General features: G+C 36.1%; 1 pseudogene; it reads right to left on the bottom strand.

Annotated features, from left to right (window-relative positions):
* Positions 1-23,509: 23,509 nt before the first annotated feature.
* Positions 23,510-35,456, bottom strand: LOC128661611 (zinc finger MYM-type protein 1-like; annotated as a pseudogene).
* Between the last annotated feature and the right edge of the window lie 36,633 nt (positions 35,457-72,089).

Genomic DNA, 72,089 nt, shown 5'->3' with positions numbered 1-72,089 from the left:
AATATTCCTATAATTAAATAAATTATTCCTATTTAAAACTAAATACTTACCTATAAAATAAAGCTACAATATAAATAATAGTTACATTGTAGCTATTTTAGGGTTTATTTTTATTTTACAGGCAACTTTGTATTTATTTTAACTAGGTACAATAGCTATTAAATAGTTATTAACTATTTAATAGCTACCTAGTTAAAATAAAGACAAATTTACCTGTAAAATAATTCCTAACCTAAGTTACAATTACACCTAACACTATACTACAATTAAATAAAAATAACTAAAATTAACTAAAGTACAAAAAAATAACTCTAAATTACAGAAAATAAAAAATAAAATTTCAAGAAGTTTAAACTAATTACACCTTATCTAAGCCCCCTAATAAAATAAAAATTCCCCCCAAAATAATAAAATTCCCTACCCTACTAAATTACAAATAGCCCTTAAAAGGAATTCCAGCGTATTTGCGGTTGACGGCTTGATAAATAGAGGCCAAGGTATCCATAGGATATAAAAGACCAAGAAATCTTAAAGACACCTTGGTCAAAAGCCATTACATCAACAAACCAAAAAAAGAAAGTAAATCCAAAGGAATGTTCCCTTGTGGAACATGCAGTACATGTCCAAAAGTATGGAAAATAAAGGACATTTGTGAAAAATATGAAAGAAAACACCTGTTATCAGCCCACTTTTCATGCACTACGTTAGGAGTTGTCTATGCATTACAATGCCCATGTAAATTATTCTATGTCGGAATGACAACACGTCAAGTAAGAACAAGAATCATGGAACATAGTAGAAATATTAGAAATGCCAAGAAGGACCTGGAAAAAAATAAAACCATAACCAGTGGGGCAAAACATTTTTGCCATAAACACAATAGTAATGAACACATGCTAAAATTCACATTCTTACAACAGGCAACACTAGGCATCAGAGGAGGAGATGTTGAACAAACGTTGTTAAGAATGAAGTGCAAATGGGTACACCTACTTAATAGTGTAAAACCATATGGACTAAACGATTATAATACCTATAATGTATATTTGTAATTTTAAAAGGTGCACATTGAATATCTAAAGTAACATCACCTTGTAAAGAACCTAATAAGGTAAAAAAGTAGATGAATAATGCAATAGATCAGTGCTTTCCAAACTGTGTGTCGTGACACATTAGTGTGTCAGCAGCAGTGTGTAGGTGTGTCCCTGCTTCAGCACAAATTTTTTTTAATTTCAAATTTTTCTTACATTTTTTTTTGGTTTCTGACATTTTGCCTGCTATGCATATGACATGGTTGACTCGTGATTGACCTAGTGGGTCACAGATCATCTTAACCTATTGGCGCAGCTCAGTGGGAACTGAAACCAATCCCATTGGCGACTTTGGCAGCACATTGGACATTTGCAGCTAGCTCCCAGTAGTGCATTGCTCCTCCTGTTCTTGATATATGGATAGGAAGTGGAAGCTTAAAAATGCTTGATGATGAAATGCAAGTGTTTTTATCTAATATTCCACCAAATATTCAGAAACTGTGTTCATCCCATCAACCTCAAACATCCCATTAAAATAGTAAGTAGCTATTGGTGTTAAACTTTTTTTTAATTCTTGCACATACATACTGTTACTTGTAAATATATTTTGTTATTATATAATTTATGTATGTGTCCGTAGCTCTTAAAACAAGTTAGTTTAACCTCCTGTTTGCTAGTACAACTGAATTACTGTGTCGTGAAAAATGTAGGTCTAAAAAGTGTGTCACCAACATGAAAAGTTTGGAAAGCTCTGCAATAGATGATGGCTTGCAAAAACTTATTTATCATTAACATCCCCCCCCCCCCTTTTTTTGACTTCCCTTCAGCACAACATTTACAGTTCTGCAAGTTAACAGAACTTAGTACAATTAACACAAATAATATTAATAAATTAAATATTTCTAATCACATACTGCTAATAAGTATAATCAACACATCATCAAAGCTAAGTAATTTAATATCAATGTTATCTTTTTTTTTTTAACGAAACACAACATTTACACAATCACATCACGTTTTTTGATTTTTATTATTGAGGGCACAATATTCTTGTATTTCATTTTGTTTTCATTTTAAGTAACACACCTTATATACACATTATTTCACTACTAACACTTTAAAATACCTACTGTAATAATAGAGAAAATAAAAAAGTTCATAGATAAGCCGATATAAAACTAAGCATGATATCACCACTTATATCAAGGGCTGTTTTTTAGATAATCACAGCAATAAAAACAGTTTCTTAACAAAAAGCAGTCAAATTACAAAATGAATTTCTAAATATAATAAATTATGATCCATTAACATAAATTTTACATAGGACAATGGTAAAAAAATTAGGACCCAGTAACACAAAATATTCAAAGTCCAATACTAACATAGTTGCAACATCAAGGCGATGACAATTGTAACCTAACAGTATACGGCTGTTGATTGACATTTCGGTATCCAATCAGAATTAAACCTTTGAACCAATCCAAATTGTGAGGTGTGTACATCTAAGCCAATAAATGACCGTCTTTTTGACGGCCCACGCACCCCCTCTGAGGAAGCGTTAGTGAAATGCTGCGTCAGGGGTGTTTTTCTGTTTTAATGTTGCTCTCCTTGTTGTTTTAAAATATACTACGTAATGACTTAGTTTAAAATATGGCATCCTGAATCTTTTTGAGCCTAGCGGTATTTCTGTTCAACTTAAAGTCTTTAGCTTTAGGGCTACATTTTGTTTATAGCGATACTGTCTTAGAACGTAAAAGCACCAGCTATAGTTGCTGGGTAGGTAGCCGAATGAGATTATATTAGCCTAACCAACACGGTATACAGTTAAGTATCTATAATGTAGAGCACTAATAATTCTTATTAACTTCACATAACGTAGCTTGTTATACTAAACGCAGCGCAAACATCTGAAGATTGCTTTACTCTTGATTATTTAAAAATCGATACTGAGCAGCATAATGGTTATTTCTACTACAAAGCAGCAATATACACTTATAGAGTGTCAATCAGTAATAATATGGCCTGAGCATAAACAACCTATTGCTATTTAAATCGGCAGTTATTAGACTTCTATAAGAATAAGTACAAGCTTGAAATAATTAACATGTGAAAACATAACTACTAATAAAATAGAAAGACAAGCCGATTACAAGCTTATCCTTAGCTATAATTAATAATAGGCTTACGATTTCCAACATTATATTCTTGTTCTCTCAAAACATTTGTGTATTATTTCTGTGGTAACATTACTATAAACTCTAATACCAACATATTATTATCACTCTATCATAATGATGTGTACTCCAACATACCAATGTTAAGGGTTACTACTTTTAGAAATCCATAGTAACCAATAAACAAGTTATACTTTAAAATAAAAACAAGTCTGACTAGTATACACAAAGCACACACATAATTAGCAAGCTTCAAATATTTGCAATTCAAAAACATAAACTTCCTGCAATTATATACGCTACAACTATATACCTTTTTTTTAAATATTTATTTTTTCACGTACACACAGTCATCTAAATACAGGCCATGAAACAAAATTACAAACAATGTTCTTTACAGAGGCGAGACAAGTCTTGACAAGTTATAAAGCATTTCAAACAGTAACAAAGATTTTTAAATGAGAGAAAAAAAAAAAAAAAAAAAAAGAACAAACACAGCTTATCAGTAAAAGATACAATAGTGACCCAAAAACTCTGTGTTAAAAGAGGTATGGCCAGAGAAAGTTATAGGCTGTGTAACACATAATTTGAATTTATCCTGGAGAATATATAAAGCAAATCTCTATAAGGACATAAGTACATGAATATCTGTCCTAGAGTGGATTGAACCTACTTATAAAAGATATCAATACGGGGGGGGGGGGGAAAAGAGGTGGGGAAGGAAGACCCGGAAGAGAGAGGAAAAGAACAAAAGAAAGAAAAAAAACAAAACAAAAAAAAACCCTGCAATACCCCCCAGCCCACTCTGCTCTTACGCTATTTGGCCCAAAATGCTGGGTATCTACCCGCATTAATCAATTCCAAAATGTAGGCCGATTGACTAAGTGGCTTAATTAATTGTTGCTGTGCCTGAGAGGGAAGTGACAATATTACTGGGCCCCATTTTTCTAGGAATCTCTTTATATGGGCCTCATTATACTTAGATATTGCATATTGTTCCACCATACATTGTTTCAATACTTCTTTTTTGAATTTTATGAAAGAGAGAAGGTGGGAGAGCTTCCACGATGTCAGAATCGCATTCCTGGCTAGTAGAATTACGGTGTTAATTAGCTTATAATTCTTTTGTTGTTGTGAAAATTTAACTAAAAAAATGACCATTTGGGCTTCTAACCTAATTTCTGTATCTAGGATTTTATTCAACCAGAAGTTTATTTTCCTAAGGTATTTACAATACTATATAATAAACCTAGGCTGTGTTTCACTCTTGAAACACTTTAACCAACATAAGATAAATCCTTCTACCCTTTTTATATACATCAATTAAATTCCAGGCACGAATGTAACAATTCTAACATTGTAGCCTATAAAACATACAGCTTAAACACAGCCAAGAAAATCCTTGAACTTTATACTGCAAACAACTGCTATAACGAAGGCTCATAGTGGTTTGTACATCCAGTATTTGAACAATTAGAATATAGTTATTTGTCAGTATTCCTGAACATTTCGACAGGAAGTGTCTAAGTGGTACTTTAAACACAAGCCAACATAATAGGCTATGAGTACTCTTAAAGTACCACATTAAAACTTAATTATTTTCAAAAATATAAAGGATTACTATTCGATTCTCAGGAGACCTATATTTTAAATAACATACATATATAGCATAATTCAACATAAAGGAGAAGCGTTTTTAATAATTGTGCTGTTTTTTAACGTTATTTAATAAAGGTTACATTTTATTTATCTTTTTCTTTTTAAATATATCTGAACCTATTACTAAACTACAAGTGCATATAAGCATACTTTTTGACATACTCACTTACCAGTGTGGTATGCCCTTCTAGTAATAGGAATCTTGATGGATGGCTAATAATATGCATTGCTAAGTATATTTTTTGCATGGCGGCAGAGGGCTCAGAGGGCTGGGGGGGTACGTTAGGATACAAAAAAAATATATTATATTATAACTTAAAAATGATTATTATTATTTTTTTATTATTATTAATAAAGTGTGCCTCCCCTGCCTCCTATGACTGCACGTCACTGCGATTGCACTGTTTAGGTTCTAAAGCTCTACCTCCATTTGCTGGAGCAAGATTCCTATGGGAGTTTCCTCAAGTGTCTTCTGAGTATCCTGCGTGCTGTTAGCATTTGTGAGCGGATACTGTTGACTATCACATCAGGATCAGACTGAAAAATCAGCTGGAAAGTCGTATGAAATAGAATATTGACAACAGCCAATAAGCACTAAGCACCTTGACAAGCCCCTACACACGTGATCATATATGGTCGGGATTTGAGCGTCTACGGAGGTAAAGCAGCTCTGTATGTTTGGTGTCTCCCGTATTTAATTTCTTACTCAAGGAACCAGGTAATATACACTTTATGGGCTCTATTTATCATCATAATTCTCCTACTTTTGCGCCTATAATTACTCTGTCGGATTTATTCTCCGATTTATCAACACATTTTACGCCCAAAAAAAGCTGTAATACGACCTAAAAATGCGACCAGTTTTTCGCTCTCGCCAAGGCGCACAGGTGCGCCAAATACAGCCAAAAAACAATGTATTTCGGTCGTATTTTTAGAAATACTCCCAACGAATCGCCGAAAATTATATTTATCATTATTTTGCGCCAAAGGAGAACCTATAATTCTCCTATAAATCCGACCGTGAAAATACTCCATAACCAAGTAGGAGAACTTTGAATTTACTCCCATATTTTATTCATAGAAGATGGAGTTTTTTTTTTATTTTGGCCGCTATTTCTCTTGCTCAGTCCCAGGAAAATCGTGAAAATAATGGAAATATGTTCCGGAGACGGCAAAGAGTTCCTAGATTGTTTTTGCCCCGTTGTGGACTTGAGGCATTATCCGATTGTGAAATTAAGCGCAAATTCAGGATAAACCAAGAAAGCATACTGAATCTATATTCTCTGATTAAAAATGACATTGATCCCCGAACCAGAAGAACAAGGGCAATACCTGGACTTTTGAAATTACTCGCAGTTTTACATTTTTTGGCAACCGGATCTTTTCAGGCTGTATCCAGTGATGTTGTGGGCATGAGTCAGCCTTCATTTTGCCGCCATTTAACTATTGTTTTAAAAGCAATTCTAAAACATCTTTCAAAGTGTATTTATGTTCCTAGGAATGTGCATGAATGGCATACAGTGAAGTCCACCTTTTACCAAGTAGCCAGTATGCCCAATGTTCTTGGTGCTATAGATTGCACCCATATTGCTCTTAGACCACCATCCCTAAGGGAGGAGCAATATAGGAACAGGAAAAGCTTTCATTCCCTAAACATACAGGCTGTGTGTGATGCAAACCTTAGAATTTGGGCTGTTCGATCTGGGTTTCCTGGATCATGTCATGATTTCCACATCCTAAAACAATCTGCACTATTTTCTGCTTTTGAACAGGGCAACATGCCACACGGTTGGGTATTAGGTAAATATGAACTTATTTTAATATAATCTAATTATAATGCAATCAGTTCTCTGTATTTTTTATTTTTTTGGGGGGATTTGTACTTTATACATTAACTTTACATATCACATGTCATAAATATATATATGAATTATGATTAATTGTAATGTTTAACTTATTTATAATCTCTAATCAATTTTTCATTTTAAAAAATAGGTGATAGTGGTTATCCATGCCGAACTTGGCTGTTGACACCTGTCCCAATGCCTCATACCCGAGGAGAAATTAAATTTAATGAATCCCACCGTAGCACAAGAAGTGCTATCGAAAGAACTTTTGGGGTTTTAAAAATGCGTTTCAGAGTTTTGGATAGGTCTGGAGGAGCACTTCAATATTCGCCAGAAAAATGTAATGATATAATTCTAGTTGCATGCATGTTGCACAACATTGCAATTTCCCAAGGCAATTTAGAGGAGGAGTGTCCCAATGATCCCACAGATGACACTTATATCCCTCAAGACATTATAGGCAGACACACTACAAGGGCAGGTGTACAAAATCGATTGGAAATAATTGAAAGATATTTTTCATGTAAGTATTTTTGCAAACTATTTAGCATTGTGTATTATTTTATTAAATTTTCTGTATTTGAATTACTAATATTTATTTTTCATTTTTTTTTCAGAATACATGTCATCACCCTGTGTTTGAATTCTTTTATAAGAAATGTACATAAGCCTTTGATATTGAAGTTAACTCCACCCATTTGAAAAAATAAAACTTTTGCTTATTTATCAAAAATCTTTTCTTTTATTAAGGGATAAATATCTTTAATGAAAATATAAACAAACCAAACTATATATAAATATTAAATAATACAAACTTTCAAACAAACAAAGCGAAAATAAATGTAAAGCACAACAAAATAGAAAAACCACAAAATATATACACTGAATTTTTGGGATTCTGTGTATCAATTCTGAGATCTACGATTCATAATTTCTAATTTTTTTATAATAATCACTTTTTATTTCTGAATCACGTTTCAGAATATTGTTCCTTTCTTTCTGTAATTCAATTAGTTCCTTAAAAAAAGCACTTTGTTCATGTCTAAATGATGATGCCATATCTGTCAGTGCCTGTATGTCATTGGTTAGCTCTGTAATTGGAGGTTGTCTCACTTCTTCGGCTGTTTCCTCAATGTCAGATTCGTTGACCATTGGACTCGCAGCAGGTGTATTTAAATCAGGTGGTGTTGGTCCCTCCTGTGTGTGACCATGTATTTGTGTCTCATCATCATCATCGTCTTGATTGATGGTGTCCTCGACTAGTGGTTGCAGTGTCAATTCGACCTGTTCTTCTTCAAAAACAAAAATAAATAAAAACAACCATATCTAACCTTTAAAATTTACAATTTCCATACATACCATCATATAATGCATTTGAACTATCTTGCATAGTTTGAAGCAATGCTCTAACACCTGTTGAGAAAAAAAAGGGTTAACAAAGTTACAATTATTGTCCTATATTTTAAATTTTTGAGATTTCTATGTACACATGCGTTCATTCAAAAATAATTGTTATTGATAACAAATTTAGGGTATTTATGCATCAAGTACCATGTAATTTGATAGGAATGATAGAATCCAAAAACATAAAATCAATAAAACTTTTAACAAATTGATCATTTCAATTTATTGTGTTTGTTACGTTAAAATCCTATTGCACTGGAAAAATGTAAATTATCGTTGAGGTCAAACTAGTGTAAATTAATTTTTGGTTGATTGACAAACAAAATTTAATTGGTTTGTATCAAAACATTATTGTTGATACTCAAAATTTACATAACTTAACAGTTCTTTGAAAAGATTTCCAATCATTGAACAACAAATTTGTTTTAAACAATAGGTATTAACCTTAATCTCGCAAAATAAAAATATGTATATCAAAATAAAATATTTTCAATACCCATACAAACATCGAAGAATTTCAATACCCATACAAACATCAAAGAATTTCAATGCCCATACAAACATTGTTTGCTTGATTACAAATTAAATTCTGTTACAAGGTTCATTATATTTATATGATATTATTAATAATATATATATTTTTTTTTATTATTTTGGGCTTAATATTGCTTTTTTAGAAGCCCATAATAAACTAGTCATTATGCACGTTCAAAAGGGCAATTTCTGGTATTACAGTAGTCACACCCATTGCTCTATACATCACCCACCCCTCTAACCCTATGTTTTGCGATCTCAATCTCCAAACACTGCAAAGTCTCTTTTCTCTCTCTATCTACCATTTTCTTTTTCTCTCGATCACCCCCACCTCTCTTTTGAGATGTCTATCTCTCTCACCTTCTATCTCTATCCCCTCCTATCTATCTCTCTTCCCTCCTGTGTTATCCATCTTTCTATCTCTACAGCACTTGACAGCCTCTGACAAACTCACGGTATGATATACACATAATTTATTTTTTATATTGCTTACATGCGCTTTCTATCTCTATGCTTGGGAAGTTGAAGGTTGAGGTTCCTGAGACGTGGTTTCATGAACAAAAGGTTGGTCCTCCTGTGCATTTACCTCCTCTTCCACACAGACATCCTCATGTTGTTCTGTAAATATAAATAAAAATTTATCAATTCACAATATACCTACAAATGTAAGAACACCCCCCCCCCCAACAAAACAAAAAAATAATTTAAAAAGTTATTTACCTCTAAAGTCCATTGTGTCTGCAGGAACATCCAGGCCGACCACAACGGCATCACCCATCCTGGCATAGAGAATTTGTTCGAAATCAGTCAATTCCGCCCTGTATCCTGGTCCTCCACCTGTTGCTTTAGCCGATTGTTTTGCTTGGCATACCTTTTTTTTAATGTTCTTTCTGATGTCATTAACCCTCTTCAGACATGCCCTTACATCCTTCGGAAAGCTACCTTCTGAAGACACAGATGTGCTAATTTGGGTCCATATTGCCCGCTTTCGCTGTGGGTTAACAGTTCTTGCCTGGTAGCCAATGATCTCTTCATAATGTTCCACCACTTGTTCCACCAAAATACAATTTTGACGATGGGTGAACATCACACTTCTCCCACTTTTTGTCTTTCCTGCTTGCACTGATGCCATCTTAAAATTGAGTAGTTAAAGTGCGCAAAATGGTATCCACAATTTAACTAAACTTAACTTAACGTTACAAGCTAATTTAAAGAATTTGTGCATGAAGGTTGAGAAAAAAGGGCGTGAACTTTATTTTTCTGGAAAGATCCCTATGTCGCATTAGTATTTCAAAATAAAAAAATTTTAAAATGAATTACGGTCATGTGTTCGGTTATGTGTAAATATTGTAATTTGAATAAATATTTATATAAATTCTTATTACATGTTAGTTTTGTCTGTAAAAGTAACAATTGTTATATTTGCTGGATACTAGCATAAAAGAATACATTTGTTGCAATACCGTAAAAAGTTAATGTTTGCATAGAAACTATTAGAGACAATTGATACAATAAAGATTATAAAGCTTAGGATGTAACTAAAAGTTACAAAAAGTTTATAATACATATTGAAACATAGATTGAAACTTATACAAATTCAAATCTATATCAATATTAATTTAAAATATTGCATTATTTTATTACGCGTAATTGCGCATTTTTATATAGAAATTAGTTCCGTTACTTGGCTACACCCTAGAAATAGAAATCAGCACAGCAAGATGGCAAGATCTAGGAAATTCTCTATAGGTGAACTATTGATAATTTCATATACAATGGAAAAATATTTTCCTAAAAAAAGAAGGGGAATTTACACCTTGGACCAGGATAGGAGAAATAATATTCTCTGTGAAATGGTAAGAAGAGTGAGGCGTATATCTGGACAGAGGAGAACGAGAAAGCAATGCCTAAAACGCTACAATGATTTGTACAGGAGACAATCTAAATTGAGGACACTTATCCGGTGTTACCTGCGCAAATGTAAGACTTTGACATAATCCAGATTTATTTTTTTAAATGTATGTTACACAGAAATGTATGTATAACATTTGTAGTTTTAACAATTTCATAACATGTGCATTGGAAAAAACATTTATTTTATAAAACTATCAAATTTACTTGTGTTATATAATTTTATTGTATCTCTTGAAATCACTTAGAGAAAAGCATTTCTAGATATGCTCAGAGTCTGGTGATTTATGGCTGTACATTTGTCTATTGTGATTGGCTAACACATTTTAATAGAATTTTACTTTCACAGTTATCTTGAGTGTTGTTTCTAAAGTTAATTAACTTACATTGTTTGGGTTCTCAACTTTACAAGTTTAAAAAGAGATAGTGATGTAAATCTTTGGATTCAACAGTAGACACTGTCTCCCTTGAAGAATGACACAGTTTTTAAAATATGTCTGATTCTTTCTTTTATCTATTTATACTGAATTATAAGCCAACTTTGTTTTGATGTTTGTAAAAGAAATGAATTATGTGTGTGAAAGTATGTTGTGCACATCCTATTATTAAGGCGATTAGATAAAATAAAATAAAATTTTTGAAAGATTATCTAATCTATTTCTAACATTGGAAATATGGTCTGTTTCAAAAAGATATGTACAAAATAATATTTTTTCTTTTCTATTAAATTGTGGATTAAATATGATTTTACATTATATAATCTGAAAAGTGCAACTTATTTGTTTACATTTTTAAATAGTTAAAAACCGTAGAGCACCGAGATATCTCTGTCCAATTGATGAAAATTCCTCAAGTTCTGGTGGAGAATCTGACCCCTTGCCAAGAGTGTTTATGGACAGGGAGGGAAATGATAACCCAGGTATTTATAAATTGTAATAATTGATATATATATAGATCGATACAATGTTTAAAATAAAATGAACCTTTTTTGTGTTTAAGTAATAAGAAGGCAACAACGTAGGGCAAGGCCTATTATTGAAAATGAGTCAAATGAGGAAGAAGAACTTCAGAATCCGAATTTGGAAGGTTAACATAATTGTATTACTTGTTATTGCATTTATAATAAAAAAATAATTACATTTAACTGTAAACCTTTGTTTTGGTATACATTTAGATGAAGCAGAAATTCAGGTGGAGAATTACCATCAAGATGGAGAGGGAAATATTATTAATGAGGAGAGAGAAGAAGTGGCACAAGATTATGAAATAGAACAAGTGCTTGTGCAGGAAGAATATTTAGAAGATAGTAAGTAATAATATATAAAAAAAATTCTATTAATAACCGAATATTGTACTTAAAGATATATATATATATATATATATATATATATATATATATATATAGAGAGAGAGAGAGAGAGAGAGAGTTAAATATTACAGTTTTATATTTATATATCTAGATAAAAATATATTTCTCTCTCTATCTATCTATCTATCTATCTATCTATCTATCTATCTATCTATATATATATATATATAGATAGAGAGGGAGGGAGGGAGAGAGAGAGAGAGAGAGAGAGAGAGAGAGAGAGAGAGAGAGAGAGAGAGAAAAGGATACTGAATTATTTTTAATATACACAAGGAGAGTAAAATATAAAATTTCATTTTACACAGTGATGCAAGAAGAAGAGGTGGACAGAGAGGTCCATGAGGAAAATAGTTAAAATGATTCCTCTGATACCATTAATTATGACTGGGGTGAGTATATCAGACATGTGTTTATATATGGATTTTAAAATACATAAGAATAACCTTATTCTTTATTTTATACAGTACCTGAAGATCAAAACATATTGATTAACAAGAAACAGTTATTGGAGGTATTAAAGAAAGCCGAAAAAGGACTTAAAGAAAACTATTCAAGTTTGCATGAAATGCGCCTTAAAATAGAAAAAAATGTAACAATACATTTTGATTTTTCATAATGTGACCAAAATTTTTTTTTATTTTTGTGATAAAAAATAAATATTTATGTTTAAACGTGTATTGGTGTCCAGATAAATTATTATAAACATAACACTGAAATCAATATAACAATGTATGAGATTGAATAAGGGACAGTCTACTATCAATTTTTTTATTGTTTGCAAAAGATTGATATTCACTTTATTAGTGAGATTAATGTTTAGCATTACCAACTCAGTTATATTAATACACTTTTTTTTAACTCTGTGGTTACCTTGGACTTCTTCCAGCCCACTGATAACATGACTATGACTGATTCTTATCTATTCTCTTGCATTAGCATTGTGTAGTAACCCCAGTGCCTGAACAGAGTGTTATCTATATGGCCAACGTGTAATTTCAAACTCTTTTGAAAAGATATTTCAAAAGCCTGTGATAAGAGGCAGCCATGAAATTAGCATATGAACCTAACTATGTTTAGTTTAAAATAAGATTATTTACCAAAAAGACATTTCACGAGAAAAGAAATGTAAAATTGTATTCATATTAATAAAGGTACAATGGCAATAGTTTACTGTCCCTAGAAACACTTTTGAAATAGTCATGTGGGTCATGCCAAGGGGGCTTGGATCATGTCAGCTATGAGCTAAAAACATATACATGCATATATATATATATATATATATATATATATATTTTACAAATCAATATTTTAAAAACACAATATTGAATATTTGTCAATTAAATATTGAGGAAGTAATGCAGTCAATTAAATATTGATGTAATGCAAGGCAGATTATATTCAAATGGATTAAATTTTTTTATAAATGTATAATATTCAAATGGATTAAAAAATTTATAAAAGTATTATATTAGTTATTAAAAAACAAAGGATAAAAAAAAAATTGATATTAACATTATTGGCTCGAAATAATCGACATTGAAAGCTGTTTTAATGATAAATAAGGCGCATTCTAAAAAATTGCAGCGAGATTTATCAATAATCCGCCGCATCTCGACAATGGAAATCAGCGCTAAAATACTACCGGTTTAATGATAAATATTGGCGCACATGTGCGCCTTTGCAAGGGCGAGATGCGGCGAGTTCATAGGAGAATTGAAAGTCGTAATTCTAAAATGAATGATAAATAGAGCCCTATATCTCTGGGACTGCCAGCATAATGAACAACTAGCACTGGAGCTCCATGAGTTTGGAGAGTGCTAGATTATCGCAGATCTGCTTTTGAATTTTTTTATAATTAGGTGGTGGCAATATATGATATGAGTTTTAATATCTGAGACGTCCGATTTTTCAATATATTGTTTGTTCTCTGTTTTTTTATATTTGCTGCAAATTGTTTTTTAACATATATGAGGTTAATTAAACTTCTACTTTATTGAAAACCGCCCTCATTTTTGTTTAAGCATTAATTGCACGCATCACTAGGTCTGCTACCAACCTCTAGCCAATTGAGCGCTCCTAGTGTCATTTTGTTTATATTTCTATTTCTGTTTCTGCCTAAAGTAAGGGACATTTAGGTGCATCTAGGTGTTTGGTTTCATATCTCTGCACACACTTCTTTCACTGTTTTAATTAGTAACATACACACACACACACACACACACCCACACATAAGGATTCACATATAGACACTCTAGCAGACACACAAAAAAGCACACTAGACACAGACACCCAAACAGACACTCAGCACTTGTTTACATTGACCTGACAAGTAATGAGGTAAACTACAGTTTTGTAAAAAAAAAAAGGAGATTTAGAAAACAAAATATGGAGTTCTGATTATCTTTTTGTAAAGGAAGATGCCAACTAAATGATGACAACAGCATGCAGTGGCTGAAAGGAAGGACTCTGAACTGCCTAAACTGCCTCTGGAAAGGTCTCATAAGTCTCAAAGTCTGTAGAAAGATGTGAATAATCAGTAGTAAGGTCAAAATGTCCTAAAAAGGAACAGCCAATGGACACACACACAAATTCAAACTTGCACATACACCCAAGGAAACACCGACAGAGACAGCCTCAGAAAACACACAAAGACATACACACACACACACAGAGACACCCACAGAAAACACACAAATACATACACACACAGAGATACAACTACATAAACACAGAAAGACATACATACACACACCCTCACTGAGACATCCACAGAAAACACACAAAGACATACACACACCCTCACAGATACACCCACAGAAAACACAGACATACACACCCACCGTCACAGAGGCATCCAGAGAAAGTACACAAAGAAAAACATACACACACCCTCACAGAGACACACATAGAAAAAGCTCAAAGACATATGCACACACCCTCAAATATAGACATACATACATACACCCTCACAGAGACATCCACAGAAAACACAGACATACACACACCCTCACAGAGACACCCATAGAAAAAGCTCAAAGACATATGCACATACATCCACAGAAAATGCACAAAGACATACACACCCACCCTCACAGAGAGACCCACAGAAGAAAAAATACATACACACTTATAGAGACACAAACCAAAGCACAAATACATAAACACAGACACCCACAGAAACACTCACAGGAGGAAACATTAATGCACCTTGCATCCCCTAAATCAACAGTGTGTGACATGCATGATAAAAAAAATTGCAGAAATTAAGAGATCACTTTATAAAGAATCATATTTGTAAATGTGCAAACAAAAATAATTCTGTGAATTCAAAATTGTACATTAATGATCTTTGTAGATGGCTAGATTAAGAAAAGTACTTTTAAAAGGTTGACATATGTTTATTTGCTTTTTCCCCATTTTCCCCAACCAAGATCACCACTTCAAATATAGTGTACAAATGTTCCCATCTGTAAGCTGTACTTATGGATTTTGAAAATGCTGTACTCTATATGGTCTTGGTGGAACCATAAGCTGTGGTACTCATACCATTAGATCTGTTTAAATGCAGGATTTAGGCTTGTTGGTATGTATTTCAAAAGTAAGTCAGCTGTAGTGTAAACTGAACTGTTTTAAGTTAACCTGTCTCATTTCAAACACTGAGCAATCATAGTCTGAGAGTATAACATTTTATGCAGATGTAAAAATGCCTCCTTGCATCTGGAAGTCCTTGTATAAAGGGGCAGTACAACTACTACCACACTGAAGTTACAATCCGAAATTGCACAAAGAAATAAAAAACATTTGCTAAGTAAGTCCTACCTCCTCTGCAAATGAAAGTGATTTGCCGTCTGACTCGCACAAACTGTACAAAGTGCCAAGTCTGTCTCACACTGTGCATAGTGGTTTAGTGCACACTCTTAAATGCTAATACTTTACTCCTTGTAATAAAATTTCCCATGCTCAATTACCACTCTGCTGTAGTACCCACAGGTGGCTGCCAAAATTTAAAAAAAGTTCTTGCCTCATGGGCCCCCCCTGGCCCATTGGGCCCCTGACAGGAGTCACCCCTGTCACCCCCTGATGGCAGCCCTGCTTACATCATTACAGATGTTCTGAATACACATTCGGCTCTATTTGACACCTTTTCCCATTTATCAAATTTCTAACAGGTACGCTCGCAGCTATTATGGCCCAGCATACCTGGTTTTCAATCCGCCACCCTGGAGGCCACGGATACCATAGAAATCAATGGGAGTCTGAAACCACCGAAAGCTTATGTTCGATGCTGCCAGATATCCCATTGATTTATATGGTTGAAAACAAGTTATGTTTACACCTAACACCCTAACATAAGCCCTGAGTCTAAACACCCCTAATCTGCCACCCCCGACATCACCGCCACCTACATAATGTTATTAACCCCTATAATGCCGCTCCGGGACCCCGCTGCAACCTAAAGTTAAACATCACTAAATAAATATATTAACCCCTAAACTTCTGACCTCCCACATCACTACCACTTACTAAACCTATTAACCCCTAAACCACCAGCCCCCCACATCGCTATAAACTAAATTAAGCTATTAACCCCTAAACCTAACAAGCCTCTAACTTTAAATTAAAATTACAACATCCCTATCTTAAAATAAATTTAAATTTACCTGTAGAATTAAAATAAACTATTTTTAAACTATTAATTAACCTACCCTAACTATTATACTACAATTAAATTAAAGTACCAATTAAATTAACTAAATTACATATTAAAAAACCCTAACCCTACTCAAATTATTTAAATCTACTATTAAACATGATTAAAAATTACTAAATTATCACACAAAAAAACGCTAAGAAATCAGCTCTTTTACCTGTAATAAAAAATACAAACACCCCCAAACAGATCTGATTGGAACAGCCAATAGAATGAGAGATGCTCAAATCCTATTGGCTGATTGGAACAGCCAATAGGATTTTAGCAGCTCTAATCCTATTGGCTGATTGGAACCTTTCAGCCAATAGGAATGCAAGGGATGCAATCTTGGATGTTTACGGCGGCGACCGTATGAAGAGGAGCTCCGCGCTGGATGTCTTCAGGATGGACCCGCTCCGTGCCGGATGGATGAAGATAGAAGATGCTGTCTGGATGAAGACTTCTTACCGGCTGGATCGATCCTTCAAGCGGGACTTCAATAACTGTAAGTGGATCATCGGGGGTTAGTGTTAGGTTTATTTAAGGGTTTTTTGGGTGGGTTTTATTTTTAGATTAGGGTCTGGGCATGTAAAAGAGCTAAATGCCCTTTTAGGGGCAATGCCCATACAAATGCCCTTTTCAGGACAATGGGGAGCTTAGGATATTTTAAATAGGTTTTTTTTGGGGGGGGGGTTTGTTGGTTGGGTGGTGGGTTTTACTATTTGTTTTAGTAATTTAGTAATTTTTAATAATGTTTAATGGTAGATTTAAATAATTTGAGTATGGTTAGGGTTTTTTAATATGTAATTTAGTTAATTCAATTGGTAGCTTAAATAAATTGTAGTATAATAGTTAGGGTAGGTTAATAAATAGTTTAAAAATAGTTTATTTTAATTCTACAGGTATATTTTAAATTTATTTTAAGATAGGGATGTTGTAATTTTAAATTAAAGTTAGCGGCTTGTTAGGTTTAGGGGTTAATAGCTTAATTTAGTTTATGGCGATGTGGGGGGCTAGCGGTTTAGGGTTTAAAAGGTTTAGATAGTGGTAGTGATGTGGGAGGACAGAGGTTTAATGGTTAATACATTTATTTAGTGGTGGCGGGGTCCGGGAGTGGTGGGATAGGGGTTAATACATTTATTTAGTTGTGCTGTGCTCGGGGAGCGGCAGTATAGGGGTTAATAACTTAATTTAGGTTGCGGCGGGGTCCGGGAGTGGCGGGATAGGGGTTAAACATACTAGTATAGTGGCGGAGTTTAGTGACAGGGTATAAATAAAGTTGGTAAAATGTGGGATAGACGCGAGATCGATGACTGCTAGTTAACAACAGTCCGATGCTCATCGCCCCGTACTTGGTGTGCGTCTTTTTGCCATTTTTTTTATAAATATGGAGATCGTATTCAGGTCCACGGCCGCGATGTTAGGCGATGTTAGGTGATAAATATCCCCCATAGACTGAAATGTAGGGAAAATGAGTGATTGCTAGGACTAAGAAGAAGCTTACCTGTCCCGGTCTTCGGCTTAGCATGGCTGCCACTTTGTTACTGCGCTTAGGAGGAAGTGCTGATAATCAGACTTCATCTGTGTCTTAGCATGCTCACATTAGATTGGGGGGACAGAAGAATACAAACAGAAAAGAGGAGGGCACAGAATAATTCCCAATCGGCTGTGCAACTGATACTGGTCTGGTAGGAAGCGCACATCTCCAGAGTCCCATTAGAGAGGCTGACAGCTAGCGTCCCAACGCTGGAAGACCCAACCACTCACTGTTCGATGTATTGCGCTCTGTTATCAACCTCCTGCTCCTACAATAACTGTCCATGAAACGAATTTAAAAAAAAAATGTGCTGTGCGCAACTGCTTGTGTGCTAGTGGTCAGGGGACAATGCTGCACTGAAGGCTGACAGATATCCCGGCAACCCAATCCGGCCCTGGTGACCCTCACTGCAGTGCACCTGAGGGCACATGCCTACTTTGCCTAATGGGAAATCCGGCCCTGTATATTCCCTGCTGGATTAAAAAACAAACACAAAAAAAATACATGATTGGGAAGGATTACAGTTAGAATTTGAAAAAGGAAATTTTAATGGGATTGCAGATAACCATTATATGAGTAGATCCTTGTAGAGAGTGGGGTCCGATATGGTTGAATTATATCGCCAGTTGTGGAAATCGTTAGTGACATAGCCATAGACATTGCAACAATGATTTAGTAGGGTGAAACAATTAGGTTTGTTAGGGCAAATATGTCTAGAATGGTAGTACTGTACAGTAAACATGCTCTTTGGTTCATCTATGAGGGACAGGAGTGAGCCCCCAGGTTTATGGTTAGTAAATTGTAGGTCCCCATGCCTTACAAAATCTGCTAAGGGAATTCTTTCTATTTTCCCTTCATGAGGTGTATAAAAAGAATGCAATTTACCAACACCCTTTTTAATTAAAGCTATAAGAGTTTCATTAACTAGAGCAGTGTTTCCCAACCGCGGTCGTCAAGTACTCCCAACAGTCCTTTTTTTCATTATAGCTGAAATAGAGCACAGGTGAAATAATCAGCTGATGGATGAGAGTAGGTTGGTTACTGATCAGCTGATTACTTCACCTGTGCACTGGTTCAACTATAATGAAAACCAGGCCTGTTGGGAGTACTTGAGGACCGCGGTTGGGAAACACTGAACTAGAAGAACACCAATATAGGGATACCCAGAATCATGGCTATGTGGTATGAATCCACATATCCAGTAGGCACCTGTACCTTCAGTGTGGTGGTAATAGGCTTTGGCAGTAGCAATAAATGAATTGTCCTGTTCCCATGGGGTGGTGTGGCAGACATAACTGGGAATAGTGAGAATACCCAAAAATATAAAAGGATACATGATGAGTTTGATAAACATATAACACAATTATACAGGGATAGAATAAACAAATTATACAAAAATGAATTGACAATATCTGAGTAACTATTAAAAGGTTTATAAATCAGGCAATTTCTTTACACTCCAGTAAAACATCTCCAGAGTGTAAAAGCAGCATATAGAAATAATAACAAGTAAAAAAGTTGTCCAAACTCAGGAAAATAGTCAAACACTGTCAGAGAATGATACTTCCCAAAGGTTCAGTCTTTTTGGATTTCCTTGCCAGTGATAGGATCAGTCTGTGGTGGCACCAATTTACTGTGAGATACGTGGATCCACTATTTAACTTCAGCAACTTTAATGGCTGTATGCGTCATAAGTAGTACACAGAAAGACCCCTTCCACTTTGGCTCTAGAGCTGTTTTTCTGAAAAAGCTTTTAACCATTGCTATTCTTGCAGGCTGGAGTATTCAGAGCCCACCAGCTAGCTCCCACCAGATTCGATGTGATCTTGAGTCTGGGATGAAGGAACAAAAATGGGGAGGGAAACAGGGAGACTTCAATGGTGCAGATGGTCACTAATGCTTTCAAAGCCCCCAATGTGTGCCCCTTCTTTGATGGCATACTCATATATGCTGCACACTATAATGCAGTGCAAGTAGTGAAAGCTGGTATATCAGAGTCTACCAGCTGACTCACTCCAAGAAACAGGATCCACAGTCCAGCAAAGGATATGAGACCCCAAAATAAAGCTCATGAACCAATAAAATAAATTAAAATATCCCAAGGCAAGAGATATATTTTATTAAAAAGTAGTATAAAAACAATACAAGAAATTCTGCTACGCGTTTCAAGATGCTGCTGGCACCTTTTCAACACTGCCTGATGAAAAGGTGCCAGCAGTGGCGTCACTAGGGTTGGTGTCACCCGGTGCAGTATCTCATGGTGTCAGCCCCCCCACACCACAATTAGGCCTAGATTTAGAGTTTTGTCAGTAAGGACCCGCGTAGCTAACGCCGGCTTTTTTCTGGCCGCACCATAAAAATAACTCTGGTATTGAGAGTCCACATAAAGGCTGCGTTAGGCTCCAAAAAAGGAGCGTAGAGCATTTTTAACGCAGCTTCAACTCTCGATACCAGAGTTGCTTACGCAAGCGGCCAGCCTCAAAACGTGCTCGTGCACGATTCCCCCATAGGAAACAATGGGGCTGTTTGAGCTGAAAAAAAACCTAACACCTGCAAAAAAGCCGCGTTCAGCTCCTAACGCAGCCAAATTGTTTGCTATGCGTAAACACTTCCTACGTCTGCACCTAACACTCTAACATGTACCCCGAGTCTAAACACCCCTAACCTTACACTTATTAACCCCTATTCTGCCGCCCCCGCTATCGCTGACCCCTGCATATTATTATTAACCCCTAATCTACCGCTCCGGACACCGTCGCTACTTACATTATCCCTATGTACCCCTAATCTGCTGCCCTAACATCGCCGACCCCTATATTATATTTATTAACCCCTAATCTGCCCCCCACAACGTCGCCTCCACCTGCCTACACTTATTAACCCCTAATCTGCCGAGTGGACCTGAGCGCTACTATAATAAAGTTATTAACCCCTAATCCGCCTCACTAACCCTATAATAAATAGTATTAACCCCTAATCTGCCCTCCCTAACATCGCCGACACCTAACTTCAATTATTAACCCCTAATCTGCCGACCGGAGCTCACCGCTATTTTAATAAATGTATTAACCCCTAAAGCTAAGTCTAACCCTAACACTAACACCCCCCTAAATTAAATATAATTTTAATCTAATGAAATTAATTAACTCTTATTAAATAAATTATTCCTATTTAAAGCTAAATACTTACCTGTAAAATAAATCCTAATATAGCTACAATATAAATTATGATTACATTGTAGCTATTTTAGGATTAATATTTATTTTACAGGCAACTTTGTAATTATTTTAACCAGGTACAATAGCTATTAAATAGTTAAGAACTATTTAATAGTTACCTAGTTAAAATAATTACAAAATTACCTGTAAAATAAATCCTAACCTAAGTTACAATTAAACCTAACACTATACTATCATTAAATTAATTAAATAAAATACCTACAATTACCTACAATTAAACCTAACACTACACTATCAATACTTTAATTAAATACAATACCTACAAATAACTGCAATGAAATAAACTAACTAAAGTACAAAAAATAAAAAAGAACTAAGTTACAAAAAATAAAAAAATATTTACAAACATAAGAAAAATATTACAACAATTTTAAACTAATTACACCTACTCTAAGCCCCCTAATAAAACAACAAAGCCCCCCAAAATAAAAAATGCCCTACCCTATTCTAAATTACTAAAGTTAAAAGCTCTTTTACCTTACCAGCCCTGAACAGGGCCCTTTGCGGGGCATGCCCCAAGAAGTTCAGCTCTTTTGCCTGTAAAAAAAACATACAATACCCCCCCCCAACATTACAACCCACCACCCACATACCCCTAATCTAACCCAAACCCCCCTTAAATAAACCTAACACTAAGCCCCTGAAGATCTTCCTACCTTGTCTTCACCATACCAGGTTCACCGATCGGTCCTGAAGAGCTCCTCCGATGTCCTGATCCAAGCCCAAGCGGGGGGCTGAAGATGTCCATGATCCGGTAGAAGTCTTCATCCAAGCGGGGCAGAAGAGGTCTTCCATCCAATTGAAGTCTTCATCCAGGCGGCATCTTCTATCGACATCCATCTGGAACGGAGCAGCAGCATCTTGAAAACCTCAGACGCGGAACATCCATCCTGGTCGACGACTGAACGACGAATGACGGTTCCTTTAAATGACGTCATCCAAGATGGCGTCCCTCGAATTCCGATTGGCTGATAGGATTCTATCAGCCAATCGGAATTAAGGTAGGAATATTCTGATCAAGAATCAGAATCAAGTTCAATCCAATTGGCTGATCCAATCAGCCAATCAGATTGAGTTTGCATTCTATTGGCTGTTCCGATCAGCCAATAGAATGCAAGCTAAATCTGATTGGCTGATTCCATCAGCCAATCAGAATATTCCTACCTTAATTCCGATTGGCTGATAGAATCCTATCAGCCAATCGGAATTCGAGGGACGCCATCTTGGATGACGTCATTTAAAGGAACCGCCATTCGTCGTTCAGTCGTCGGCCAGGATGGATGTTCCGCGTCGGAGGTCTTCAGGATGCTGCCGCTCCGTTCCAGATGGATGTCGATAGAAGATGCCGCCTGGATGAAGACTTCAATCGGATGGAAGACCTCTTCTGCCCCGCTTTGATGAAGACTTCAATCGGATGGAAGACCTCTTCTGCCCCGCTTGGATGAAGACTTCTACCGGATCATGGACATCTTCAGCCCCCCGCTTGGGCTTGGATCAGGACATCGGAGGAGCTCTTCAGGATGGATCGGTGAACCTGGTATGGTGAAGATAAGGTAGGAAGATCTTCAGGGGCTTAGTGTTAGGTTTATTTAAGGGGGGTTTGGGTTAGATTAGGGGTATGTGGGTGGTGGGTTGTAATGTTGGGGGGGGGTATTGTATGTTTTTTTTACAGGCAAAAGAGCTGAACTTCTTGGGGCATGCCCCGCAAAGGGCCCTGTTCAGGGCTGGTAAGGTAAAAGAGCTTTTAACTTTAGTAATTTAGAATAGGGTAGGGCATTTTTTATTTTGGGGGGCTTTGTTGTTTTATTAGGGGGCTTAGAGTAAGTGTAATTAGTTTAAAATTGTAGTAATATTTTTCTTATGTTTGTAGATATTTTTTTATTTTTTGTAACTTAGTTCTTTTTTATTTTTTGTACTTTAGTTAGTTTATTTCATTGTAGTTATTTGTAGATATTGTATTTAATTAATGTATTGATAGTGTAGTGTTAGGTTTAATTGTAGGTAATTGTAGGTATTTTATTTAATTAATTTAATGATAGTGTAGTGTTTAATTGTAACTTAGGTTAGGATTTATTTTACAGGTAATTTTGTAATTATTTTAACTAGGTAACTATTAAATAGTTCTTAACTATTTAATAGCTATTGTACCTGGTTAAAATAATTACAAAGTTGCCTGTAAAATAAATATTAATCCTAAAATAGCTACAATGTAATTATAATTTATATTGTAGCTATATTAGGATTTATTTTACAGGTAAGTATTTAGCTTTAAATAGGAATAATTTATTTAATAAGAGTTAATTAATTTCGTTAGATTAAAATTATATTTAACTTAGGGGGGGGTTAGTGTTAGGGTTAGACTTAGCTTTAGGGGTTAATACATTTATTAGAATAGCGGTGAGCTCCGGTCGGCAGATTAGGGGTTAATAATTGAAGTTAGGTGTCGGCGATGTTAGGGGGGGCAGATTAGGGGTTAATACTATTTATTATAGGGTTAGTGAGGCGGATTAGGGGTTAATAACTTTATTATAGTAGCGCTCAGGTCCGCTCGGCAGATTAGGGGTTAATAAGTGTAGGCAGGTGGAGGCGACGTTGTGGGGGGCAGATTAGGGGTTAATAAATATAATATAGGGGTCGGCGGTGTTAGGGGCAGCAGATTAGGGGTACATAAGGATAATGTAGGTGGCGGCGCTTTGCGGTCGGCAGATTAGGGGTTAATAAGTGTAGGTAGCTGGCGGCGACGTTGTGGGGGGCAGGTTAGGGGTTACTAAATATAATATAGGGGTCGGCGGTGTTAGGGGCAGCAGATTAGGGGTACATAAGGATAACGTAGTTGGCAGTCGGCAGATTAGGGGTTAAAAAAATGTAATCGAGTGGCGGCAATGTGGGGGGACCTCGGTTTAGGGGTACATAGGTAGTTTATGGGTGTTAGTGTACTTTAGAGTACAGTAGTTAAGAGCTTTATGAACCGGCGTTAGCCCAGAAAGCTCTTAACTACTGACTTTTTTCCTGCGGCTGGAGTTTTGTCGTTAGAGTTCTAACGCTCACTTCAGCCATGACTCTAAATACCGGAGTTAGAAAAATCCCATTGAAAAGATAGGATACGCAATTTACGTAAGGGGATCTGCGGTATGGAAAAGTCGCGGCTGAAAAGTGAGCGTTAGACCCTTTTTTGAGTGACTCCAAATACCAGAGTTAGCCTAAAACCAGCGTTAGGAGCCTCTAACGCTGGTTTTCACGGCTAACGCCAAACTCCAAATCTAGGCCTTAATGCTTGTTTGTTTGTTTTTCTAATGTTACTCCTGAATCGTGACTCCCATATACCACTGAATGTAATAGCAATAGTAGTGACATACACCTTCAAATAATACATGAAAAAAAAAAATTTGAAAGATAAATGTTTTTTCAAAATGTAAATTTTACTGAAATAAATTAAATAACACAAAATAAAACAGGAACAAATACACTCCCATCATGTGTAACATTAAACTTTACTGAAATAAATTAAATAACACAAGATTAAAACAGGAACAAATACACTCCCATCATGTGTAACTGTAACATTAAACTTTACTGAAATAAATTAAATAACACAAAAATAAAACAGGAACAAATACACTTCCATGTGTAACATTAAACTTTTCTAAAATAAATTAAATAACACAAAAATAAAACCGGAACAAATACACTCCCATTTGTAACAATAAACTTTTCTGAAATAAATTAAATAACATAAATAAAACAGGAACAAATAAACAAGTATTTGGTGAACATCTCAACTAAATCAGAACTTTGCTTTCCTGGCCTTCAAAGCTGCGAAATTGTTAATCACTTCATGGAAATCAATGTATTTCGCTAACTCACTTTCAATGGATAATATCGAAAGATCAGAAAGCCTTGACTGTCCCATTGTAGATCGCAGATAATTCTTAATAAGTTTAAGCTTTGAAAAGCTCCTCTTACTTCTAATGTTGCCCACTCTTTGACTTCTTCCAGATCAATCTGTGCTGCTTTCAGGTGCCTTCTCAGCCTTAGTATTTCAAGGAAAAGCTCACTCTCGGATACCTCATCATAGAAATTTGACAGTTTTGGAATGGACACCTTTAATTCTTCTTCAGTGGCAGATATGAAACTCTTAGCTTGAACTGCCTCAAACATGCCTGCTACTTCCATGATGGCTCTTGATCTGTTTTGGAGTTCAGAATGAAAGCGATCAATGCACTCAAGCATCCCCCTCTTATTTTCTTCTTGCAGACTGAGTCCAGCATCTCTTGCCTGCTCCCCTGGCATCCTCTTCTTGAACCTGGCTCTTCTCTCTACTGCAATTCCATATTCCTCAGATTTTAAAAGAGCTTGTTCAATTGCATGTTCCACTAGGCGAATACGTTCCTCGTACAGAAAAAGTCTTAGCGTCTCTAGCTTTGTCACCACTTTGTCGAGACTTAAGCCCTTAGTCTGCAGGTACTGCTGTGCATCTTTAACTTCCTGAAGTACATCAGACCAGAAGTACAGGTAGCACAGAAAAGTGAAATCAGAGAGAGCATTCAAAATAACTTGTGCTGCTCCTCTTGTCTCCAAATTTTCATCTGGATTACAAAGATCTCCAATCGCCTCTATAAACTTATCAAATTTTTCTTTTACTGGCTTAACTGCAGCATGATGAGCACTCCAGCGTGTTGTTGATAGCCTTTTCACTGACATTCCAGTATAGTCAATTAATACATCCCATCGATGGGTGGAAGCAGAAAAGAAAGAAAACATTGTCTGAAGAGTTCCAAAAAATGTCACACATGATGCATTTTCAGCAAAAGAGTGCTGCCCGTACAAGTTAAGTGAATGGTACACACATCCATTAAAAATAGCTTTTTTGTTATTTTCCTTAAGAATTGACTCTACACCTCCATGTTTTCCAGCCATAGTTGCAGCATTATCATAGCCCTGAGCACGGCACATCATTATGTCCAATTAATTACTTTCCATTTTTTTGAGAATTTCAGAACTGAGGTCAGCAGCTTTTTTCCCCTTTAAAGGGAAAAATCCTAGAAATACTTATTTTACTTCAACTTTCCTATTGCTGATTTTTTACATATCTGATAGACATGTGCACCGCTAAAAAATTCGGTTCGTTTTCGGTTCGGATCGATTCGGACTTTTAGAATTTCGTTTCGGATCGAATCTGATTCGGCAAAATTTGAATAAATTCGTTTCGGATTTATTCGGATCCGAATAAATTCGTTTCGGATTTATTCGGATTCGGCTGAATTCGGTTCTATTCCGTTCCGAAATTCGGTATGTTTTTACTACACTAACACCCATTTAGTACACTAAGTCACTAACACCCATAAACTACCTATGAACCACTAAACCGAGGCCCCCCCACATCGCAAACCCTATAATAACATTATTTAACCCCTAATCTGCCGATCGGATATCGCCGCCGCCTACATTATAGCTATTAACCCCTAATCTGCTGTCCCTAACACCGCCGACCCCTACATTATAGTTATTAACCCCTAATCTGCCTCCCCCAACGTCGCCGCAATCTAACTATAAGTATTAACCCCTAATCTGCCGACCCGATATCGCCGCCGCCTACATTATAGCTATTAACCCCTAATCTGCTGTCCCTAACACCGCCGACCCCTACATTATAGTTATTAACCCCTAATCTGCCTCCCCCCAACGTCGCCGCAATCTAACTACAAGTATTAACCCCTAATCTGCCGACCCGATATCGCCGCCGCCTACATTATAGCTATTAACCCCTAATCTGCTGTCCCTAACACCGCCGACCCCTACATTATAGTTATTAACCCCTAATCTGCCTCCCCCCAATGTCGCCGCAATCTAACTACAAGTATTAACCCCTAATCTGCCGACCGCAAATCGCCGCCACTATAATAAATGTATTAACCCCTAAACCGCCGCACTCCCGCCTCGCAAACACTATAATACATTTTATTAACCCCTAATCTGCCCTCCCTAACATCGCCGCCACCTACCTACAATTATTAACCCCTAATCTCCCGCCCCCATCGTCGCTGCTACTATAATAAGGTTATTAACCCCTAAACCTAAGTCTAACCCTAACCCTAACACCCCCTAACTTAAATATAATTTAAATAAAACGAAATAAGTTTACTATAGTTAAATAAATGAATCCTATTTAAAACTAAAGACTTACCTGTAAAATAAACCCTAAGATAGCTGCAATATAACTAATAGTTACTTTGTAGCTATTTTAGGATTTATTTTTATTTTACAGGCAACTTTGTATTTATTTTAACTAGGTACAATAGTTATTAAATAGTTAATAACTATTTAATAACTACCTAGCTAAAATAAATACAAATTTACCTGTAAAATAAATCCTAACCTAAGTTACACTAACACCTAACACTACACTATCATTAAATTAACTAAATAAATGAATCATATTTAAAACAAAATACTTACCTGTAAAATAAACCCTAATATAGCTGCAATATAACTAATAGTTACATTGTAGCTATTTTAGCATTTATATTTATTTTACAGACAACTTTGTATTTATTTTAACTAGGTACAATAGCTATTACATAGTTATTGACTAATTAATAGCTACCTAGTTAAAATAATTACAAAATTACCTGTAAAATAAATCCTAACCTAAGTTACAATTAAACCTAATTAACTACAAGTACCTACAATTATCTACAATTAAATAAACTAAAGTACAAAACCCCCCCACTAAATTACAAAAAAAAACAAACACTAAATTACAAAAAATAAAAAAATATTACAAGAATTTTAAACTAATTACACCTAATCTAAGCCCCCTAATAAAATAACAAAGCCCCCCAAAATAAAAAAAATGCCCTACCCTATACTAAATTACAAAAGTTAACAGCTATATTACCTTACCAGCCCTGAACAGGGCCCTTTGCGGGGCATGCCCCAAAGAAAACAGCTCTTTTGCCTGTAAAAAAAAAAACACAATCCCCCCCCCACATTACAACCCACCACCCACATACCCCTACTCTAACCCAAACCCCCCTTAAATAAACCTAACACTACCCCCCTGAAGATCTCCCTACCTTGAGTCGTGTTCACCCAGCCGGGCCGAAGTCTTCATCCGATGGGGCAGAAGAGGACATCCAGACCAGCAGAAGTCTTCATCCAAGCGGGGCAAGAAGAGGTCTTCCATCCATCATACAAGTACCAAAATACAAACAAACACTAAATTACAAAAAATAATAAAATATTACAATAATTTTAAACTAATTACACCTAATCTAAGCCCCCTACTAGCTATTAATATAGCTTCAATATAACTAATAGTTACATTGTAGCTATTTTAGGATTTATATTTATTTTACAGGCAACTTTGTATTTATTTTAACTAGGTACAATAGCTATTAAATAGTTAATAACTATTTAATAACTACCTAGCTAAAATAAATACAAATTTACCTGTAAAATAAATCCAAACCTAAGTTACAATTACACCTAACACTACACTGTCATTAAATTAACTAAATAAATTAATCCTATATAAAACTAAATACTTACCTGTAAAATAAACCCTAATATAGCTGCAATATAACTAATAGTTACATTGTAGCTATTTTAGCATTTATATTTATTGTACAGGCAACTTTGTATTTATTTTAACTAGGTACAATAGCTATTAAATAGATATTTACTGTTTAATAGCTACCTAGTTAAAATAATTACAAAATTACCTGTAAAATAAATCCTAACCTAAGTTACAATTAAACCTAACACTACACTATCATTAAATAAATTAACTACAAGTACCTACAATTAAATACAATTAAAAAACTAAACTAAAGTACAACCCCCCCCCCACTAAATTACAAAAAATAAAAAAATATTACAAGAATTTTAAACTAATTACACCTAATCTAAGCCCCCTAATAAAATAACAAAGCCCCCCAAAATAAAAAAAATGCCCTACCCTATACTAAATTACAAAAGTTAACAGCTCTATTACCTTACCAGCCCTGAACAGGGCCTTTTGCGGGGCATGCCCCAAAGAAAACAGCTCTTTTGCCTGTAAAAAAAAACACAACCCCTCCCCCCACATTACAACCCACCACCCACATACCCCTACTCTAACCCAAACCCCCCTTAAATAAACCTAACACTACCCCCCTGAAGATCTCCCTACCTTGAGTCGTGTTCACCCAGCCGGGCCGAAGTCTTCATCCGATGGGGCAGAAGAGGACATCCAGACTGGCAGAAGTCTTCATCCAAGCGGGGCAAGAAGAGGTCTTCCATCCATCAGAAAAGTACAAAAAAACAAACAAACACTAAATTAGCAAAAATAATAAAATATTGCAATAATTTTAAACTAATTACACCTAATCTAAGCCCCCTACTAGCTATTAATATAGCTACAATATAACTAATAGTTACATTGTAGCTATTTTAGGATTTATATTTATTTTACAGGCAACTTTGTATTTATTTTAACTAGGTACAATAGCTATTAAATAGTTAATAACTACCTAGCTAAAATAAATACAAATTTACCTGTAAAATAAACCCTAACCTAAGTTACAATTACACCTAACACTACACTGTCATTAAATTAACTAAATAAATTAATCCTATATAAAACTAAATACTTACCTGTAAAATAAACCCTAATATAGCTACAATATAACTAATAGTTACATTGTAGCTATTTTAGCATTTATATTTATTTTACAGGCAACTTTGTATTTATTTTAACTAGGTACAATAGCTATTAAATAGTTATTGACTAATTAATAGCTACCTAGTTAAAATAATTACAAAATTACCTGTAAAATAAATCCTAACCTAAGTTACTATTAAACCTAACTCTACACTATCATTAAATAAATTAACTACAAGTACCTACAATTAAATACAATGAAATAAACTAAACTAAAGTACAAAAAAAACAAACACTAAATTACAAAAAATAAAAAAAATTACAAGAATTTTAAACTAATTACACCTAATCTAAGCCCCCTAATAAAATAACAAAGCCCCCCAAAATAAAAAAATGCCCTACCCTATACTAAATTACAAAAGTAATCAGCTCTATTACCTTACCAGCCCTGAACAGGGCCTTTTGCGGGGGCATGCCCCAAAGAAAAAAGCTCTTTTGCCTGTAAAAAAAAAACACAATACCCCCCCCCCACATTACAACCCACCACCCACATACCCCTACTCTAACCCAAACCCCCCTTAAATAAACCTAACACTACCCCCCTGAAGATCTCTCTACCGTGTCTTCACCCAGCGGGCCGAAGTCTTCATCCGATCGGGCAGAAGAGGACATCCAGACCGGCAGAAGTCTTCATCCAAGCGGGGCAAGAAGAGGTCTTCCATCCATCAGAAGTCTTGATCCAGGCGGCATCTTCTCTGTTCATCCATCCGGAGCGGAGCGGCAGCATCCTGAAGACATCCCACGCAGAGCATCCTCTTCTTTCTTGATCCGACGACTAGGTGACTGTACCTTTAAGTGACGTCATCCAAGATGGCGTCCCTTGAATTCCGATTGGCTGATAGGATTCTATCAGCCAATCGGAATTAAGGTAGGAAAAATCTGATTGGCTGATTTAATCAGCCAATCAGATTCAAGTTCAATCCGATTGGCTGATGGAATCAGCCAATCAGATTGACCTCGCATTCTATTGGCTGTTCCGATCAGCCAATAGAATGCGAGCTCAATCTGATTGGCTGATTGGATCAGCCAATCGGATTGAACTTGAATCTGATTGGCTGATTGAATCAGCCAATCAGATTTTTCCTACCTTAATTCCGATTGGCTGATAGAATCCTATCAGCCAATCGGAATTCAAGGGACGCCATCTTGGATGACGTCACTTAAAGGTACAGTCACCTAGTCGTCGGATCAAGAAAGAAGAGGATGCTCTGCGTGGGATGTCTTCAGGATGCTGCCGCTCCGCTCCGGATGGATGAACAGAGAAGATGCCGCCTGGATCAAGACTTCTGATGGATGGAAGACCTCTTCTTGCCCCGCTTGGATGAAGACTTCTGCCGGTCTGGATGTCCTCTTCTGCCCGATCGGATGAAGACTTCGGCCCGCTGGGTGAAGACACGGTAGAGAGATCTTCAGGGGGGTAGTGTTAGGTTTATTTAAGGGGGGTTTGGGTTAGAGTAGGGGTATGTGGGTGGTGGGTTGTAATGTGGGGGGGGGTATTGTGTTTTTTTTTACAGGCAAAAGAGCTGTTTTCTATGGGGCATGCCCCCGCAAAAGGCCCTGTTCAGGGCTGGTAAGGTAATAGAGCTGATTACTTTTGTAATTTAGTATAGGGTAGGGCATTTTTTTATTTTGGGGGGCTTTGTTATTTTATTAGGGGGCTTAGATTAGGTGTAATTAGTTTAAAATTCTTGTAATTTTTTTTATTTTTTGTAATTTAGTGTTTGTTTTTTTTGTACTTTAGTTTAGTTTATTTCATTGTATTTAATTGTAGGTACTTGTAGTTAATTTATTTAATGATAGTGTAGTGTTAGGTTTAATAGTAACTTAGGTTAGGATTTATTTTACAGGTAATTTTGTAATTATTTTAACTAGGTAGCTATTAATTAGTCAATAACTATTTAATAGCTATTGTACCTAGTTAAAATAAATACAAAGTTGCCTGTAAAATAAATATAAATGCTAAAATAGCTACAATGTAACTATTAGTTATATTGTAGCTATATTAGGGTTTATTTTACAGGTAAGTATTTAGTTTTATATAGGATTAATTTATTTAGTTAATTTAATGACAGTGTAGTGTTAGGTGTAATTGTAACTTAGGTTAGGGTTTATTTTACAGGTAAATTTGTATTTATTTTAGCTAGGTAGTTATTAACTATTTAATAGCTATTGTACCTAGTTAAAATAAATACAAAGTTGCCTGTAAAATAAATATAAATCCTAAAATAGCTACAATGTAACTATTAGTTATATTGTAGCTATATTAATAGCTAGTAGGGGGCTTAGATTAGGTGTAATTAGTTTAAAATTATTGCAATATTTTATTATTTTTGCTAATTTAGTGTTTGTTTGTTTTTTTGTACTTTTCTGATGGATGGAAGACCTCTTCTTGCCCCGCTTGGATGAAGACTTCTGCCAGTCTGGATGTCCTCTTCTGCCCCATCGGATGAAGACTTCGGCCCGGCTGGGTGAACACGACTCAAGGTAGGGAGATCTTCAGGGGGGTAGTGTTAGGTTTATTTAAGGGGGGTTTGGGTTAGAGTAGGGGTATGTGGGTGGTGGGTTGTAATGTGGGGGGAGGGGTTGTGTTTTTTTTTACAGGCAAAAGAGCTGTTTTCTTTGGGGCATGCCCCGCAAAAGGCCCTGTTCAGGGCTGGTAAGGTAATAGAGCTGTTAACTTTTGTAATTTAGTATAGGGTAGGGCATTTTTTTTTATTTTGGGGGGCTTTGTTATTTTATTAGGGGGCTTAGATTAGGTGTAATTAGTTTAAAATTCTTGTAATATTTTTTTATTTTTGTAATTTAGTGGGGGGGGGTTGTACTTTAGTTTAGTTTTTTAATTGTATTTAATTGTAGGTACTTGTAGTTAATTTATTTAATGATAGTGTAGTGTTAGGTTTAATTGTAACTTAGGTTAGGATTTATTTTACAGGTAATTTTGTAATTATTTTAACTAGGTAGCTATTAAACAGTAAATATCTATTTAATAGCTATTGTACCTAGTTAAAATAAATACAAAGTTGCCTGTACAATAAATATAAATGCTAAAATAGCTACAATGTAACTATTAGTTATATTGCAGCTATATTAGGGTTTATTTTACAGGTAAGTATTTAGTTTTATATAGGATTAATTTATTTAGTTAATTTAATGACAGTGTAGTGTTAGATGTAATTGTAACTTAGGTTTGGATTTATTTTACAGGTAAATTTGTATTTATTTTAGCTAGGTAGTTATTAAATAGTTATTAACTATTTAATAGCTATTGTACCTAGTTAAAATAAATACAAAGTTGCCTGTAAAATAAAAATAAATCCTAAAATAGCTACAAAGTAACTATTAGTTATATTGCAGCTATCTTAGGGTTTATTTTACAGGTAAGTCTTTAGTTTTAAATAGGATTCATTTATTTAACTATAGTAAACTTATTTCGTTTTATTTAAATTATATTTAAGTTAGGGGGTGTTAGGGTTAGGGTTAGACTTAGGTTTAGGGGTTAATAACCTTATTATAGTAGCGGCGACGATGGGGGCGGGAGATTAGGGGTTAATAATTGTAGGTAGGTGGCGGCGATGTTAGGGAGGGCAGATTAGGGGTTAATAAAATGTATTATAGTGTTTGCGAGGCGGGAGTGCGGCGGTTTAGGGGTTAATACATTTATTATAGTGGCGGCAATTTGCGGTCGGCAGATTAGGGGTTAATACTTGTAGTTAGATTGCGGCGACGTTGGGGGGAGGCAGATTAGGGGTTAATACTTATAGTTAGATTGCGGCGACGTTGGGGGAGGCAGATTAGGGGTTAATAACTATAATGTAGGGGTCGGCGGTGTTAGGGACACCAGATTAGGGGTTAATAGCTATAATGTAGGCGGCGGCGATATCGGGTCGGCAGATTAGGGGTTAATACTTGTAGTTAGATTGCGGCGACGTTGGGGGGGCAGATTAGGGGTTAATAACTATAATGTAGGGGTCGGCGGTGTTAGGGACAGCAGATTAGGGGTTAATAGTTATAATGTAGGTGGCGGCGATATTCGGTCGGCAAATTAGGGGTTAATAAAATAATGCAGGTGTCAGCGATAGCGGGGGCGGCAGATTAGGGGTTAATAAGTGTTAGATTAGGGGTGTTTAGAGACTCGGGGTACATGTTAGGGTGTTAGGTGCAGACTTAGTGTTTCCCCATAGGAAACAATGGGGCTGCGGTGTTAGTTTTTTTTCAGCCGAAACTCCCATTGTTTCCTATGGGGAAATGCCGAATCTTAACGAGCTAATTCGGATTTATTCGGAGATACGGCAGCTATTTCGGATTCATTCGGTAGATTCGGAAGTATTTTAATTCGGAAATCCGAATCGATCCGAATCTCCGAATTTACCGAATTTACTGAATTTCCGAATTAATCCGAAACGAACCGCACATGTCTAATATCTGATCACTTCTGACATCTGGTCAGTATGGGATATGTCAGGTGTGCTGTCAAACATGATCCCAAAGTACTTTGCAGACTTTATCTCCATGACAAGCTTCTCCTTCACATGATTTGCCAGCACACTTATAAACTCATTCTGAGTTTTTGGTGCAAGATATGAAACCGATACTTTAAGTTGACATGTGCTCCGCTTTAATCTAATTAGGTGCTCTTTCAGTACTGAATCATATTTTGAAAGCATCTCAACCATCTCAAGAAAGTTCCCTTTATTGAATGAAGGTTCATCTTCCTTGTGGCCACGGAATGCCAGATTCTGTTTGGCAAGAAACAATGTGATGTCAAGCAATCTGTGCAAGATGTCCCTCCACTTTTTCTTCTCAATTTCCATCAAGGCAATATTTTCGGCATCAATGGTTTTGTGCATTCTCAGTTCTGCTGCCAAAGTTTTCCAATTTTCAAGTCAACGTAGGTGATCTTCAGATGTCTCGTGGTTATGTACTTTCGGGCTCAGTTTCCACCACTTCTGAAACCCAGTCACAAATTTGGATATGGTATCTATAGCGCTAATGGCAAACAGTCGGCAGCAAAAACAGTATAAATTCTCACTGACAGGTGAGTAAACCATCCAAGACCGCAGAATTTTCTCGCCATTAGGCATCATCTTGTAAAACCACTCTTTTGAAAGTTGGCGCACAGCTCCCTTTGCTTCTGCTTTTGCATCTTGCCTTTTCAAAACACTGAAAAGACCATCTTTATTCTGAAAAGAAGCACTTCCCTTTTTGATGATTTCAACCCGAAAATGGTCTGGAACTGGTATCTCCCAGAAAGAAACATCACATAAAATTTGCAAATCTTTCTCCTTAATGACAATAATCTCTTTTACAGTATCATGGCTATGGCTAGAGTCATTCTCTTCTGCTTCAGATTCTGCCATTTCTGCTCATTGCTCTTCTACTTCAGATTCTGCCATTTCCACTTCTTGCTCTTCTGCAGAATGCATGCTAGCAATGGCATCCGAAGAATCAGCTATATCAATCGGAGACTGACAAGCAGTGTCTTTAGATGAACCCTGGCCATCATCCGGTCTTTTAACATACTGAAGCATGGATCCAGCAAGTGTTTTGATTGATTTAGTTCTTGCCTCTTTTGCTTTTCTTTGCTGGCATCCACTTGGCCTCTTTGATTTATGCACTCCATGTGGCATGATAGAATATTCCTGCAATAATAATCAAATATATCCTATTAAAGCAAACAAAATGGCTTTTTCATTGATGTTCTACAATCTTTTTAAATGCCAACTGCTTCGTGCACCAAGCCCAAGGTGAATCAAGGTGGGCTCTCAAGGCTTCAGGATAGTCTTGAGAAGTCCAAATCACTCATTGGCCTATTATTTTTTGGTATCTATCCTTCCTTTGTTGAAAGAGCAACAAAGCACTACTGGGAGCTGGAGGGATATGTGCAGCCACCAATCAGCAGCTAGCTCCCAATAGTGCATTGCTGCTATTAAGCCTATCTAGGTATACTAGCAAGTAGCGATTCAATAGAAAATATGAAGACAACAAAGCAAATGACATAATAGAAGCACATGGCAAAGTTTTTTAAATTTATATACTTTATCTGAACCTTAAAAGAAAAAAAAATGGGTTTCATACTTTCATATCTATGTCAGGGTTTGGATGTAAGGAAATGGTATATATGTTTTCCTAGGAATTCACCAAAACTTGGAGTCTAAACAAATGCAATAGTGATATCATGTTTACACCGATATAGACCACTGGTTAATAAAACCTATCCTCAGGGCTCAGGCCTACCTTACAAGCCAGATTTTCAGGATTACCTTGGGTGAGAGCATGTAAAATAATTGTAATCAGCTTATTATTTCACCTGTGCTCTAGTTCAGATATCCTGAAAATCTGGCTTGTTAGGGTGGCTTGAGGACACGTTTGAAACCAGTACTATAGACCCATAATTATGATAATTAGCCCAATGGCCACACATAAAAGGAACATCAGTTTTATTGCATTCCAGAGAAGCAGGGTTTCACCACTTGGATAAGCACAAGATAAATTGAACAGAAAACATACGAGCATAACAAGAAAGCTGGAGAAACTAACAGAAAAGTCTTGCTTGTATGCAACTCAATTGATCACTGGCTGATAAGGACAACTCCCAAAATTCCACAAGCATAAATAAAGCATTAAAAGTTGCTTTATTTACCACAAGAACATTCATTACCAAAATACATTCTCATATTCTTTTAAGATGCATTTATATAAAAAAAAAAAACAACACACACTAGGCAGAACATGCTGTGATCTTATCCAAGATGTCATCACAGAAAATGCAGCATGTCTGCAGAAAGATCATGACACATGCAGGAACTAGTGCTGTTACTTTGCTGTGCTGTTTGGGAACACCTAAAAGACTGGTGTCAGTAGTGTAGTAGATTTCTCTTTAAATCACAGATGGTATTGTGTATGTATACAGATCATGTACAAGCAGGCCTGTAATATTATTGCACTTAGCCTCACAAAATATTTGATGACATTTTAAGAATATTCCTGACTGAGTGCAGTAATATATTACAGGCCTGTATTGCTTACATTATTTTTTTCAAGTTAAAAAAAAAAAATTCACTAGTCACATATGCTGCATTTACTTTGCATGTATGCCTAAGTTTGCAGCACAAAAAAGACTGCAGCACAAAAGGCCACAAAAAGTCTGAAAGTTTATATTTTGTGAATGACTGCTTGTACAGTATTTAATGATAGCCTCACTAAATATTTTAGGAAATGTTAATGTTCCTGAAAATCATAAACGACTGTAGAAGCATTCACAAAATATAAACTATCATTCTGACTTTGTGTGGCTTTTTTTTGTACCAGTTATAGTCAGAAAAGGAAAGAAATATAAAATACAGGTTATTAATAAGGAAAAATAATGGGGGGGAACGGAAAAGAAAGAAAACAGTGATACAGGGATTAAAAAAAACAACAATATTTTAATACTCTAAACAGAAAAAAAGCAGATGGTAAGAATGTCATTCTGAAATCTTTATTTCAAATCTCAGTGCAATGATATCCATGGTGGTAGAGAATACATAGAACCAGATTAAGATGTGAAAAGAATGTATGTGTTGCACTTGCAATATATGATTATATAGCCGCTGCCCTCTAATAAACCATTTCCAAATCATACACATTTTAAATGGTATGTTAGCTTCTACAGACTACAGCCAAATCAAATGACAAATAAAGCCCAAGCAATTAGCAAATACCAGAAACAACAACACCATAATGCTTTTTGACGCATTTTGTATATTCCAGCCAGGCATTTTTGCAATACAGATTCCAGCCTTACAGCATTTGTCTCTACTAAGACTCTACATGGCGGCAGGCAGGCATGATGCATAGTAATACTGTATAATATAATAATATTACTTTATGCATGTCTTACTAGGGACAAATACTGTAAGGCAATATTTATATGCAGCATAAAGCAGTAAAGCTAGCTGAGGGCAGTGGGATCAGGGCCCTCTCACCCTGATCCTACTGCCCTCACATTTAATCTATTTACCCCTTTAGAAGGGAAATCTATTATCCATAAAAGAAAAACTGATAAGATGGAACTTACGTTCATTTAAAGGGACAGTATACTGTAAAATTGTTTTCCCTTAAAGGGACATTAAAACCAAAAAAAATCTTTCATAATTCAGACAGAGAATACAATTTTAAACAACATTCCAATTTACTTCCATTATCTAATTTGCTTCATTCTTTAGTTATCCTTTGTTAAAGAAATAGCAATGAACACGGGTGAGCCAATCACATGAGGCATCTATGTGCAGCCACCAATCAGATGCTACTGAGAATATCTAGATATGCTTTTCAGGAAAGAATATCAAGAGAATTAAGCAAATTAGATAATAGAAGTAAATTATAAAGTTGTTTACAATGGTATTCTCTACCTGAATCATGAAAGAAAACATTTGGGTTTAAATTTCCCTTTAATGTGTTTACAATTGCTTTTTTTTTTACCAGCTGCAGCATATAAAATGTATGAGATTTGCTTTTTAAGGTTTATTTGTATATATTAAAGTTCTGGTTTTATGTTTGGAAGCCACAACCTAATAAAATAGGTTGAGCTTGTAGGTATAATCAGATGTCAATGTCATTACTTTATCACATTGTGTACATATACCTGCTTCTTTATCTTATATCTGTCCATAAACCAATCACCAATACTTAGAGAGAACAATGGAAAATAAACATTGTATTACCTTATCTCTGCTATATCCCACTGGGAGTGAAGTTTATTCTACTTGCTGTGTTTACAAAGCTTATCTATAGCTTGGACCACAAACTTTCAGCATAGGTAGGGATACCACATGCTAAATCAACTATTTCAAATGCAAATATAAGGGTAAAGGAGCTACTTGTAAACAATTTAATACAGCAGGTAAAGTGGATCATTAGGAACAAATTAAAGGGGAGAAAAATTTTGAGTAAACTGTCCCTTTAATCATCCATCTGTATTTTGTAATTAATTGCATTTACACACATTAAGAACAGCAAATAAATAATTAGTTTAGTATTAACATCAGAGGTCTTTGATGCTATAAATCTTACTTTTATTTATTTGAATATGATAATAAGCACACAAAACATAAATACATTTATAGGACCTTATTAATGGGAGAAGGGGCTGGAAATCAGTATTTAATTGCATACTACAAATCTACAGCTTAGTTGAAAGTAGAATTGCACAGATTAATCATTATCTGCCATTCGATCATCAGCATCAGGCAGATATTCCAGTTATTTGTCCCTGGAACTTGGAAGTAATTTTACATCATAACATTATTTGCCAGCATTTCCTTAATGGAAATAAGGGAGATTTATAAGACCTCCTGGACATGAATATCTGTGTTCCTGCCAGTGCGTAGTGATCATCATCCTGATGCAATCACTGAACTGTGCAAATGCTAACTCCTCCTGACCTTTGGCAATGGCACGTGGCACCAGCAAATTATCTAGGGCATTACTAGGGACCGGGGTGTGTGTGCTATATGCAGTTGCACCCATTCGCTGGCAACTGTACTGGAATGGAATTGTAAGTTTCACAAAAAGCACAAACTGAATCAAGCACCAAGTGGTCAGCACAATAATAAACCTACATGATGATCCAAGCATATGCTGAGGTCTAAGCAAAAAGCCATTATATAGCAAAAACCTAGCCCATTGCAGTTTTGCAGGGTTCCAAAGGGAAATACTTCGCTGAAAACCAAATAATTCCTATTTCATTTAAAGTGAAGGTAAAGTTTTGTTAACTAGCTATTGTATTTATGTACCTTTTACTAAGTCAAAACCAGTCGTTAGGTTTGTTTTTTCAAAAAATGTATTTATTTAGGTATAATTTTAACTTTATTTGTCATACCGTTCCCTGCAGAATCTCCTCCCATCCTCCATTTCCTGGTTTTTGATACTGTGACATATAGAGCGGTCCCACCCGCTCTATACGTGTCTAGTAAGCTCGTGCACATCGAGCATGGAGTAACTGCGCATGCGCATACATTTTGGACATGGACATGCAAATTGGATGCCATCTGAGTTCCTATGATGTCCAACTATGCCGACAAAGTGAATTTTATACTGCGCATGCGCTAAACGTGGACGCGCAAGCTTGACAAATGCGCAGTGGAAGATGTCATGCATGCGCATATAAACCCATCGTATTATGACGTGAATTGACGGCCGCCTAACGGCCAAAGAATCAATTGGACAACAGAGCAACGTGATCGTTGTTTATAAAAAAAAAAAACAATTGTACGGGTTGATTTTCGGAAAGCCGAATACATGAGAATAAATTAAGATATCTCTGGTAATCTAAATATTTGAAAAATTTGATGAATGAAAGTTATATTTATTTTGTTTATTATCTGTTATTAATTATAATAGAGCGTTTCACTTTACCTTCACTTTAATTTAGAATTGCTGGAGAACTGGCAATGTATGAAATCGTCTTAAAAATCATTTTTTGTTTTTCAAAATAATTGGTATTTAACAATTTCCTGTCAGCATTGAATGGCACTATAAGGGCATCGATCCAATATGCAGCGTCGCCCGCAAAAGCCGGCAACGCCAAATTTTGCGCTGGTTTGGTATCACATATACGGCGTAACCTAGAAGTTACGCTCGTAAATTTCTGCCTTCGGCCGTAGTTTTTGGCCCATAGACAGGTATACCAAACCAGCGCAGTTTGGTATCCAATATACAGCGTAAGGACTTATGTGGCGAAAATGGAGAAATCTTACTTCATTTTCACCTCGCCACAAATTGCAGTCGTAGTAAGCCTTACGCTGTGTATTGGAGCCCCGTAACTCCCTAAACTAGCTGCAAAATAAAACCTAACACTTAACGCATGCACAATGTCTATCTACCTGTCAACCGCAATCTCCCGCCGCAATCCCTAATAAAGTGTTTAACCCCTAAACCGCTGCTCCCGGACCCCGCCGCCAGCTACATTATCTATATCACCCCCTAATCTAAGCCCCCTACACCGCCGCTAGCTACATTAAATGTTTTACCCCCTAATGTGAGCCCCCTACACCGCTGCCACCTATTTAAACAATATTAACCCCTAATGTGAGCCCCCTACACCGCGCCACCTATATTAAATTATTAACCCCTAATCTAATCCCCCTATACCGCCGCCACCTATATTAAATTATTATCCCCCTATACCGCCGCCACCTATATTAAATTAATTAACCCCTAAAATACTAAAATATCCCTACCACTAAACCTAAGTCTAACCCTACAAATAACCCTGAAAAGGGCTTTTTGCGTGGCATTGCCCCAAAGTAAACAGCTCTATTGCAAGCCCTTAAAAGGGATTTTTGCGGGGCTTTGCCCCAAAGTAATCAGCTCTTTTACCAGCCCTTAAAAGGGCTTTGTGCGGGGCATTGTTACAAAGTAATCAGCTCTTTTGCCTATAATCTAAATCCCCCGACACCGCCGACACCTATAATAAATGTATTACCTCCTAATCTAATCCCCCTACACTGCCGCCACCTATATTAACTATATTAACCCTAATTATATTAGGGTGAATATAGTTAATATAGTTAATATAGTTATTATATTATATATATTATCTATATTAACCCTAATTATATTAGGGTTAATATAGTTAATATAGTTATTATATTATATATATTAAGTATAATAACCCTATCTAACTCTAAAACCCCTATCTAAATTCTTATTAAAATAAATATAATTAATATTAATATTATTAATTAAAATATTCCTATTTAAATCTAAATACTTACCTATAAAATAAACCCTAAGATAGCTACAATATAATTAATAATTACATTGTAGCTATTTTAGGGTTTATATTTATTTTACAGGTAACTTGGTATTTATTTTAACTAGTTAATAACTATTTAATAGCTACCTTGTTAAAATAATTACCAATTTACCTGTAAAATAAATCCTAACCTAAGTTACAAATACACCTACACTATCAATAAATTAAATAAACAAGTATCTAAACTAAAATACAATTAAATACACTAAATTACAAAAACAAACAAACACTAAATTACAAAAAATAAAAAAAGATTACAATAATTTTAAGCTAATTACACCTATTCTAAGCCCCCTAATAAAATAACAAAGCCCCCCAAAATAAAAAAAATTCCCTACCCTAATCTAAATTACAAAAGTTAACAGCTCTATTACCAGCCCTTAAAAGGACTTTTTGCGGGGCATGCCCCAAAGTAATCAGCTCTTTTGCCTGTAAAACACAATACCACCCCCCAACATTACAACCCACCACCCACATACCCCTACTCTAAACCCACCCAAACCCCCCTTAAAAAAACCTAACACTAAGCCTCAGAAGATCTCCCTACCTTGAGTCGTCTTCACCCAGCCGGGCCGAACTCTTCATCCAATCCGGGCGATGTCTTCATCCAAGCAGCAAAAAAGAAGTCTTCCATCCGGGCGATGTCTTCATCCAAGTGGCAAAGAAGTGGTCCTCCATCGGTAAGAAAATCTGATTAGCTGATTCAATCAGCCAATCAGATTCAAGTTCAATCCGATTGGCTGATCCAATCAGCCAATCAGATTGAGCTCGCATTCTATTGGCTGATCGGAACAGGATTTATGTTACAGGTAAATTGGTAATTATTTTAACAAGGTAGCTATTAAATAGTTATTAACTATTTAATAGCTATTGTACCTAGTTAAAATAAATACCAAGTTACCTGTAAAATAAATTAGGTTGCATTTTTAAAATCCTCTTGAAGTGCAATAGGCTTACCCTTTTATGTACAATTGTGTGAAGTTACCTGCACCATATTTGTCTTTGTATTTTAGGTGGATATCGTTTTTTGGGCCAAACTGGTTCAGTCTTTTAGTACGTTTTTTCACTCCTGTGGACACTACTTCTCCTCCTCTCCCACCCTCAAGGATTATCTACACTGTGGGATCACTACAAGGAATATCCATTTAGGTTTGGGCGACTATTTTTACTATTTGATATTTTTTCACTTTGCCTACACTGCATATTTTTTCTTTTCATTTTTTTGTCTTGTTCGCCACAGAATTACAACTCAATATTTTTAAAGACACACTTGTTTTCATCACATTGACTCTGGATTTTTATATTTATATATTTTTATTTTTATTTTTAACATTCTGGATTTTGAATTTTGGATTTTTCGCACTATTGAACACTTTTGGACACTAGTTATTTGATTTTATATGGTTTAACACCCATTACCCAGTCCCGTGCAATCTCAGTCTAGGACCGTTGAATATCTGTTGCTGATTATTTGTTGTCGACATTTTACACATTGTTTGTATAATTTGAACTGTTTTTATCTGTTATTTTATCTCATGGATCCATGATATATATTGTATGTTTTTAAACTGTTATTAAATTTCAACTGTAGTAAACTTACAGTGCTTTCCCATTTTGCTTTCCCCTTTTGCCTCCGGTTTGGTAGGCGCTTGGGGGGTCCCCTTTCTCAATTAATTAAAGTTAAGTAACACAACATTTACCTGAACAAGAACAGCAAAGCCACACTTACTCTTCAGAAATAAAAAGTTAAAAATGTATAAATATATATAATACAAATACTATTTACTAACAGCTGCTGCCTGGTTTGGTGGTGTCACCCCCCCTTATGGTGTCACCCGGCCGCACCCCGCTAGTGACGCCACTGGGTGCCAGCAGCATCTTGAAACGCATAGCAGAATTTCTTGTACTGTTTTTATTTGAATAGCCAATATAAAGCATAAAACTCATAACTAAAGTGTTAAAAAGTACACTAAAACCCATAAACTGCCTATTAACCCCTAAACCGAGCCCCCCGCATTGCAAACACTATAATAAATTAATCAACCCCTAATCTACCACTACAGACATCGCCGCCACTTAAAAAATGTATTAACCCCTATTCCGCCGCTCCCCGACATCGTCGCCACTATAATAAACTTATTAACCCCTGAACCGCCACCCTCCCGTATCGCAAACACTATTTAAATATTATTAACCCCTAATCTGCCGTCCGCCCACACCGCGGCTATAATAAACCTATTAACCCCTAAACCGCCGCCCTCCCGCATCACTACATAAATATATTAACCCTAACCCTAACGTAACCCTAAGCCTAAGTCTAACCCTAACACCCCCTAACTTAAATATAATTAAAATAAATCTAAATAGAACGTACAATTATTACCTATATAACCTATTTAAAACTAAATACATAACTAATAGTTACATTGTAGCTAGCTCAGGTTTTATTTTTATTTCACCGGTAAGTTTGCATTTATTGTAACTAGATAGACTAGTTAGTAAATAGTTATTAACTATTTACTATCAAGCTAAAAAATAAATTCAAAGTTACCTGTAAAATAAAACCTAACCTGCCTTGCACTAAAAACTAACATTACAATAAATAAATTAAATTAATAAAATACAATTATCTAAATTACAAAAATAAAATAAAAAATAAATTACAAAAAATAAAAAACAAAATTAGCAAAAATAAAAATGAATTACTCCTTATTTAATAGCCCTATCAAAATAAAAAAGCCCCCCCCCCCCAAAATAAAAAAAAATCCTAGCCTACACTAAACTGCCAATAGCCCTTAAAAGGGCCTTTTGCGGGGCATTGCCCCAAAGAAATCTGCTCTTTTACCTGTAAAAAAAAATACAAACAACCCCCCAACAGTAAAACCCACCACCCACCCAACCAAACCCCCAAATAAAAACCTATCTAAATAAACCTAAGCTAACCATTGCCCTGAACAGGGCATTTGGGTGGGCATTGCCCTTAAAAGGGCATTTAGCTCTTTTGCCATGCCCTGAAAAGGGCAATCAGCTCTTTTACGAAGTGCCCAAACCCTAAGCTAAAAATAAAACCCACCCAAAAAACTCTTAAAAAAACCTAACACTAACCCCCGAATATCCACTTACAGTTTTCGAAATTCCGGACATCCATCCTCATCCAGCCAGAAAAGTCCTCATTGAAGTGGGCAGAAGTCCTCATCGAAGCGTCCAGAAGTCTTCATCCAGACGGCATCTTCTATCTTCATCCATCCGGCGCGGAGCAGGTCCATCTTCAAGACATCCGGCGCGGAGCAGGTCCATCTTCAAGACATCCGGCGAGGAGCATCCTCTTCTTCCAATTGTCACTGAAGAATGACGTTTCCCTTTAAAAGACGTCATCCAAGATGGCATCCCTTACATTCTGATTGGCTGATAGAATTCTATTAGTCAATAGTAATTAAAGGTGAAAAAATCATATTGGCTGTTGCAATCAGCCAATAGGATTGAGCTTGCATTCTATTGGCTATTCAAATCAGCCAATAGAATGTGAGCTCAATCCTATTGGCTGATTGGATCAGCCAATAGGATGAAAGCTCAATCCTATTGGCAGATTGCAACAGCCAATAGGATGTTTTCACCTTTAATTCCTGTTGGCTGATAGAATTCTATCAGCCAATCGGAATGTAAGGGACGCCATCTTGGATGACGTCACTTGAAGGGAAACTTCATTCTTCAGCAACCATTGGAAGAAGAGGATGCTCCACGCCGGATGTCTTGAAGATGGACCCGCTCCGTGCCAGATGGATGAAGATAGAAGATACCATCTGTATGAAGACTTCGCCGGCTGGATGAGGATGGATGTCTGGACTTTGGAAACTGTAAGTGGACTCTTAATGTAACTCTTTGGGATGCGTTGGTGTGTATATTGTTTTGGGGGGCCAGACCCTAGGGTGTAGGTGAATGCAAATAAGTACTGGCTATTAGGATGCAATGGGATACTAAAAAATGTGGAGCTCAGATCTATTACCGAAAAATATTTGGCATTTTCTGGTATGGATGACAGTATGGTAGCAGGATTGGGCACAACTGGGAAAGATGCTTTTACAGCAGCATTCAATTCCCTTAAGTCTTGTACAAACCTGTACAGAGGGAGGTTAGTATGTGGTTTGCAAACTGGGAGAATAGGAGTATTACAGGGGCTTATGGTTTCTTTTAGAACTCCCTTTTTTCAGCAATTGCTGTATTATAGGTTTCACTGGCCTCCTTAATTAGGGGGTACTGAGGAATACGGGGTAGTTTGGCAGTTTCTTTGAGTTCAATAACAATTTCCCCTGCTGATTTTATTAATCCCACATCATCACCCTCTTTAGCCCATAGGGATTCTGGCAATTGATCAAATTTAGGAGGGAGAGAAAAATTGCCATCACTTTCCTCTAGTTGTTCCAAGGCAGCATAGATGCTGTCTTGCTCCCCTCCAGGCACACTGAAAAATACTCCATCTGGTGTACAGTATACTGTACATCCTAGTTTACACAATAAGTCTTTCCCCAGTAAATTTATTGGGCAGGCTGCACTTAACAAAAAGGCATGTTACTCTGTTAAAAGAACCTACAGTTACACTCAGGGGTTCTGATATGTGGTGTGGAATACTCTTATTCCCAACTCCAGTAATCATTAAGGGCTTTTCGTCTGACATTTTTATATGAGAGGACAATTTACTAGACAAAGTAAATCGTGAAGCTCCAGTGTCAATTAAAAATGGATATTGCACCCCATTTATAGCTATATCTACAAGGGGTTCTGTGCCTTTTCTAACAGGAACGGAAACAAAAGTATATGTGTCAGCTAGTCAATCATAGTTTGCATATTTCTCAGGGTTAAACAGTCCCTTCTCTCCTCTCTCTCCTCTCTCCCCTCCCTCTTGCATGCAGCTCTTGTGTCTGTGTTTGTGTGCTGCCGGAATGAACAGCAATCTCTTCTCATGTGTCCCACATTTCCACAGTTGAAACATTTTATTCTTTTACCGCTTCTCTCTTTTCCTTATTTGTCATCTGAGATTTATTTAAATCTGTCTGTTGGACATAGAAAACTGTTTGCATTTTAGCTGCTTCTTCCTGTGCCTGCATCAGTTTAGGTGTCTTATTCTGTTCTCTTTCCTCAAGTTCTCTATATACTTGACCAGATGCTGTTCTCACTATTTGCAAAGACCGACTCTGCCAACCCAGTAATGATACCCACAATTGCCACCTTTGGAAGTAAACCCTGCACAAAAGCACTCACAACTAGTAGGGTGGTGTTTCCCTCAACATCCTCAATGCCCCATACTGTTTTATAGCTTCTAGAATCTATTCTGCAAATCCATCTGGGGTCTGATCCTTTCTTTGTTTCATACTATTAATTCTTCCCCAGTTCACCTCAATTTTAAAAGTATTTTGAATTAGAGTTTGCAAATGGGTATACCACCCACTCAATATTGTTGTATCTCTTTCATCACACAGACTGTTCCAATTGGGGTTAGCACGATTAACTGCATCCCCTCAATTGTAAGGATCTGCATCATATCTAGCAATGAACTTAGTTTGCTCTGAAGGGGCCAAAACCGACTCCATCAGTTTCCATATATCCCTAGTTGTCGGGGAATACGAGCAGCATACTATTCTTAATCTTTTTGCAAATTCTTGGGGATTTGTGGTGGCGGAAGGGAAATTACTCTGCATAGCCATTATGTCCTGGGGGGTCCAGGGTAAGTGTATTCTCCTGACTTCTCCCTCTTCACTGTGGGACACCTCTCTTAGGGGAGCAATTAAGTGACTACCCATTCCCCCTTCATCACTACTGTCTGAATAGCTTTATGTGGGACTCCCACCCACAGTCTGTTTATGTAGCAATTTAGCAATGTTGTTGGAAACTACTGTTTTAGCTAGTTTTTGTGATACAGTTCTGTTCCTGTTAGAGTGTCTTAAAGGGATATTCCAGCCAAAATTGGAAATCACATGGGTGCATTTCGGTATTGAGTAGAAGCAATTTAGTAATATACATGTATTAGCAAAAAGGCTTCTAATAAAAGATATAGCTGTTTCAAAAGTGTATTTAAGTATGCACCGTGCACCAGCATTTTAAACATAGCACTTGCTCAGAGAGCCTAAGATGCTTTTACAATCTGGTAATGACGCAATTTGTTAATTGCTGACATGATACAAGCCCCAGTGATGATCTGAGCAGCTGCAGTATGTAAAATGCAGGTGCACTGGGAATATCTAGCTATGCTTCACATGCACGTACAGAGAAAAATGTTAACACTAAAACAGTGATAACTTTTACTAGAAGCATTTTTGCCAATACATTTATATTACAAATATGTTTACATTCAAAGATTTAATTAATCTATGTGCATTTAAATTTTGACTGGAATGTCCCTTTAATGATGTTTCAGCTTGTGGTTCAGGAGCGGATGGTATTTTAGCTTGATTTATTGGCTCTGCAGCTTGGGAAGGAAGTACAGGATATATGCTATGTTCCTGCATGGTTGTCTGTTCTATTATTGGATCTGGTTCACAATAAGGAGGAGGTTTTTGTTTGTTTTTGTTTTTTTCTTTTTCTTCCCTTACTGGGAGATTTAATTCTAATTTTTTTATTTCTTTTTGATAATTATCCTCTAGTGAAGTCTTTAACGACTCACGCTCCTCTTTTTACTGCCTCAGTATTCCATTTAAAATATACTTTCCACTCTTCTGATTTAGGGTTATCCTTTTTTTTTATTTATTTTAAACCTCTGTTAAAACATTACTTAGAGTATTTATTTTTTCTAGGTTCCAAGAACCACCCTCTGGCCATATATTGGACCCTTTATTTTGAGTTAGTCGGGACCATTTAGTATGATACGTATTACAAAAAGGGCCATGGTGCTGGTTCATATATTCTGCTGGGGAACCTTTTGGCCATTTAGGATTATTGGAACAACCTTTAGAGGAGCTATTGCCCATTTTGAATTTACTTTTTACTTTTTGATATTTATTTTACTGTTTTTTGCTTTAAAATTTCACTTCGGTTTTTTTAGGTATAATTAGCACAAATTCTAACAAACTAAAATAACAAAACCAATAAAACCGAACAAGCGAGAATTGTATTCTATCAGGGGAATCTTTACCCCAACCGGTAACACTACAACAACGTGTCTACCCTTAAATGACCGCTGCAGTCTTACGTCTACCCAGGATAGCCCCTACCAACATTATTTTCTTCACTGGGAATACTATCAGTGCTCATACAAGAAATAAAGCTGTCTAACCAGGACTTATCCAGGAGGTTTTCCTAAACAAATAATCAGATATGTTTCCTCTTAGGGTGTCTGCCAGGTCACAGTTTTGAATATAGGTCTGTCACAGTCCCCCTTGCATTCAAACACCAACTGGTTAACGTCCGTGGGACTTGCAGTCGGGTTGGGGCGACTAGAACTGTGAACCCAGTCTCTTAATCCCAGTAGCCTTTAAATAGACACCATCCTAGGTCACAAGTTTTGACATTTACAAAAGCAATTTACAAAACACAACACATAACATTAATAAATCAATAAACAAAGCCTCTTAGGATAGCGTCACCCAGAACGCCAAACAGCTCTGACCCCTTACCCAGAGACACTCAATTACTGTTAAACTAAAAAAAAAATACTCTTACCATCCAGAAGACTGGTCTTAATTGAGTGCCCCTGGAGCAGAAAGTCTTTGCCACTTGGACTGGTGTCTGAGATTGTAACATCCTGCTGGCAGACTTCTCCAGACTGGCTCCCATCTTGTGGAACTCTCTGCCTCACTCCACAAGACTCTCCCCTAGTTTTAAAAGCTTCAAGCACTCCCTAAAGACTGTACTATTCAGGGATGCATACAACCTACACTAACCTTTTCTTACTCCACTGCTATCCCCTCAAACCCCTTAGCATATAAGCCTATGAGCCCAGCTTTTGTAGATCACCTGCATAAGAGCTGATTACAACAGTGCAACTCTCGGCAGGGACCTCTACCCATTTGACCTCTATAAATGTTACCTTGTATACCGTCTATGTGTATAGCGCTGCAGAATCTGTTGGTGCTCTACAAATACCTGATACTAATAATAATAAAGTGATATACACTCTGGACTGAATAACTTTTTCAGACCAAGACAAGTTAAAGAGAGTTTGTTTATTAATGACACACTGCAGTATGGAGAGAAACAATTTAAAGTTTTCTCTGGGGGGTCAGTCTCCATCCCAGGTATTTATACACAAGAGATAGGGCATTCCTGATCACCATATCTAGTGTTGTATTATTACTAAATTTATCGGAATTGTTGAAAATTTTCAAGTATAGACTCACAATTAATTTAAAGAGTTTTGACTTAGGGATTATTATATTGTCTAATACAGATAGTTTATTAACCATATAATTAACACCAAGAAAATTATTAAAGCACAGTACCCAATTAGATATAGACAAATTCAATTGCCTTAACGTCTATTCATCTAAAATACTCTTATAAAATATTTATTTCAACACTGATTATATATATATATTTTCACCATTTAAATAACCTTTCACAAAAATTGTACATTTATAAATCTCTTTTTAACACATCTGTTATACAGTTTTCACAAATACTTTAACAGATCATCTCACTATCACATATTAAGTGATTTAACACTACTTAATAGTATCCATTTGACAAACACAGAATGAGTCACATTAAATATAAAAATTGACGAAAGCACAAGTATTGAACACAGAAATATAAAGTGGTACAGATTAAATATAGAAAGATATAGTGATATCGATTAAATACTAAATCAGCGATTTGCAAACTTCAATTTTAATTAAACCAGACTGCCTGTGGCGCCCCCTACACAACCCCACTTCATTTTTATTATTAACTTGTGGAGTCATTTGTGAGAGACTCCATCAGTAAGGGTGGCTAGATCTGGTGTAGAGTTTCCACAGTTCAACTAAACCTTTTTTACATATGATCGCCATATCTAGGCTAATACAATTCATGATTGGCTAGCTAACAAGATGCAAGGATTTTTTTTTACCAAATATGGTTACAACATAAGTAAATTTAAGTCAGCAAATTATATCCATCAGTGTAATAGGTGTTACTGTGTCTGATCATATAATTAAGAAGGCAAAGGTCAGGGATATCTGTTTTTCAGGTATTGTCTGTTTTTCTGAGACATTCCTTGTTTTGGCTTTTCAGGACACTAACGGCTAGATCACGAGTTTTGTCGTTAAGGCTGTGCGTTGCTAACGCTCCTTTTTTTCTTGCCGCTCCCTTTAAACAAAGCTGGTATTATGAGTTTTCTGCAAGCCGGCGTTAGCCTCAGAAAAGTGAGCATTGAGCAAAATTTAGCTCCACATCTCACCTCGATACCAGCGTTGCTTACAGTAGCGGTAAGCTGGCAAAACGTGCTCATGCACGATTTCCCCATAGGAAACAATGGGGATGAGCTGGGTGAAAAAAAGCAGCGTTCAGCTCCTAACGCAGCCCCATTGTTTCCTATGGGGAAATTAATTTTATGTCTGCACCTAACACCCTAACATGAACCCCGAGTCTAAACACCCCTAATCTTACACTTATTAACCCCTAATCTGCCGACCCCGCTATTGCTGACACCTACATTATAATTATTAACCCCTAATCTGCCGCTCCGGACACCGCCACCACCTACATTATACTTATGAAACCCTAATCTACTGCCCCCAACATTGCCGACACCTACATTATAGTTATTAACCCCAAATCTGGCCCCCAACGTCGCCACAACTATATTAAATTTATTAACCCCTAATTTGCCGCTGCCAAGGTTGGCGCCACTATAATAAAGTTATTAACCCCAAACCTAAGTCTAACCCTAACCCTAATTTAAATTAAACTAAATAAATTTAACATAATTAAATAAATTAATCCTATTTAAAACTAAATACTTACCGATAAAATAAACCCTAAGCTAGCTACAATATAACTAATAGTTACATTGTAGCTAGCTTAGGATTTATTTTTATTTTACAGGCAACTTTGTATTTATTTTAACTAGGTAGAATAGTTATTAAATAGTTATTAACTATTTAATAACTACCTAGCTAAAATAAGTACAAAATTACCTGTAAAATAAATCCTAACCTAAGTTACAATTACACCTAACACTACACTATCATTAAACTAATTACCTAAACTACCTACAATTAATTACAATTAAATTAAATAAACTAAATTACGAGAGAAAAAAACACACTAAATTACAGAAAATAAAAAAAGAATTACAAGAATTAATTAATTAATCCAGGCGGCATCTTCTATCTTCATCCTTCTGGAGCAGAGCAGGTCCACCTTAAATCCAACCAACGAGGAGCATCCTCTTTAAACGAAGTCCTAACAAAGAATGAAGGTTCCTTTAAATGACGTCATCCAAGATGGCGTCCCTTGAATTCCGATTAGCTGATAGAATCCTATCAGCCAATCAGAATTAAGGTAGGAAAAATCCTATTGGCTGATGCTATTGGCCAATCAGCCAATCCTATTGGCTGATGCTATCAGCCAATCGGATTGAAGTTCATACTTCGTAAGGACTTCGTTTGAAGAGGATGCTCTGCGTTGGCTGGATTGAAGATGGACCCGGAAGGATGAAGATAGAAGATGCCGCCTGGATGAAGCCTTCTGCCGTCTGGAGGACCTCTTCTGCCCCGATCGGATAAAGACTTCGGACCCTCTGGAGGATCACTTGTGCCCAGCTGGGTGAAGACGGCTCAAGGAAGGGTGATCTTCAGGGGGTTAGTGTTAGATTTTTTTAAGGGGGGATTGGGTGGGTTTTAGAATAGGGGTGTGTGGGTGGTGGGTTGTAATGTTGGGGGGTATTGTATTTTTTTTGTACAGGTAAAAGAGCTGATTACTTTGGGGCAATGCCCCGCAAAAAGCCCTTTTAAGGGCTATTTGTAATTTAGTATAGGGTAGGGATTTTTTTTTATTTTGAGGGACTTTTTTATTTTATAAGGGGGATTAGATTAGATGTAATTAGTTTAAAATTCTTGTAATTCTTTGTTTTATTTTCTGTAATTTAGTGGGGGGGTTTCGTAATTTTGTTTATTTAATTTAATTGTAATTAATTGTAGGTAGTTTAGGTAATTAGTTTAATGATAGTGTAGTGTTAGGTGTAATTGTAACTTAGGTTAGGATTTTTTTTCCAGGTAATTTTATACTTATTTTAGCTAGGTAGTTATTAAATAGTTAATAACGATTTAATAACTATTCTACCTAGTATAAATACAAAGTTGCCTGTAAAATAAAAAATAAATCCTAAGCTAGCTACAATGTAACTATTAGTTATATTGTAGCTAGCTTAGGGTTTATGTTATCGGTAAGTATTTAGTTTTAAATAGGATTAATTTATTTAATTATGTTAAATTTATTTTGTTTAATTTAAATTATATATAAGTTAGGGGGGTTAGATTTAGGGTTAGAGTTAGGTTTAGGGGTTAATAAATTTATTATAGTAGCGGCGACGTTGGGGTCGGAAGATTAGGGGTTAATAAATGTAGGTAGGTGTCGGCAACGTTGGGGGCGGCAGATTAGGGGTTAATAAATATAATGTAGGTGTTGGCGATGTTGGGCAGCAGATTAGGGGTTCATAGGTATAATGTAGGTGGCGGCGATGTCCGGTCGGCAAATTAAGGGTTAAAAAATGTATTTTAGTGTTTGCGATGTGGGGGTGCCTCAGTTTAGGGGTTAATAGGTAGTTTATGGGTGTTAGTGTTCTTTTTAGCACTTTAGTTAAGAGCTTTATGTTCCGGCGTTAGCCCATAAAACTCTTAACTACTGACTTTTAAATGTGGTAGGAGTCTTGCCAGGAGAGGCTGTACAGCTCACTTCTTCCAAGACTCGTAATACCAGCATTAGGCAAATCCCATTAAAAAGATAGGATACGCAATTGACGTAAGGGGATTTGCGGTAGACTCGAGTTGCGGAAGAAAAGTGAGCGGTACACCTGTACCTGCCAGACTCGTAATACCAGCGGGCGGTTAAAAGCAGCGTTAGGACCCCTTAACGCTGCTTTTTTACCCTAACGCCAAACTCGTGATCTAGCCGTAAGTTTTTAGGTGTTTACTGCTACAGGCTAGAATGCAAGATTTTGGACATTTTACAAAAGAAGGTTATTAGATTTACAAATACAGACATACACTCAGAACCAGTCGTAAAACTGGTCCTCCTCCTGACTAAAAATGCCTGCATGAAAATTAATCCATTCAGACCTCACTAGGCACTACGACTAGACAGACAGTCAGAGACAGATATTGCTTATTATTTTCAACATAACCAACCCACCAAAGATTTTGTGTATTGGAGACTACAAAGCTTTCTAAGACCCTGGGGTTTTACAGAAACAGCTCTTAGGGATAAAACGAGGTGGGAGATTAGATGATACACTGGTGTTACTTCAAAATTATTGCTCACATTTTCCTACCAGAGTCTCTTTAATTCTCCATCTTTCCTAAAATCTCCACCAATCCAAAAATGGGGGTCTTCTTTGGCCATTGATCATGATCAGCTAACTTGAAAAGCTATTTGTCTAAACAAGAAAGCTATCTATTGAATTACCCTCTATGAGCTATATATAAAATACTGCTACAATGGCTCCTCACTCCTGTTAGATTGTTGAAAATTTTTCATACCAATTCACCAAATGCTGGAGAGGCTGTGACGATTTGGGTACTCCCTTACATATCTGGTGATCTTGCCCCAAAATTATTCCGTTGTGGAGTTAGACATTCAATTATTGTTCTAGCCAATAGATCCGCATTACGTTGTGGGCTTCTGCAGGTTTATTCCAAATTCTCCCTAACACTCTGCCTACATCGCAGAAAATGTTTACATTTACCTATTTTTGACAGTAAAATTGACCCTGGCTCAGACTTGGCTAGAACAATCTTTACCTACTTGGGGACAAGTTGTGGCTATTCTACAATATATAAAACCTATGGAATCTTATGTATCCCAAATTAATAATACTGTGAAACTCCAACATCAGGTTTGGGAAAATGGCCATCCCTCATTGTAGAGATTAGAACTAATCTACAGATGCGGTGTGTGTGTGTTTCCTCCACTTGTATAGTCCCCCCTTCCCCAATTCCCCCCCCCAATTTTTTTCTTTTTTCACCCAAAGAAGATACTCCTAACAAACCTTTTTTCATCAAAATTTTACCTAAACAAGTTATGTATAGCCTAGTTTTGTTCTATAGCTTATTGTTTGTTATAGTATTTTGATACCTGGTTGAGAATCTATGTAGAAACTCTTTAAACGGAAATCAGAGGTATACACTGGTATTCCAAGGACTTCATGTTACATATATTCAACAGTTTTGTAACAAAAAAGGAACAGAGAGTTCAGTGAATATCAACAACCATTGTTTTGCATTACCCAGACAAGAACTTTCTCATAATTCTAATTGAAATGATTGTTGTTAACAGTGGATTACCTTATGATTCATATGATGTAATATGATATTTTGGGGATTACCTTATGATTCATATAATGTAATATGATATTTTGGGGCATATGTATCAAGATCCATATGGAGCTTGATGCCCCGTGTTTCTGGCGAGGCTCTGCAGGCTCGCCAGAAACACCAGTTATGAAGCAGCGGTCACAAAGACCGCTGCTCCATAACCTGTCTGCCTGCTCTGAGCAGGCAGACACACATCGCTGGAAATCAACCCGATCGAGTACGATCGGGTTGATTGACACCCCCCTGGCGAGTCTACAGGGGGCGAAGTTGCACCAGCAGCTCTCCGTATTCAGCGAAGTCTGGCGGACCTGATCCACACTGTCGGATCAGGTCCGCCAGACTTTGATAACTAGAGGCCATTGCCTCAATAATAAAAAAAAAAAAAAAATAGAAAGTGCAAAGCGTAAATGTAATAATATTGAAAGGACCCAATCTGAAGTGTGAATAAATATAAAATACAATGCACAAAGTGTAAGTATAACAAAACTCCCATATCATGCAATGCTTTATTGCACGGGGCTTGTCTCTCTTTAAAGGGACATTGTACACTAAATTTTTCTTTGCATAAATGTTTTGTAGATGATCCATTTATATAGCCATCTGTGAGTGCTTTTGTAACAATCTTAGTTTTGCTTATATTTTAATAACATTGTGATGATTTTTAGACTCGTAACTAAGTCCCACAGTGTCAGATGTATACATGCGTTTACAGACTCCTGCTTGCTCCTGTTTGTGTTATTTGTCTTTTCATATGCAGGGGAGGGGGGAGTGTCTGCTATTCTTGCTTTCCCATCCCCTTTCAGTTGGTGTCATATCTTAACCTCATCAACAGTGCTAAACTGGGAGCTTCTAAGTAAGTTTTTAAAAGGTTTTATACTTGATTTTTAGATAAGTATCTGCAAATTCTTCTTTATAGTAGTGTCTATTAAATGCAGTTCTATGAAAATTAATGTACATTATCCCTTTAATATGAAGAAATGAGAGATATCTTCAAGTACTGGAGAGTTCTGCCATATTTTTTTGAGCATTCAGTGAGTTTAGTTCATGTGAAGTCAACACTGCAATATTGGAGATTCAGATCTTTCATTTAGTCTTTAACTAGCCCCTTGGATTTTTACAAAAATTTTAAAACCCGTAAGGGCTTGGCTAAGACTAAGATGAGTTGTGAGGGTGTTTGGAACTCAAAATGCAGGAACAGCTACACTGAACAACAAAAGTCTTTTGAAAGCTCTACTGAATAAGTAAAAGACCAGTTGATAGTTTAAATTGAAGATCACAGAAACAGTTTGAACATAGGCCCAAAAAGTCCTATTCGAGTTTCAGAATACTTTAGTAGGTTGCAATAACAGAGTCCAGTGGACCCTGATCCTTGAATTGTGCAATACATCTATTGGTATAGAAGATGAGACTGTCACTCGATACCAGGTTGGTACAGCAGGTACAGTTGGTTTGAGGAAAGCTGTCACTAGTATAGCAGACACAGTATACTCAGCAGGCACAGGACACCTAGCGGGTACTGTTGGTGAGACTGTCACGGGATACCAGATAGGTACAGCAGGCACAGCTGGTTTGAGGAAAACTGTTACTGGTATTGTGAACACAGGATACTCAGCAGGCACAGTATACACATAGGGTACTATTGATGAGACTGTCACAGGATACCAGGTAGGTACAGCAGGCACAACTGGTTTGTCACTGGTATAGTAGACACAGGATACTCAGCAGGCACAGGATATCCAGCGGGTACTGTTGATGAGACCTTCACAGGATACCAGGTATGTCAAGCAGGTGTAGCTTCAGGAATTAGGTGAACATAGACAGGTATCAAGTAAGTATCCTTGGCTTTCAGGAACCAGGTGAGCATACACAGGTACAAGGAAAGTATGTTTGCCCTCTGGGACAAGTTAAGCATTTACAGGTGTCAGGTAAGTATGCAAGTTTGAGGAACAAGGTGAGCTTTACACAGGTGCAAGGTAAGTATGCTAGGTGTCTGGAACAAGGTTAGCATAAACAGGTTTAAGTTAAGTATGCTTGGTATAAACAAACCAGGTAAGCTTCAGGGGTGATGGGCTAAGTGGATTTTATAGGAACTCCCATACCTGAGTCCTTCAGGTAATTAGGACATGGCCCCTTTAAATCTAGGCAGCATGCAGCCACCTGCACCTAGGGGAAGTCATCAGGAGCTTTGCCCAGGTGTTCCTCCATATGGGAAAATGAACCCGGGAAGACAGGTTTCGACATCTCTCCAATTACTACATCGGATAAGCACCTAACAGGAGTCTGCTTAATTATGAACTAGAATTTTCTCTCTTTCCATAATCATCTCACTCTCACTATTCATTTATTAGAGAATCTCAGCTTCCTAGTAGACAAACAGAAGTCAGTCCTAATCCACACAAAATCCTTAATTTTACTTGGAATAGCAATAGACACCTCCTGTGCCACTCTTAGGTTACCTCCAGACAAAATTAAAAAAATAAAAAAGATGGGTTACTAATCATCCTCTATTTATGCTATATTTCCTGCTAGACATGTGCGCTTCTGACTTTTTGAATTTCGTTTCGGATCGATTCAAATTCGGACACATTCGAATGTATTTGTTTCGGATTTATTCGGTTTCGAATAAATTCGGATGTATTCGGATGTATTCGTTTCGGATTCGATTTGTAAATTCGGAAGTTTGGTATGTATTCAGATTGCTCCAAGTTACACAAACGGAATTATTTCACTGTTCTATCTCACTAAGAAGAGTAAATTGCGCTTATATGTAGGTGAACCGCACTTTGAAAATATATATATATATATATATATGCAAATATCCACACACAAAAATTATGTGTGTATAAATAAATAAATGACCCAGTTCAGGCTGTATTAATTCCTTATTTGACTCTATATATAATCAGATGCTTATCCTGAAGTATATTGTTAAATATAAAGAAAAAAAGGGGGTAACACTACAGGATATTCAAGTGTATAGATTGAAATAGTATGTACTTAAGCAATATATGTGAATTATTAACACATTTGGTATTTATATTTTACAGTACCTTTTACTATTCAAAATGTATATTGAACAAAAGTTCACAAATATGTCCCAAATAAATGTTGGTATCAGACGATGACTGATATGAGTAGATGTCCCTTTAAATTTCCAGACACGAGTGCTTTCTTGTGCTGCTCCAATCAAACCAGGTGAATCCAAACCTCAGTTTCAGAGACAATCATATGTAAAGAGAAGAAGAAGAGAGAGCGCATGAAAAGACTCAAGTGTAAATTTTATTAGAACAAAATGCACACAATTTATGTTGCACTTACTAGATAAAAAGTATAAAACAGCATTCAGGATGATACGCTCATTCCTCAGCATTTAACTGCCTCACACTGCAGCCTAGGATGTCAGTGTCTCCAGGTGTTGTCAAACAGCGTCCACACAGGGCTTTCCAGATGCCCTGACTGTCTGCTTGTTTGCCGGGGAAGGAGGACAAGTTGTGCTTTGACTATGGCGTTGGACCTGTCAGCTGGTACCTGACGCGTTTCCCCCGGTCAGGGGCCGGGCTTTTTCAAAGGTAATAAAGAACGGATGACTTGTTTCTCACCGCCCTTGGCTTTTAAAGGGATAATAACCAATCAGAGATAGTGGGTGTGTTGACTATAACGAATCACAGGCTACAGATGTATAAGCGTGTCATCATAGTCTGAGAGCCAATCAAAGTTAGAGGGTGTGTTTGTTATAGGCAGTCACTAACTTCAAAGGCATAACCGTGTCTTAATAGTTCGTAAAAACAGCAGTCTCTTGTATATATGCAATCTCCAATTGTAAAGATAGACTTGGTTAGCAAATATACAAGATACAATTGATACATGATATTAACAAACATTTACAGATATTAAAAATATTAAAAATATTAAAAAGGCAATTGATACATAACGAAATCGCATTTGATATTAAAATGCCGATATACTTATAAAACATTGCATTCAATATTAAAATGAAAAATAAAATAAACTGCTACAATATTCATAGGTGCTTTGCGTATGGTGTATGGACATACCAGCTGTGAGAATATATATTTAAAGCCATAAAATAAGTATAGTTCTTTTTTCTCACATTTGCTAAAGTACCCTTGTGTTAAAACATGTGAAATTGGTTGCTTATTGAGAAAGCGATATGGATATACCATTCCATTTTAACGTTTTACATTTGATTACTTATATACATGCATTTATTGAATTGATATTGTGATGAAATTATGAATTGCTAGAATTACATATGTGACATATGCTAATATGTGTGAATAGGACCAGGCACTTGTATTTGTCTCGATCACGGCATTTAAGTGCAATGCATATGCCTATGGTATAGAACTTTGCGTATTCAGTGCTTGAAAGTTTGGTTGTTTATCTATGGAATTAATTTGGACGATATACTAAAATTAATAATTTAAATGATCACAACTGGACACTAAAATCTGATGATAATACTGATAAAACCAGATAAAAATAATCTCATACTTGATACATTAAATACTAACTAAGGACTAAAATTCATTATGTTATAATTGTGATGATGCAATTTATAAACTAATAAAAACTAGTGATACAGGCTGGTATATTAACTTTTATAACCTAATGTGACTTTATATATAAAAAAGGGGGTTTGTAGTAAAACTTTATCATTTATTAGGAGGTTATTATTGTTTTAGAAGGTTATCATTTTTTAGAATTTATAGGTAATAATTTCATATGAATGCTGCTACATCGATGTCTATATTTAAACCATAAGTTTGCAATGTTTTTAGTTTATAGATCCATTTTGTTTCCAATTTCCTTAGTTCTAAAAGGTGATTTGGTTTTTTCAGGGGGACACTATCTATGACTTGTACCTTTAGGGAACTGGGATTATTTCCATGGCATTCTAGAAAATGTTTTGGAATACTATGATTAGTCATCTTTTCTTTTATGTTGTAAATGTGTTCATTTACTCGTTGCCTGATTTTACGTTTCGTGCGGCCCACATATAGAAGGCCACACCCAAACTGTAATAGATAAACCACATATACTGAGTCACAGTTACTCTTGAAAGAGATATTAAATGTTTCTGTTAGTGCGCTATTCGAAAATGTAGGTGCTTTATTTATGTGTTTACACATGTTGCATCTAGATTTGCCACATTTCATGGTGCCCTTCCATTCACTTAACCAGTTAACCCCTGCTTTAACTTTTCCAACTTCATTATCATTATTTTTTATTATAATTGGTTTAAGTTTACTTGGGGCAAGCATATTCTTAAGGCTCTTGCCTTTCCTGTATGTAATAGTAGGTTTAGCGCCTATATGTGGTCCTAATAGTGGATCTGATTTGAGTAATGGCCAGTGTTTTTTAAGTATTCTCTCTAAGCATTTAGAGCCTTCATTGAATGTTGTAATGAACCTTAGTGGGTCTATTTTTTGTGGTTTTCCAAGATTATCGTGTATATAGGACCCTATTAAGTCTTGTTTGACTGGTTTACTTTTAAAAAATGAACTTCTCTCTTTTGACATTGCCCTATATTTCACATGTTGTATAAGCTCATGATTATACCCTTTTTCTAAGAATTTTTTCTCTAGGATTTGAGCTTCTGCTTCAAAGTCAGTTAGGTGAGTGCAGTTTCTTTTTATTCACAAAAACTGACTATATGGTACATTATCTATCCACAATTTTTTATGTGCACTTTTTGCTTGAATATAGCTATTGCGGTCAGCTATTTTACCTGTAGTATCTTTAAAAAGTACTAAATCTAAAAAAAAAAAAAAAATTAAAAATTAGCAGTTAAAAATTATCGTAAAAATACAGACCGCAATAGCTATATTCAAGCAAAAAGTGCGCATAAAAAATTGTGGATAGATAATGTACCATATAGTCAGTTTTTGTGAATAAAAAGAAACTGCACTCACCTAACTGACTTTGAAGCAGAAGCTCAAATCCTAGAGAAAAAATTCTTAGAAAAAGGGTATAATCATGAGCTTATACAACATGTGAAATATAGGGCAATGTCAAAAGAGAGAAGTTCATTTTTTAAAAGTAAACCAGTCAAACAAGACTTAATAGGGTCCTATATACACGATAATCTTGTAAAACCACAAAAAATAGACCCACTAAGGTTCATTACAACATTCAATGAAGGCTCTAAATGCTTAGAGAGAATACTTAAAAAACACTGGCCATTACTCAAATCAGATCCGCTATTAGGACCACATATAGGCGCTAAACCTACTATTGCATACAGGAAAGGCAAGAGCCTTAAGAATATGCTTGCCCCAAGTAAACTTAAACCAATTATAATAAAAAATAATGATAATGAAGTTGGAAAAGTTAAAGCAGGGGTTAACTGGTTAAGTGAATGGAAGGGCACCATGAAATGTGGCAAATCTAGATGCAACATGTGTAAACACATAAATAAAGCACCTACATTTTCGAATAGCGCACTAACAGAAACATTTAATATCTCTTTCAAGAGTAACTGTGACTCAGTATATGTGGTTTATCTATTACAGTTTGGGTGTGGCCTTCTATATGTGGGCCGCACGAAACGTAAAATCAGGCAACGAGTAAATGAACACATTTACAACATAAAAGAAAAGATGACTAATCATAGTATTCCAAAACATTTTCTAGAATGCCATGGACATAATCCCAGTTCCCTAAAGGTACAAGTCATAGATAGTGTCCCCCTGAAAAAAACAAATCGCCTTTTAGAACTAAGGAAATTGGAAACAAAATGGATCTATAAACTAAAAACATTGTAACGTTATGGTTTAAATATAGACATCGATGTAGCAGCATTCATATGAAATTATTACCTATAAATTCAAAAAAATTATAACCTTCTAAAACAATAATAACCTCCTAATAAATGATAAAGTTTTACTACAAACCCCCTTTTTTATATATAAAGTCACATTAGGTTATAAAAGTTAATATACCAGCCTGTATCACTAGTTTTTATTAGTTTATAAATTGCATCATCACAATTATAACATAATGAATTTTAGTCCTTAGTTAGTATTTAATGTATCAAGTATGAGATTATTTTTATCTGGTTTTATCAGTATTATCATCAGATTTTAGTGTCCAGTTGTGATCATTTAAATTATTAATTTTAGTATATCGTCCAAATTAATTCCATAGATAAACAACCAAACTTTCAAGCACTGAATACACAAAGTTCTATACCATAGGCATATGCATTGCACTTAAATGCCGTGATCGAGACAAATACAAGTGCCTGGTCCTATTCACACATATTAACATACGTCACATATGTAATTCTAGCAATTTATAATTTCATCACAATATCAATTCAATAAATGCATGTATATAAGTAATCAAATGTAAAACGTTAAAATGGAATAGTATATCCATATCGCTTTCTCAATAAGCAACCAATTTCACATGTTGTAACACAAGGGTACTTTAACAAATGTGAGAAAAAAGAACTATACTTATTTTATGGCTTTAAATATATATTCTCACAGCTGGTATGTCCATACACCATACGCAATGCACCTATGAATATTGTAGCAGTTTATTTTATTTTTCATTTTAATATTGAATGCAATGTTTTATAAGTATATCAGCATTTTAATATCAAATGTGATTTTGTTATTTATCAATTGCCTTTTTAATATTTTTAATATCGGTAAATGTTTGTTAATATCATGTATCAATTGTATCTTGTATATTTGCTAACCAAGTCTATCTTTACAATTGGAGATTGCATATATATACAAGAGACTGCTGTTTTTACGAACTATTAAGACACGGTTATGCCTTTGAAGTTAGTGACTGCCTATAACAAACACACTCTCTAACTTCGATTGGCTCTCAGACTATGATGACACGCTTATACATCTGTAGCCTGTGATTCGTTATAGTCAACACACCCACTATCTCTGATTGTTATTAGCCCTTTAAAAGCCAAGGGCGGTGAGAAACAAGTCATCCGTTCTTTATTACCTTTGAAAAAGCCTGGCCGCTGACCGGGGTAAACGCGTCAGGTACCAGCTGACAGGTCCGACGCCATAGCCAAAGCACAACTTTTCCTCCTTCCCCGGCAAACAAGCAGAAAGCCCTGTGTGGACGCTGTTTGACAACACCTGGAGACACTGACATCCTAGGCTGCAGTGTAAGGCAGTTAAACGCTGAGGAATGAGTGTATCATCCTGAATGCTGTTTTATACGTTTTATCTAGTAAGTGCAACATAAATTGTGGGCATTTTGTTCTAATAAATTTACACTTGAGTCTTTTTGTGCGCTCTCTCTTCTTCTTCTCTTTACATATCACTGTTCTATCTCACTAAATTTAATTTTAATACTGAATTGTGATTATAAATTAAATTTTTATGATACCACACTAGTGGGCACAAAAACTTATATGGAAAGGGAAATAGCTGTATTGTAAAGCAGGGCTGCCCAAACTGTGGTCCAATAGGTCACATATGATCCTTCAATGTTTATTGGAATTGGAAGTATTAGAGTTGTTGTTGCTAGTACTAGATTTGTTGTTGTTGTTGTTAGTATTAGAGTTGTTGTTATTGTTAGTATTAAAGCTGTTGTTGTTGTTAGTATTAGAGTTGTTGTTATTAGAGATGTTGTTGTTAGTATTAGAATTGTTGTTTTTAGTGAGGAGGATAAAAAAAAAAGAATGTGTTAAAGTGTTTGTTGAAAATGTATTAAAGAGTTAGGCCTAGATTTAGAGTTTGGCGTTAGCCGTGAAAACCAGCGTTAGAGGCTCCTAACGCTGGTTTTAGGCTACCGCCGGTATTTGGAGTCACTCAAAATAGGGTCTAACGCTCACTTTCCAGCCGCGACTTTTCCATACCGCAGATCCTCTTACGTAAATTGTGTATCCTATCTTTTCGATGGGATTTCTCTAACTCCGGTATTTAGAGTCGTTTCTGAAGTGAGCGTTAGACATCTAACGACAAAAAAGTCAGTAGTTAAGGAAAAAAGTCAGTAGTTAAGAGCTTTCTGGCTAACGCCGGTTTATAAAGCTCTTAACTACTGTGCTCTAAAGTACACTAACACCCATAAACTACCTATGTACCCCTAAACCGAGGTCCCCCCACTTCGCCGACACTCGAAAAAAATTTTTTAACCCCTAATCTGCCGACCGCCACCTACATTATCCTTATGTACCCCTAATCTGCTGCCCCTAACACCGCCGACCCCTGTATTATATTTATTAACCCCTAATCTGCCCCCCTCAATGTCGCCTCCACCTGCCTACACTTATTAACCCCTAATCTGCCGACCGCAAAGCGCCGCCACCTACGTTATCCTTATGTACCCCTAATCTGCTGCCCCTAACACCACCGACCCCTATATTATATTTATTAACCCCTAATCTGCCCCCCACAACGTCGCCTCCACCTGCCTACACTTCTTAACCCCTAATCTGCCGACCGGACCTGAGCGCTACTATAATAAAGTTATTAACCCCTAATCCGCCTCACTAACCCTATCATAAATAGTATTAACCCCTAATCTGCCCTCCCTAACATCGCCAACACCTAACTTCAATTATTAACCCCTAATCTGCCGACCGAATCTCGCCGCTATTCTAATAAATGTATTAACCCCTAAAGCTAAGTCTAACCCTAACACTAACACCCCCCTAAGTTAAATATAATTTAAATCTAACGAAATTAATTAACTCTTATTAAATAAATTATTCCTATTTAAAGCTAAATACTTACCTGTAAAATAAATCCTAATATAGCTACAATATAAATTATAATTATATTATAGCTATTTTAGGATTTATATTTATTTTACAGGTAACTTTGTATTTATTTTAACCAGGTACAATAGCTATTAAATAGTTAAGAACTATTTAATAGCTAAAATAGTTAAAATAATTACAAATTTACCTGTAAAATAAATCCTAACCTAAGTTACAAATAAACCTAACACTACACTATCAATAAATTAATTAAATAAACTACCTACAATTACCTACAATTAACCTAACACTACACTATCAATAAATTAATTAAATACAATTGCTACAAAGAAATACAATTAAATAAACTAGCTAAAGTACAAAAAATAAAAAAGAACTAAGTTACAAAAAATAAAAAAATATTTACAAACATAAGAAAAATATTACAACAATTTTAAACTAATTACACCTACTCTAAGCCCCCTAATAAAATAACAAAGCCCCCCAAAATAAAAAAATGCCCTACCCTATTCTAAATTACTAAAGTTCAAAGCTCTTTTACCTTACCAGCCCTGAACAGGGCCCTTTGCGGGGCATGCCCCAAGAAGTTCAGCTCTTTTGCCTGTAAAAGAAAAAATACAATACCCCCCCCCCAACATTACAACCCACCACCCACATACCCCTAATCTAACCCAAACCCCCCTTAAATAAACCTAACACTAAGCCCCTGAAGATCATCCTACCTTGTCTTCACCATACCAGGTTCACCGATCGGTCCAGAAGAGCTCCTCCGATGTCCTGATCCAAGCCCAAGCGGGGGGCTGAAGAGGTCCATGATCCGGCTGAAGTCTTCATCCAAGCGGGCCAGAAGAGGTCTTCCATCCGATTGAAGTCTTCACTGAACGACGAATGACGGTTCCTTTAAATGACGTCATCCAAGATGGCGTCCCTCAAATTCCGATTGGCTGATAGGATTCTATCAGCCAATCGGAATTAAGGTAGGAATATTCTGATTGGCTGATGGAATCAGCCAATCAGAATCAAGTTCAATCCGATTGGCTGATCCGATCAGCCAATCAGATTGAGCTCGCATTCTATTGGCTGTTCCGATCAGCCAATAGAATGCGAGCTCAATCTGATTGGCTGATCGGATCAGCCAATCGGATTGAACTTGATTCTGATTCCATCAGCCAATCAGAATATTCCTACCTTAATTCCGATTGGCTGATAGAATCCTATCAGCCAATCGGAATTTGAGGGACGCCATCTTGGATGACGTCATTTAAAGGAACCGTCATTCGTCGTTCAGTCGTCGGCCAGGATGGATGTTCCGCGGTGGAGGTCTTCAGGATGCTGCCGCTTCACTCCGGATGGATGCCGCTTGGATGAAGACTTCAATCGGATGGAAGACCTCTTCTGGCCCGCTTGGATGAAGACTTCAGCCGGATCATGGACCTCTTCAGCCCCCCGCTTGGGCTTGGATCAGGACATCGGAGGAGCTCTTCTGGACCGATCGGTGAACCTGGTATGGTGAAGACAAGGTAGGATGATCTTCAGGGGCTTAGTGTTAGGTTTATTTAAGGGGGGTTTGGGTTAGATTAGGGGTATGTGGGTGGTGGGTTGTAATGTTGGGGGGGGGGGATTGTATTTTTTCTTTTACAGGCAAAAGAGCTGAACTTCTTGGGGCATGCCCCGCAAAGGGCCCTGTTCAGGGCTGGTAAGGTAAAAGAGCTTTGAACTTTAGTAATTTAGAATAGGGTAGGGCATTTTTTTATTTTGGGGGGCTTTGTTATTTTATTAGGAGGCTTAGAGTAGGTGTAATTAGTTTAAAATTGTTGTAATATTTTTCTTATGTTTGTAAATATTTTTTTATTTTTTGTAACTTAGTTCTTTTTTATTTTTTGTATTTAGCTAGTTTATTTAATTGTATTTCTTTGTAGCAATTGTATTTAATTAATTTATTGATAGTATAGTGTTAGGTTAATTGTAGGTAATTGTAGGTAGTTTATTTAATTAATTTATTGATAGTGTAGTGTTAGGTTTATTTGTAACTTAGGTTAGGATTTATTTTACAGGTAAATTTGTAATTATTTTAACTATTTTAGCTATTAAATAGTTCTTAACTATTTAATAGCTATTGTACCTGGTTAAAATAAATACAAAGTTACCTGTAAAATAAATATAAATCCTAAAATAGCTATAATATAATTATAATTTATATTGTAGCTATATTAGGATTTATTTTACAGGTAAGTATTTAGCTTTAAATAGGAATAATTTATTTAATAAGAGATAATTAATTTCGTTAGATTTAAATTATATTTAACTTAGGGGGGTGTTAGTATTAGGGTTAGACTTAGCTTTAGGGGTTAATACATTTATTAGAATAGCGGCGAGATTCGGTCGGCAGATTAGGGGTTAATAATTGAAGTTAGGTGTCGGCGATGTTAGGGAGGGCAGATTAGGGGTTAATACTATTTATGATAGGGTTAGTGAGGCGGATTAGGGGTTAATAACTTTATTATAGTAGCGCTCAGGTCCGGTCGGCAGATTAGGGGTTAAGAAGTGTAGGCAGGTGGAGGCGACGTTGTGGGGGGCAGATTAGGGGTTAATAAATATAATATAGGGGTCGGCGGTGTTAGGGGCAGCAGATTAGGGGTACATAGGGATAATGTAAGTAGCGGCGGTTTACGGAGCGGCAGATTAGGGGTTAATAATAATATGCAGGGGTCAGCGATAGCGGGGGCGGCAGATTAGGGGTTAATAAGTGTAAGGTTAGGGGTGTTTAGACTCGGGGTACATGTTAGAGTGTTAAGTGCAGACGTAGGAAGGGTTACCGCATAGCAAACAATGGGGCTGCGTTAGGAGCTGAACGCGGCTTTTTTGCAGGTTTTTGTTTTTTTTTCAGCTCAAACAGCCCCATTGTTTCCTATGGGAGAATCGTGCACAAGCACGTTTTTGAGGCTGGCCGCGTCCGTAAGCAACTCTGGTATCGAGAGTTGAAGCTGCGTTAAAAATGCTCTACGCTCCTTTTTTGGAGCCTAACGCAGCCTTTATGTGGACTCTCGATACCAGAGTTATTTTTATGGTGCGGCCAGAAAAAAGCCGGCATTAGTTTTTCGGGTCGTTACCGACAAAACTCCAAATCTAGGCCTTAATAATTTATACCCAATATCATCATAAAAAAACAAAAACAGTGAATGCAAATGCCCACTATTGATTATAATAAACCTCTAGAAATTTTAAACAATAAAATATAGTGAGTATGTACTTATTATATAAATTTATAATGGACCCTTCTCTACATCAAATATTCCCTGAAAAAAAAAAAACTTTCAGACCTAAATGATAAATCACAGGGACTCCTGAGCCACTGGTATATCAATTATAATTTCTGATCTAAAGAGATATTGAGTCTACTGGCATAAAATATATTGCCTCAGTGAGCTGTATAGATAGCACGGTTATATATTTGTTCAATAAAATAGATAACAAACTAAAAGATGGTTAATTTGCTACCATTTTAGTTCAGCAGGTTTTTCTCTCTTTCCTTCCCCTTTCCCCTCCTTCTTTTTCTTTTTTCTTCTTCTTTTTTTCCCCCTTTTCTGTCTGCCCTGGTCTTCTAATGTAAGCCAACTCAAAAGAACATGTCTGTCTTAGACCAACTTATAACAAACAGATTACTGCAGTCAGTGCACATCAATTAAGTTTTGTCCATATAGAACTGTTCTTATTCTTATAGCAAATGGTCCCTCTGTGCCGACTATTATACCATCCCTTTAGTGTGAGCTTTTAACAGTTTAAGATTTTGATTATATTTAACTGATGCATACAGCATAGAAAAGAAAATAGGGACAATCTTACCCAATAGGTAACAACATTAATAGAGTATTTTAGTCCTAGCTATTACCTAATTCTTCTAATGTAAGTCAGTTCAATGGTAAGTAACTATCTTAGATCCACATACAGCAGACAAATTTATTTCTAGTCACAAATCAAATCCAGCCGATATGCCACCTAAAACAAGAGATATGAAGAATAGGATTAGCACTGATAACTTAGTAAATATAACCCCGATAACTAATGTGAAAGAGGTACGGGGGAAGGAAACTCAAGATATTGTAAAACAAATCTCAGATCTTGTGATCCCACAATTTGAACATCTTAAAATAGAAATATCAAATCTTACTACTGAGATTAAACATTTTACACATAGGCTAAATGAAGCAGAACAACGTATATCTGATCTAGAAGATATTAATGAACAACAAGCAGTTACTATAAGAGCTCAGACAACTCAGATTGCAAATATACATTACAAACTGAATGAGTTTAAGGACCGAAATAGACGTAATAATATAAGAGTAATAGGTGTACCTGAAACTACTGCTTACCATGACTTAATTGACTTTATTTCAAGGACCCTACCTCTGTCTTTAGGTATGGAGTCGAACCTGCTCCCTTTGACAGTCGAGAGGGCTCACCGCATAGGCTCCCTAAAATATTCAGCTGATGGTACAACCAAGAGTAGACCGGTGATTGCAAGGTTCCTGAATTTTCAGGGCAAGCTCAATATCATGCAGCTATACAAAAAAAATCCCTTTCACAATACAAGACAAAAAAATATTTTTATTTCAAGATTTTTAAGTAGAAACTTCACTACAACAAAAAGAAATAACGCCCCTTTGCTCTAGACTTATTGCCAATGGTTTTAAGGCTACTGTCATATATCCTGCTAAAATTAAATTATTTACTGAAAACGAGCCCATGATTATGAGCAACCCTGGAGAAGTCAGGGATTTTGCAAAAATAAATGGTATCACTCTATAAAAATGGTAACAAACCTAAAATGAGTTAGATTTTTAATGCACAAATATGTTTATGTTTATTTTGTGTGATCATGGTTTTAATTTTTTCCTTATAAATATTTTTGATAACACGGGCTCTGTAGAAGGACCTATGTGGGCCCATAAAACAACTATATGTTATGCTATCTATACTGGAATAAAACTCTTGGAAATAGATATAATGAAAGTAGTTGTTAGAAGAAATAAATTCTTAGAACTCACTGATTTGTTAAAATGGTCAGGTAAAAATGCTGACAAGTTAAGGCCCAGATTTAAGTTTTTTTCGATGTTTTTTTTTGTTTGTTTTTTCTCTTCCCCCTTCCTCCCCGGATGGAAAGATTATAGGTAAAGAAAGTTAATTTAAATATAAATAAAATAAATGCTTAAACTGGCCTCTTGGAATGTGGGGGGTTTTACTTCCCCACAGAAAAGGAAAAAAGTACTTGCACAATTAAAAAGACATAAAATAGATATGCGCATAAACAGCACGGGGATGATTACAAATATAATGGCATACTATGTATGAATATAAACTAAACCTTTCTAAATGGCTATGGATTATATCTTAAAGATAAAGAGTAGCATACTATGTTACATTCATACATAGTATGCTACTCTTTATCTTTAAGATATAATCCATATCCATTTAGAAAGGTTTAGTTTATATTCATACATAGTATGCCATTATATTTGTAATCATCCCCGTGCTGTTTATGCACATTTACACGTTTTTCTATCATTATATCTTTTCTACACTGTATTTTGGGAACAGAGTAGTGTTTATGCAGGGGTAAGACTTGCGCACCAATACCTTTTTTCATATTTTCACGAAGTAAAACTGTAAAAATAAGAGGAATTCATAACCTACTACTCACTCGCTCCCTGGGCTGCCTGCACTGGTAGGAAAAAAGGGAGTTGCCTTTTTATTTATTAAAAATCTTTGCTATGTAATCAGGGCTATTGAAATGGACAAAGAAGCAAGGTATTTAATTATACCGCTAACAATAGCAGGAACTCAACTAATATTATGCAATATATATGGCCCCAATAAAAAAGATAAGAATTTCTGGGAAACACTACAAGCTAAATTGCTACCCTTTCTCAATTGTAACTTAAAGGGACAGTCAAGTATAAATTAAACTTTCATTATTCAGATAGGACTTTTAATTTTAATTGGCTTTCCAATTTACTTTTATCATCAAATTTGCTTTTTTCTCTTGGTATTCTTAGTTTAAATTTAACATAGGTAGGTTCATATGCTAATTTCTAAGCCTTTGAGGGCTGCCTCTTATCACATGCTTTTTAAATCTCTTTTCAACACAAAGAGACAGAAAGTACATGTGGGCCATATAGATAACACTGTGTTCAGGCACAGGGAGTTATTTAAGATCTAGCACAATACAATGCTAAATTTAAGACAATAGATAATAAACAGTCACAGTCATGTGATCAGGGGGCTGGAAGAAGGTTCCTAGATACAAGGTAATCACAAAGGTAAAAAGTACATTAATATAACTGTGTTGGTTATGCAAAACTGGGGAATGAGTAATAAAAGGATTATCTTTTAAAACAATAACAATTCTATGGTTGACTGTCCCTTTAATTATTGCAGGTGATATTAACCTGACAGACTTACCCACTCTTAGTAGACTTAAACCCTCCATGAACAAAGATAATAAACAACAGACTAACGGCTAGATTTGGAGTTTTGTCGGTAACGACCCGAAAAACTAACGCCGGCTTTTTTCTGGCCACACCATAAAAATAACTCTGGTATTGAGAGTCCACATAAAGGCTGCGTTAGGCTCCAAAAAAGGAGCGTAGAGCATTTTTAACGCAGCTTCAACTCTCGATACCAGAGTTGCTTACGCAAGCGGCCAGCGTAAAAAACGTGCTCGTGCACGATTCTCCCATAGGAAACAATGGGGCTGTTTGAGCTGAAAAAAAACCAAACACCTGCAAAAAAGCCTCGTTCAGCTCCTAACGCAGCCCCATTGTTTGCTATGCGGTAACCCTTCCTACGTCTGCACTTAACACTCTAACATGTACCCCGAGTCTAAACACCCCTAACCTTACACTTATTAACCCCTAATCTGCCGCCCCCTAACATCGCCGACCCCTATATTATATTTATTAAC

This window comes from Bombina bombina, chromosome 5 (genome assembly GCF_027579735.1).
Source record: "Bombina bombina isolate aBomBom1 chromosome 5, aBomBom1.pri, whole genome shotgun sequence".
Taxonomy (NCBI): domain Eukaryota; kingdom Metazoa; phylum Chordata; class Amphibia; order Anura; family Bombinatoridae; genus Bombina; species Bombina bombina.
The sequence above is the reverse complement of the archived record's forward strand: the minus strand, read 5'-3'. Positions and strand labels throughout refer to the sequence as shown.